The sequence below is a fragment of the Oncorhynchus nerka genome, linkage group LG16, assembly GCF_034236695.1.
Source record: "Oncorhynchus nerka isolate Pitt River linkage group LG16, Oner_Uvic_2.0, whole genome shotgun sequence".
Lineage (NCBI taxonomy): Eukaryota > Metazoa > Chordata > Actinopteri > Salmoniformes > Salmonidae > Oncorhynchus > Oncorhynchus nerka.
In genome coordinates, this window is record NC_088411.1 from 44,669,109 (window position 1) to 44,741,197 (window position 72,089).

At 42.8% G+C, this 72,089-nt stretch overlaps 2 protein-coding genes across 2 annotated transcripts in view; one reads left to right on the top strand and one right to left on the bottom strand.

Moving 5' to 3' along the window:
• The first annotated feature begins 372 nt into the window (after nucleotides 1–372).
• On the top strand, nucleotides 373–52,052 carry LOC115124639 (uncharacterized). Its single transcript, XM_065002332.1, has 19 exons — nucleotides 373–574; nucleotides 695–861; nucleotides 1,004–1,134; nucleotides 21,079–21,245; nucleotides 21,432–21,517; nucleotides 22,137–22,220; nucleotides 22,541–22,655; nucleotides 28,884–29,059; nucleotides 30,378–30,599; nucleotides 37,682–37,884; nucleotides 38,106–38,237; nucleotides 38,419–38,556; nucleotides 40,877–41,147; nucleotides 41,721–41,922; nucleotides 44,272–44,563; nucleotides 44,918–45,048; nucleotides 45,199–45,359; nucleotides 49,726–49,948; nucleotides 51,323–52,052. The coding sequence occupies exons 2-19, from the start codon at nucleotides 754–756 to the stop codon at nucleotides 51,460–51,462; spliced, it is 2,982 nt and encodes a 993-aa protein (XP_064858404.1). The 5' UTR covers nucleotides 373–574; nucleotides 695–753; the 3' UTR covers nucleotides 51,463–52,052.
• Nucleotides 52,053–60,640: 8,588 nt separating this feature from the next.
• LOC115124638 (calcineurin subunit B type 1-like) overlaps nucleotides 60,641–72,089 on the bottom strand; it is a 54,700-nt gene continuing 43,251 nt past the window's right edge. Inside the window, exons 5-7 of the mRNA XM_065002333.1 lie at nucleotides 68,499–68,596; nucleotides 67,958–68,142; nucleotides 60,641–64,493 (exon numbers count right to left, since the gene is read on the bottom strand). Coding sequence (XP_064858405.1) covers nucleotides 64,446–64,493; nucleotides 67,958–68,142; nucleotides 68,499–68,596 — 331 coding nt within the window. The 3' untranslated portion in view covers nucleotides 60,641–64,445. The remainder of the gene's footprint in view (nucleotides 64,494–67,957; nucleotides 68,143–68,498; nucleotides 68,597–72,089) is intronic.

Sequence of the window (72,089 nt, forward strand, 5' to 3'; positions counted from 1 at the left end):
ATGTCAGGCCGTCAGTGTAAATGCGACTGTTTACAGAAATCCTAGAACAAAAACAGTTTCAAAAAGCTTTAAAAAGAAAAGCTCAAATGGACAATTGTGATTTGGAGAAGCTTGCAATTTCGGGACAGACGTTGCAGCCTGCGTTCAAAGCAGATGTAACAACTTATAAAGTTACTGTTGCAAGCGATGTCGACCAGGTTACATTGGACCTGCTCACAAGTGACTGCGGAGCCTGTTATAAAATCGTAAGTAACGTTTGGATGCGAATATATATATTTTTAAATACTATAAGATATCCTACACTGTGTACTAGGCACATAATTTGTTCTTCGTGCTCTTGCAAATCAATACATTTGACATTTTCAGCGTTGTGGTGATGGCTCAAAGTCCATCAAACTGAATGATGGGTTGAATTTGGTTGAAATAGAGGTGGGAGCCGAGGATGGCACCTCCAAAAAATATTGCATTGAGGTCACAAAACTGTCTGCGAGGACTGCAGAGTTGAGTGACCTTACAATTGAAGGAAATGTTCAATTACAACCTACATTTTCAGGAAACATCTATGATTACTCAAGTAAGTGGATATGCATAAAAAAAAAAGATATATGAAAATAAAGTATGTTTTCAATTTTATTCTATGACTTATATAATGTGCTGTTTATATATAAAAAAAAATGGTAATCTTTTCATTTAGGCACAGTTCCTTTCTACTGTAATTCGGTGACCATACTTCCCAAAGTTCCTGATAAAAACATGAAAGTTTCAGTCAATGAAGAAAGTGATCCTCAACCTTCTCCATTGACTGTTGGAGAAACTGTCGTCAGTATCAAGGTCTTGTCAGCTGATGGCAGCAATTCTCAGGTAATTACACAAACTGCTACTGTACTGGCAACATTTTTTATGGAAACCTTTGCTAAATCTTTGTACTTTAGATATAATGATACATCAAATATTCAGTAATTCCTGATGGATTAAAGAATGTCTCTTTCAAAACCACTCCCAGGTGTACTATGTGTTGGTGATGCGAGAGCAGATTCCCATGGCTGTGTCTTTCAGGGATGTGAAAGAGCAGGTCTCCTATGAGTGCCCTGTCACTCTGACAGCCCTCTACAGACCCATATCCATCAACCAGAGGTAGAGTGACTATAGCAGGGGTATTTTAATCATACCCTGGAGATAAAGTTACTATAGCAGGGCTATTCTAATCCTACCCTTGAGATAAAGTTACTATAGCAGGGGTATTCTAATCCTACCCTGGAGATAGTTACTATAGCAGGGGTATTTTAATCCTACCCTGGAGATAGTTACTATAGCAGGGGTATTTTAATCCTACCCTGGAGATAGTTACTATAGCAGGGGTATTTTAATCCTACCCTGGAGATAGTTACTATAGCAGGGGTATTCTAATCCTACCCTGTAGGTAAAGTTACTATAGCAGGGGTATTCTAATCCTACCAGAGGTAAAGTTACTATAGCAGGGGTATTCTAATCCTACCAGAGGTAAAGTTACTATAGCAGGGGTATTCTAATCATACCAGAGGTAAAGTTACTATAGCAGGGGTATTCTAATCCTACCCTGGAGATAAAGTTACTATAGCAGGGATATTCTAATCATACCCTGGAGGTAAAGTTACTATAGCAGGGGTATTCTAATCATACCCTGGAGGTAAAGTTACTATAGCAGGGGTATTGTAATCCTACCCTGGAAATAAAGTTACTATAGCAGGGATATTCTAATCATACCCTGGAGGTAAAGTTACTATAGCAGGGGTATTCTAATCATACCCTGGAGGTAAAGTTACTATAGCAGGGGTATTGTAATCCTACCCTGGAGATAAAGTTACTATAGCAGGGGTATTCTAATCCTACCCTGGAGGTAAAGTTACTATAGCAGGGGTATTCTAAACCTACCCTGGAGGTAAAGTTACTATAGCTGGGGTATTTTAATCCTACCCTGGAGATAGTTACTATAGCAGGGGTATTCTAATCCTACCCTGGAGATAAAGTTACAAAAGCAGGGGTATTCTAATCCTACCAGAGGTAAAGTTACTATAGCAGGGGTATTCTAAACCTACCAGAGGTAAAGTTACTATAGCAGGGGTATTCTAATCCTACCAGAAGTAAAGTTACTATAGCAGGGGTATTCTAATCCTACCAGAGGTAAAGTTACTATAGCAGGGGTATTCTAATCCTACCCTGGAGGTAAAGTTACTATAGCAGGGATATTCTAATCCTACCCTGTAGGTAAAGTTACTATAGCAGGGGTATTCGAATCCTACCCTGGAGGTAAAGTTACTATAGCAGGGGTATTCTAAACCTACCCTGGAGGTAAAGTTACTATAGCAGGGGTATTCTAATCCTACCAGAGGTAAAGTTACTATAGCAGGGGTATTCTAATCCTACCCTGTAGGTAAAGTTACTATAGCAGGGGTATTTTAATCCTACCCTGGAGGTAAAGTTACTATAGCAGGGGTATTTTAATCCTACCCTGGAGATAGTTACTATAGCAGGGGTATTCTAAACCTACCCTGGAGGTAAAGTTACTATAGCAGGGGTATTTTAATCCTACCCTGAAGGTAAAGTTACTATAGTAGGGGTATTTAATCCTAACCTGGAGATAGTTACTATAGCAGGGGTATTCTAATCCTACCCTGTAGGTAAAGTTACTATAGCAGAGGTATTCTAATCCTACCAGAGGTAAATTTACTATAGCAGGGGTATTCTAATCCTACCCTGTAGGTAAAGTTACTATAGCAGGGATATTCTAATCCTACCCTGTAGGTAAAGTTACTATAGCAGGGGTATTCTAATCATACCCTGGAGGTAAAGTTACTATAGCAGGGGTATTCTAATCCTACCAGAGGTAAAGTTACTATAGTAGGGGTATTCTAATCCTACCCTGTAGGTAAAGTTACTATAGCAGGGGTATTCTAATCCTACCAGAAGTAAAGTTACTATAGCAGGGGTATTCTAATCCTACCAGAGGTAAAGTTACTATAGCAGGGGTATTCTAATCCTACCCTGGAGGTAAAGTTACTATAGCAGGGATATTCTAATCCTACCCTGTAGGTAAAGTTACTATAGCAGGGGTATTCGAATCCTACCCTGGAGGTAAAGTTACTATAGCAGGGGTATTCTAAACCTACCCTGGAGGTAAAGTTACTATAGCAGGGGTATTCTAATCCTACCAGAGGTAAAGTTACTATAGCAGGGGTATTCTAATCCTACCCTGTAGGTAAAGTTACTATAGCAGGGGTATTTTAATCCTACCCTGGAGGTAAAGTTACTATAGCAGGGGTATTTTAATCCTACCCTGGAGATAGTTACTATAGCAGGGGTATTCTAAACCTACCCTGGAGGTAAAGTTACTATAGCAGGGGTATTTTAATCCTACCCTGGAGGTAAAGTTACTATAGCAGGGGTATTCTAATCCTAACCTGGAGATAAAGTTACTATAGCAGGGGTATTCTAATCCTACCCTGGAGGTAAAGTTACTATAGCAGGGGTATTCTAATCCTACCAGAGGTAAAGTTACTATAGCAGGGGTATTCTAATCCTACCCTGGAGGTAAAGTTACTATAGCAGGGATATTCTAATCCTACCCTGGAGGTAAAGTTACTATAGCAGGGGGTATTCTAATTTAATACCCTGGAGGTAAAGTTACTATAGCAGGGGTATTCTAATCCTACCTGGAGGTAAAGTTACTATAGCAGGGTATTCTAATCCTACCCTGGAGGTAAAGTTACTATAGCAGGGGTATTCTAATCCTATTCTAATCTAATACCCTGGAGGTAAAGTTACTATAGCAGGGGTATCTCTAATCCTACCAGAGATAAAGTTAATATAGCAGGGGTATTCTAATCCTACCCTGTAGGTAAAGTTACTATAGCAGGGGTATTCTAATCCTACCCTGTAGGTAAAGTTACTATAGCAGGGGTATTCTAATCCTACCCTGAGGTAAAGTTAATATAGCAGGGGTATTCTAATCCTACCAGAGGTAAAGTTACTATAGCAGGGGTATTCTAATCCTACCTGTAGGTAAAGTTACTATAGCAGGGGTATTCTAATCCTACCCTGGAGATAAAGGTACTATAGCAGGGGTATTCTAATCCTACCCTGTAGGTAAAGTTACTATAGCAGGGGTATTCTAATCCTACCAGAGGTAAAGTTACTATAGCAGGGGTATTCTAATCCTACCCTGTAGGTAAAGTTACTATAGCAGGGATATTCTAATCCTACCCTGGAGGTAAAGTTACTATAGCAGGGGTATTCTAATCCTACCCAGGGTATTACTAGCAATTCTATCCAGAGGTAAAGTTACTATAGCAGGGGTATTCTAATCCTACCCCAGAGGTAAAGTTACCTACCCTGTAGGTAAAGTTACTATAGCAGGGATATTCTAATCCTACCCTGTAGGTAAAGTTACTATAGCAGGGGTATTCTAATCATACCCTGGAGGTAAAGTTACTATAGCAGGGGTATTTTAATCCTACCAGAGGTAAAGTTACTATAGCCGGGGTATTCTAATCCTACCCTGGAGGGTAAAGTTACTATAGCAGGGGTATTCTAATCCTACCCTGTAGGTAAAGTTACTATAGCAGGGGTATTCTAATCCTACCCTGGAGGTAAAGTTACGATAGCAGGGGTATTTTAATCCTACCCTGGAAATAAAGTTACTATAGCAGGGGTATTCTAATCCTACCAGAGGTAAAGTTACTATAGCAGGGGTATTCTAATCATACCCTGGAGGTAAAGTTACTATAGCAGGGGTATTTTAATCCTACCCTGGAGATAAAGTTACTATAGCAGGGTTTTCTAATCCTACCCAGAGATAAAGTTACTATAGCAGGGTATTCTAATCCTACCCTGGAGGTAAAGTTACTATAGCAGGGGTATTTTAATCCTACCCTGGAGGTAAAGTTACTATAGCAGGGATATTCTAATCCTACCCTGTAGGTAAAGTTACTATAGCAGGGATATTCTAATCCTACCCTGAGGTAAAGTTACTATAGCAGGGATATTCTAATCCTACCCTGTAGGTAAAGTTACTATAGCAGGGGTATTCTAATCCTACCCTGGAGGTAAAGTTACTATAGCAGGGGTATTCTAATCCTACCAGAGGTAAAGTTACTATAGCAGGGGTATTCTAATCCTACCCTGGAGGTAAAGTTACTATAGCAGGGTATTCTAATCCTACCAGAGGTAAAGTTCTATAGCAGGGGTATTCTAACCCTGTAGGTAAAGTTACTATAGCAGGGGTATTCTAATCCTACCCTGGAGGTAAAGTTACTATAGCAGGGGTATTCTAATCCTACCCTGGAGGTAAAGTTACTATAGCAGGGGTATTCTAATCCCCAGAGGTAAAGTTACTATAGCAGGGTATTCTAATCCTACCCTGAGATAAAGTTACTATAGCAGGGGTATTCTAATCCTACCCTGTAGGTAAAGTTACTATAGCAGGGATATTCTAATCCTACCCTGTAGGTAAAGTTACTATAGCAGGGTACCCTGGACTATAGCAGGGGTATTTTAATCATACCCTACTATAGCAGAGGTAAAAAAGTTACTATAGCAGGGGTATTCTAATCCTACCCTGGAGGTAAAGTTACTATAGCAGGGGTATTCTAATCCTACCCTGTAGGTAAAGTTACTATAGCAGGGGTATTCTAATCCTACCCTGGAGGTAAAGTTACGATAGCAGGGGTATTTTAATCCTACCCTGGAAATAAAGTTACTATAGCAGGGGTATTCTAATCCTACCAGAGGTAAAGTTACTATAGCAGGGGTATTCTAATCATACCCTGGAGGTAAAGTTACTATAGCAGGGGTATTTTAATCCTACCCTGGAGATAAAGTTACTATAGCAGGGGTTTTCTAATCCTACCAGAGATAAAGTTACTATAGCAGGGGTATTTTAATCCTACCCTGGAGGTAAAGTTACTATAGCAGGGGTATTTTAATCCTACCCTGGAGGTAAAGTTACTATAGCAGGGATATTCTAATCCTACCCTGTAGGTAAAGTTACTATAGCAGGGATATTCTAATCCTACCCTGTAGGTAAAGTTACTATAGCAGGGATATTCTAATCCTACCCTGTAGGTAAAGTTACTATAGCAGGGGTATTCTAATCATACCCTGGAGGTAAAGTTACTATAGCAGGGGTATTTTAATCCTACCAGAGGTAAAGTTACTATAGCAGGGTATTCTAATCCTACCCTGGAGGGTAAAGTTACTATAGCAGGGGTATTCTAATCCTACCCTGTAGGTAAAGTTACTATAGCAGGGGTATTCTAATCCTACCCTGGAGGTAAAGTTACTATAGCAGGGGTATTCTAATCATACCCTGGAGGTAAAGTTACTATAGCAGGGGTATTTTAATCCTACCCCAGAGGTAAAGTTACTATAGCAGGGGTATTCTAATCCTACCCTGGAGGTAAAGTTACTATAGCAGGGGTATTCTAATCCTACCCTGTAGGTAAAGTTACTATAGCAGGGGTATTCTAATCCTACCCTGGAGGTAAAGTTACTATAGCAGGGTATTCTAATCCTACCCTGGAAATAAAGTTACTATAGCAGGGGTATTCTAATCCTACCAGAGGTAGTTACTATAGCAGGGGTATTCTAATCATACCCTGGAGGTAAAGTTACTATAGCAGGGGTATTTTAATCCTACCCTGAGATAAAGTTACTATAGCAGGGGTATTCTAATCCTACCAGAGATAAAGTTACTATAGCAGGGGTATTTTAATCCTACCCTGGAGGTAAATTACTATAGCAGGGGTATTTTAATCCTACCCTGGAGGTAAAGTTACTATAGCAGGGATATTCTAATCCTACCCTGGTAGGTAAAGTTACTATAGCAGGGATATTCTAATCCTACCCTGTAGGTAAAGTTACTATAGCAGGATATTCTAATCCTACCCTGTAGGTAAAGTTACTATAGCAGGGGTATTCTAATCATACCCTGGAGGTAAAGTTACTATAGCAGGGGTATTTTAATCCTACCAGAGGTAAAGTTACTATAGCTATAGCAGGGTATTCTAATCCTACCCTGAGGTAAAGTTACTATAGCAGGGGTATTCTAATCCTACCCTGTAGGTAAAGTTACTATAGCAGGGGGTATTACTAATCTACCCTGGAGGTAAAGTTACTATAGCAGGGGTATTTTAATCCTACCCTGGAAATAAAGTTACTATAGCAGGGGTATTCTAATCCTACCAGAGGTAAAGTTACTATAGCAGGGGTATTCTAATCCTACCCTGAGGTAAAGTTACTATAGCAGGGTATTTTAATCCTACCCTGGAGATAAAGTTACTATAGCAGGGGTTTCTAATCCTACCAGAGATAAAGTTACTATAGCAGGGGTATTTTAATCCTACCCTGGAGGTAAAGTTACTATAGCAGGGGTATTTTAATCCTACCCTGTAGGTAAAGTTACTATAGCAGGGTATTCTAATCCTACCCTGTAGGTATTCTAAGTTACTATAGCAGGGGTATTCTAATCATACCCTGGAGGTAAAGTTACTATAGCAGGGGTATTTTAATCCTACCAGAGGTAAAGTTACTATAGCCGGGGTATTCTAATCCTACCCTGGAGGGTAAAGTTACTATAGCAGGGGTATTCTAATCCTACCCTGTAGGTAAAGTTACTATAGCAGAGGGTATTCTAATCCTACCCTGGAGTAAAGTTACTATAGCAGGGGTATTCTAATCCTACCCTGGAAATAAAGTTACTATAGCAGGGGTATTCTAATCCTACCAGAGGTAAAGTTACTATAGCAGGGGTATTCTAATCATACCCTGGAGGTAAAGTTACTATAGCAGGGGTATTTTAATCCTACCCTGGAGATAAAGTTACTATAGCAGGGGTTTTCTAATCCTACCAGAGATAAAGTTACTATAGCAGGGGTATTTTAATCCTACCCTGGAGGTAAAGTTACTATAGCAGGGGTATTTTAATCCTACCCTGGAGGTAAAGTTACTATAGCAGGGATATTCTAATCCTACCCTGTAGGTAAAGTTACTATAGCAGGGATATTCTAATCCTACCCTGTAGGTAAAGTTACTATAGCAGGGGTATTCTAATCATACCCTGGAGGTAAAGTTACTATAGCAGGGGTATTCTAATCCTACCAGAGGTAAAGTTAACATAGCAGGGGTATTCTAATCCTACCAGAGGTAAAGTTACTATAGCAGGGATATTCTAATCCTACCCTGTAGGTAAAGTTACTATAGCAGGGGTATTCTAATCATACCTTGGAGGTAAAGTTACTATAGCAGGGGTTTTCTAATCCTACCAGAGGTAAAGTTACTATAGTAGGGGTATTCTAATCATACCCTGGAGGTAAAGTTACTATAGCAGGGGTATTTTAATCCTACCCTGGAGATAAAGTTACTATAGCAGGGGTTTTCTAATCCTACCAGAGATAAAGTTACTATAGCAGGGGTATTTTAATCCTACCCTGGAGGTAAAGTTACTATAGCAGGGGTATTTTAATCCTACCCTGGAGGTAAAGTTACTATAGCAGGGATATTCTAATCCTACCCTGTAGGTAAAGTTACTATAGCAGGGATATTCTAATCCTACCCTGTAGGTAAAGTTACTATAGCAGGGATATTCTAATCCTACCCTGTAGGTAAAGTTACTATAGCAGGGGTATTCTAATCATACCCTGGAGGTAAAGTTACTATAGCAGGGGTATTTTAATCCTACCAGAGGTAAAGTTACTATAGCCGGGGTATTCTAATCCTACCCTGGAGGGTAAAGTTACTATAGCAGGGGTATTCTAATCCTACCCTGTAGGTAAAGTTACTATAGCAGGGGTATTCTAATCCTACCCTGGAGGTAAAGTTACGATAGCAGGGGTATTTTAATCCTACCCTGGAAATAAAGTTACTATAGCAGGGGTATTCTAATCCTACCAGAGGTAAAGTTACTATAGCAGGGGTATTCTAATCATACCCTGGAGGTAAAGTTACTATAGCAGGGGTATTTTAATCCTACCCTGGAGATAAAGTTACTATAGCAGGGGTTTTCTAATCCTACCAGAGATAAAGTTACTATAGCAGGGGTATTTTAATCCTACCCTGGAGGTAAAGTTACTATAGCAGGGGTATTTTAATCCTACCCTGGAGGTAAAGTTACTATAGCAGGGATATTCTAATCCTACCCTGTAGGTAAAGTTACTATAGCAGGGATATTCTAATCCTACCCTGTAGGTAAAGTTACTATAGCAGGGGTATTCTAATCATACCCTGGAGGTAAAGTTACTATAGCAGGGGTATTCTAATCCTACCAGAGGTAAAGTTAATATAGCAGGGGTATTCTAATCCTACCAGAGGTAAAGTTACTATAGCAGGGATATTCTAATCCTACCCTGTAGGTAAAGTTACTATAGCAGGGGTATTCTAATCATACCCTGGAGGTAAAGTTACTATAGCAGGGGTATTCTAATCCTACCAGAGGTAAAGTTACTATAGCAGGGGTATTCTAATCCTACCAGAGGTAAAGTTACTATAGCAGGGGTATTCTAATCCTACCCTGTAGGTAAAGTTACTATAGCAGGGGTATTCTAATCCTACCCTGGAGGTAAAGTTACTATAGCAGGGGTATTCTAATCCTACCCTGTAGGTAAAGTTCATATAGCAGGGATATTCTAATCCTACCCTGTAGGTAAAGTTACTATAGCAGGGGTATTCTAATCATACCCTGTAGGTAAATTTACTATAGCAGGGGTATTCTAATCCTACCCTTGAGATAGTTACTATAGCAGGGGTATTGTAATCCTACCCTGGAGATAAAGTTACTATAGCAGGGGTATTCTAATCCTACCAGAGATAAAGTTACTATAGTAGGGGTATTCTAATCCTACCCTTGAGATAGTTACTATAGCAGGGGTATTCTAATCCTACCAGAGGTAAAGTTACTATAGCAGGGGTATTCTAATCCTACCAGAGATAAAGTTACTATAGCAGGGGTATTTTAATCCTACCCTGGAGGTAAAGTTACTATAGCAGGGGTATTTTAATCCTACCCTGGAGGTAAAGTTACTATAGCAGGGGTATTCTTTTCCTACCCTGGAGATAATTACTATAGCAGGGGTATTCTAATCCTACCCTGGAGGTAAAGTTACTATAGCAGGGGTATTCTAATCATACCCTGGAGGTAAAGTTACTATAGCAGGGGTATTCTAATCCTACCAGAGGTAAAGTTAATATAGCAGGGGTATTCTAATCCTACCAGAGGTAAAGTTACTATAGCAGGGATATTCTAATCCTACCCTGTTGGTAAAGTTACTATAGCAGGGGTATTCTAATCATACCCTGGAGGTAAAGTTACTATAGCAGGGGTATTCTAATCCTACCAGAGGTAAAGTTACTATAGTAGGGGTATTCTAATCATACCCTGGAGGTAAAGTTACTATAGCAGCGGTATTCTAATCCTACCCTGTAGGTAAAGTTACTATAGCAGGGGTATTCTAATCATACCCTGGAGGTAAAGTTACTATAGCAGGGGTATTCTAATCCTACCAGAGGTAAAGTTACTATAGCAGGGGTATTCTAATCCTACCAGAGGTAAAGTTACTATAGTAGGGGTATTCTAATCCTACCCTGTAGGTAAAGTTACTATAGCAGGGGTATTCTAATCCTACCCTGGAGGTAAAGTTACTATAGCAGGGGTATTCTAATCCTACCCTCTAGGTAAAGTTCATATAGCAGGGATATTCTAATCCTACCCTGTAGGTAAAGTTACTATAGCAGGGGTATTCTAATCATACCCTGGAGGTAAAGTTACTATAGCAGGGGTATTCTAATCCTACCAGAGGTAAAGTTAATATAGCAGGGGTATTCTAATCCTACCAGAGGTAAAGTTACTATAGCAGGGATATTCTAATCCTACCCTGTAGGTAAAGTTACTATAGCAGGGGTATTCTAATCATACCCTGGAGGTAAAGTTACTATAGCAGGGGTATTCTAATCCTACCAGAGGTAAAGTTACTATAGTAGGGGTATTCTAATCATACCCTGGAGGTAAAGTTACTATAGCAGCGGTATTCTAATCCTACCCTGTAGGTAAAGTTACTATAGCAGGGGTATTCTAATCATACCCTGGAGGTAAAGTTACTATAGCAGGGGTATTCTAATCCTACCAGAGGTAAAGTTACTATAGCAGGGGTATTCTAATCCTACCAGAGGTAAAGTTACTATAGTAGGGGTATTCTAATCCTACCCTGTAGGTAAAGTTACTATAGCAGGGGTATTCTAATCCTACCCTGGAGGTAAAGTTACTATAGCAGGGGTATTCTAATCCTACCCTGTAGGTAAAGTTCATATAGCAGGGATATTCTAATCCTACCCTGTAGGTAAAGTTACTATAGCAGGGGTATTCTAATCATACCCTGTAGGTAAATTTACTATAGCAGGGGTATTCTAATCCTACCTTTGAGATAGTTACTATAGCAGGGTATTGTAATCCTACCCTGGAGATAAAGTTACTATAGCAGGGGTATTCTAATCCTACCAGAGATAAAGTTACTATAGTAGGGGTATTCTAATCCTACCCTTGAGATAGTTACTATAGCAGGGGTATTCTAATCCTACCCTGGAGGTAAAGTTACTATAGCAGGGGTATTCTAATCCTACCAGAGGTAAAGTTACTATAGCAGCGGTATTCTAATCCTACCCTGGAGGTAAAGTTACTATAGCAGGGGTATTCTAATCCTACCCTGGAGGTAAAGTTACTATAGCAGGGGTATTCTAATCCTACCAGAGGTAAAGTTACTATAGCAGGGGTATTCTAATCCTACCCTGTAGGTAAAGTTACTATAGCAGGGATATTCTAATCCTACCATGTAGGTAAAGTTACTATAGCAGGGGTATTCTAATCATACCCTGGAGGTAAAGTTACTATAGCAGGGGTATTCTAATCCTACCAGAGGTAAAGTTAATATAGTAGGGGTATTCTAATCATACCCTGGAGGTAAAGTTACTATAGCAGCGGTATTCTAATCCTACCCTGTAGGTAAAGTTACTATAGAAGGGGTATTCTAATCCTACCCTGGAGATAAAGTTACTATAGCAGTGGTATTCTAATCCTACCCTGTAGGTAAAGTTACTATAGCAGGGCTATTTTAATCCTACCCTGGAGGTAAAGTTACTATAGCAGGGGTATTGTAATCCTACCCTGGAGATAAAGTTACTATAGCAGGGGTATTCTAATCCTACCAGAGATAAAGTTACTATAGTAGGGGTATTCTAATCCTACCCTGTAGGTAAAGTTACTATAGCAGGGGTATTCTAATCCTACCCTTGAGATAGTTACTATAGCAGGGGTATTCTAATCCTACCCTGGTGGTAAAGTTACTATAGCAGGGGTATTCTAATCCTACCAGAGGTAAAGTTACTATAGCAGGGGTATTCTAATCCTACCAGAGGTAAAGTTACTATAGCAGGGGTATTCTAATCCTACCCTGGAGGTAAAGTTACTATAGCAGCGGTATTCTAATCCTACCCTGTAGGTAAAGTTACTATAGAAGGGGTATTCTAATCCTACCCTGGAGATAAAGTTACTATAGCAGCGGTATTCTAATCCTACCCTGTAGGTAAAGTTACTATAGCAGGGCTATTTTAATCCTACCCTGGAGGTAAAGTTACTATACTAGGGGTATTGTAATCCTACCCTGGAGATAAAGTTATTATAGCAGGGGTATTCTAATCCTACCAGAGATAAAGTTACTATAGTAGGGGTATTATAATCCTACCCTGTAGGTAAAGTTACTATAGCAGGGGTATTCTAATCCTACCCTTGAGATAGTTACTATAGCAGGGGTATTCTAATCCTACCCTGGAGGTAAAGTTACTATAGCAGGGGTATTCTAATCCTACCAGAGGTAAAGTTACTATAGCAGGGGTATTTTAATCCTACCCTGGAGGTAAAGTTACTATAGCAGGGGTATTCTAATCATACCCTGGAGGTAAAGTTACTATAGCAGGGGTATTCTAATCCTACCAGAGGTAAAGTTACTATAGCAGGGGTATTTTAATCCTACCCTGGAGATAGTTACTATAGCAGGGGTATTCTAATCCTACCCTGGAGATAAAGTTACTATAGCAGGGGTATTCTAATCCTACCCTGTAGGTAAAGTTACTATAGCAGGGATATTCTAATCCTACCCTGTAGGTAAAGTTACTATAGCAGGGGTATTCTAATCATACCCTGGAGGTAAAGTTACTATAGCAGGGGTATTCTAATCCTACCAGAGGTAAAGTTACTATAGCAGGGGTATTTTAATCCTACCCTGGAGATAGTTACTATAGCAGGGGTATTCTAATCCTACCCTGGAGATAAAGTTACTATAGCAGGGGTATTCTAATCCTACCCTGTAGGTAAAGTTACTATAGCAGGGATATTCTAATCCTACCCTGTAGGTAAAGTTACTATAGCAGGGGTATTCTAATCCTACCCTGGAGGTAAAGTTACTATAGCAGGGGTATTCTAATCCTACCCTGTAGGTAAAGTTACTATAGCAGGGATATTCTAATCCTACCCTGTAGGTAAAGTTACTATAGCAGGGGTATTCTAATCATACCCTGGAGATAAAGTTACTATAGCAGGGGTATTCTAATCCTACCAGAGGTAAAGTTACTATAGCAGGGGTATTCGAATCATACCCTGTAGGTAAATTTACTATAGCAGGGGTATTCTAATCCTACCCTTGAGATAGTTACTATAGCAGGGGTATTGTAATCCTACCCTGGAGATAAAGTTACTATAGCAGGGGTATTCTAATCCTACCAGAGATAAAGTTACTATAGTAGGGGTATTCTAATCCTACCCTGTAGGTAAAGTTACTATAGCAGGGGTATTCTAATCCTACCCTGGAGGTAAAGTTACTATAGCAGGGGTATTCTAATCCTACCCTGTAGGTAAAGTTACTATAGCAGGGGTATTCTAATCCTACCAGAGGTAAAGTTACTATAGCAGGGGTATTCTAATCCTACCCTGGAGGTAAAGTTACTATAGCAGGGGTATTTTAATCCTACCAGAGGTAAAGTTACTATAGCAGGGGTATTCTAATCCTACCAGAGGTAAAGTTACTATAGCAGGGGTATTCTAATCCTACCCTGGAGGTAAAGTTACTATAGCAGGGGTATTCTAATCCTACCCTGTAGGTAAAGTTACTATAGCAGGGATATTCTAATCCTACCAGAGGTAAAGTTACTATAGCAGGGGTATTCTAATCCTACCCTGGAGGTAAAGTTACTATAGCAGGGGTATTTTAATCCTACCCTGGAGGTAAAGTTACTATAGCAGGGGTATTCTAATCCTACCAGAGGTAAAGTTACTATATCAGGGGTATTCTAATCCTACCCTGGAGGTAAAGTTACTATAGCAGGGGTATTCTAATCCTACCCTGTAGGTAAAGTTACTATAGCAGGGATATTCTAATCCTACCCTGTAGGTAAAGTTACTATAGCAGGGGTATTCTAATCATACCCTGGAGGTAAAGTTACTATAGCAGGGGTATTCTAATCCTACCAGAGGTAAAGTTACTATAGTAGGGTATTCTAATCATACCCTGGAGGTAAAGTTACTATAGCAGCTGTATTCTAATCCTACCCTGTAGGTAAAGTTACTATAGAAGGGTATTCTAATCCTACCCTGGAGATAAAGTTACTATAGCAGTGGTATTCTAATCCTACCCTGTAGGTAAAGTTACTATAGCAGGGCTATTTAATCCTACCCCTGGAGGTAAAGTTACTATAGCAGGGGTATTGTAATCCTACCCTGGAGATAAAGTTACTATAGCAGGGGTATTCTAATCCTACCAGAGATAAAGTTACTATAGTAGGGGTATTCTAATCCTACCCTGTAGGTAAAGTTACTATAGCAGGGGTATTCTAATCCTACCCTTGAGATAGTTACTATAGCAGGGGTATTCTAATCCTACCCTGGTGGTAAAGTTACTATAGCAGGGGTATTCTAATCCTACCAGAGGTAAAGTTACTATAGCAGGGGTATTCTAATCCTACCCTGGAGGTAAAGTTACTATAGCAGCGGTATTCTAATCCTACCCTGTAGGTAAAGTTACTATAGAAGGGGTATTCTAATCCTACCCTGGAGATAAAGTTACTATAGCAGCGGTATTCTAATCCTACCCTGTAGGTAAAGTTACTATAGCAGGGCTATTTTAATCCTACCCTGGAGGTAAAGTTACTATACTAGGGGTATTGTAATCCTACCCTGGAGATAAAGTTACTATAGCAGGGGTATTCTAATCCTACCAGAGATAAAGTTACTATAGTAGGGGTATTCTAATCCTACCCTGTAGGTAAAGTTACTATAGCAGGGGTATTCTAATCCTACCCTTGAGATAGTTACTATAGCAGGGGTATTCTAATCCTACCCTGGAGGTAAAGTTACTATAGCAGGGGTATTCTAATCCTACCAGAGGTAAAGTTACTATAGCAGGGGTATTCTAATCCTACCAGAGGTAAAGTTACTATAGCAGGGGTATTCTAATCCTACCCTGGAGATAGTTACTATAGCAGGGGTATTCTAATCCTACCCTGGAGATAAAGTTACTATAGCAGGGGTATTCTAATCCTACCCTGTAGGTAAAGTTACTATAGCAGGGATATTCTAATCCTACCCTGTAGGTAAAGTTACTATAGCAGGGGTATTCTAATCATACCCTGGAGGTAAAGTTACTATAGCAGGGGTATTATAATCCTACCATAGGTAAAGTTACTATAGCAGGGGTATTCTAATCCTACCCTGGAGGTAAAGTTACTATAGCAGGGGTATTCTAATCCTACCCTGTAGGTAAAGTTACTATAGCAGGGATATTCTAATCCTACCCTGTAGGTAAAGTTACTATAGCAGGGGTATTCTAATCATACCCTGGAGATAAAGTTACTATAGCAGGGGTATTCTAATCCTACCAGAGGTAAAGTTACTATAGCAGGGATATTCGAATCATACCCTGTAGGTAAATTTACTATAGCAGGGGTATTCTAATCCTACCCTTGAGATAGTTACTATAGCAGGGGTATTGTAATCCTACCCTGGAGATAAAGTTACTATAGCAGGGGTATTCTAATCCTACCAGAGATAAAGTTACTATAGTAGGGGTATTCTAATCCTACCCTGTAGGTAAAGTTACTATAGCAGGGGTATTCTAATCCTACCCTGGAGGTAAAGTTACTATAGCAGGGGTATTCTAATCCTACCCTGTAGGTAAAGTTACTATAGCAGGGGTATTCTAATCCTACCAGAGGTAAAGTTACTATAGCAGGGGTATTCTAATCCTACCCTGGAGGTAAAGTTACTATAGCAGGGGTATTTTAATCCTACCAGAGGTAAAGTTACTATAGCAGGGGTATTCTAATCCTACCAGAGGTAAAGTTACTATAGCAGGGGTATTCTAATCCTACCCTGGAGGTAAAGTTACTATAGCAGGGGTATTCTAATCCTACCCTGTAGGTAAAGTTACTATAGCAGGGATATTCTAATCCTACCAGAGGTAAAGTTACTATAGCAGGGGTATTCTAATCCTACCCTGGAGGTAAAGTTACTATAGCAGGGGTATTTTAATCCTACCCTGGAGGTAAAGTTACTATAGCAGGGGTATTTTAATCCTACCAGAGGTAAAGTTACTATAGCAGGGGTATTCTAATCCTACCAGAGGTAAAGTTACTATATCAGGGGTATTCTAATCCTACCCTGGAGGTAAAGTTACTATAGCAGGGGTATTCTAATCCTACCCTGTAGGTAAAGTTACTATAGCAGGGATATTCTAATCCTACCCTGTAGGTAAAGTTACTATAGCAGGGGTATTCTAATCATACCCTGGAGGTAAAGTTACTATAGCAGGGGTATTCTAATCCTACCAGAGGTAAAGTTACTATAGTAGGGGTATTCTAATCATACCCTGGAGGTAAAGTTACTATAGCAGCGGTATTCTAATCCTACCCTGTAGGTAAAGTTACTATAGAAGGGGTATTCTAATCCTACCCTGGAGATAAAGTTACTATAGCAGTGGTATTCTAATCCTACCCTGTAGGTAAAGTTACTATAGCAGGGCTATTTTAATCCTACCCTGGAGGTAAAGTTACTATAGCAGGGGTATTGTAATCCTACCTTTGAGATAAAGTTACTATAGCAGGGGTATTCTAATCCTACCAGAGATAAAGTTACTATAGTAGGGGTATTCTAATCCTACCCTGTAGGTAAAGTTACTATAGCAGGGGTATTCTAATCCTACCCTTGAGATAGTTACTATAGCAGGGGTATTCTAATCCTACCCTGGTGGTAAAGTTACTATAGCAGGGGTATTCTAATCCTACCAGAGGTAAAGTTACTATAGCAGGGGTATTCTAATCCTACCCTGGAGGTAAAGTTACTATAGCAGCGGTATTCTAATCCTACCCTGTAGGTAAAGTTACTATAGAAGGGGTATTCTAATCCTACCCTGGAGATAAAGTTACTATAGCAGCGGTATTCTAATCCTACCCTGTAGGTAAAGTTACTATAGCAGGGCTATTTTAATCCTACCCTGGAGGTAAAGTTACTATACTAGGGGTATTGTAATCCTACCCTGGAGATAAAGTTACTATAGCAGGGGTATTCTAATCCTACCAGAGATAAAGTTACTATAGTAGGGGTATTCTAATCCTACCCTGTAGGTAAAGTTACTATAGCAGGGGTATTCTAATCCTACCAGAGGTAAAGTTACTATAGCAGGGGTATTCTAATCCTACCCTGGAGATAAAGTTACTATAGCAGGGGTATTCTAATCATACCCTGGAGGTAAAGTTACTATAGCAGGGTATTCTAATCCTACCCTGTAGGTAAAGTTACTATAGCATGGGGTATTCTAATCATACCCTGGAGGTAAAGTTACTATAGCAGGGGTATTCTAATCCTACCAGAGGTAAAGTTACTATAGTAGGGGTATTCTAATCATACCCTGTAGGTAAAGTTACTATAGCAGGGGTATTCTAATCATACCCTGGAGGTAAAGTTACTATAGCAGGGGTATTCTAATCCTACCAGAGGTAAAGTTACTATAGCAGGGGTATTCTAATCCTACCAGAGGTAAAGTTACTATAGCAGGGATATTCTAATCCTACCCTGTAGGTAAAGTTACTATAGCAGGGGTATTCTAATCATACCCTGGAGATAAAGTTACTATAGCAGGGGTATTCTAATCCTACCAGAGGTAAAGTTACTATAGTAGGGGTATTCGAATCATACCCTGTAGGTAAATTTACTATAGCAGGGGTATTCTAATCCTACCCTTGAGATAGTTACTATAGCAGGGGTATTGTAATCCTACCCTGGAGATAAAGTTACTATAGCAGGGGTATTCTAATCCTACCAGAGGTAAAGTTACTATAGCAGGGGTATTCTAATCCTACCAGAGGTAAAGTTACTATAGTAGGGGTATTCTAATCATACCCTGGAGGTAAAGTTACTATAGCAGCGGTATTCTAATCCTACCCTGTAGGTAAAGTTACTATAGAAGGGGTATTCTAATCCTACCCTGGAGATAAAGTTACTATAGCAGTGGTATTCTAATCCTACCCTGTAGGTAAAGTTACTATAGCAGGGCTATTTTAATCCTACCCTGGAGGTAAAGTTACTATAGCAGGGATATTCTAATCCTACCCTGTAGGTAAAGTTACTATAGCAGGGGTATTCTAATCCTACCAGAGGTAAAGTTACTATAGTAGGGGTATTCTAATCATACCCTGTAGGTAAAGTTATTATAGCAGGGGTATTCTAATCATACCCTGGAGGTAAAGTTACTATAGCAGGGGTATTCTAATCCTACCAGAGGTAAAGTTACTATAGCAGGGGTATTCTAATCCTACCAGGGGTAAAGTTACTATAGCAGGGGTATTCTAATCCTACCCTGGAGGTAAAGTTACTATAGCAGGGGTATTCTAATCCTACCCTGTAGGTAAAGTTACTATAGCAGGGATATTCTAATCCTACCCTGTAGGTAAAGTTACTATAGCAGGGGTATTCTAATCATACCCTGGAGATAAAGTTACTATAGCAGGGGTATTCTAATCCTACCAGAGGTAAAGTTACTATAGTAGGGGTATTCGAATCATACCCTGTAGGTAAATTTACTATAGCAGGGGTATTCTAATCCTACCCTTGAGATAGTTACTATAGCAGGGGTATTGTAATCCTACCCTGGAGATAAAGTTACTATAGCAGGGGTATTCTAATCCTACCAGAGATAAAGTTACTATAGTAGGGGTATTCTAATCCTACCCTGTAGGTAAAGTTACTATAGCAGGGGTATTCTAATCCTACCCTGGAGGTAAAGTTACTATAGCAGGGGTATTCTAATCCTACCAGAGGTAAAGTTACTATAGCAGGGGTATTCTAATCCTACCCTGAAGGTAAAGTTACTATAGCAGGGGTATTCTAATCCTACCAGAGGTAAAGTTACTATAGCAGGGGTATTCTAATCCTACCCTGGAGATAGTTACTATAGCAGGGGTATTCTAATCCTACCCTGAAGGTAAAGTTACTATAGCAGGGATATTCTAATCCTACCAGAGGTAAAATTACTATAGCAGGGGTATTCTAATCCTACCAGAGGTAAAGTTACTATAGCAGGGGTATTCTAATCCTACCAGAGGTAAAGTTACTATAGCAGGGGTATTCTAATCCTACCCTGTAGGTAAAGTTACTATAGCAGGGGTATTCTAATCATACCAGAGGTAAAGTTACTATAGCAGGGGTATTCTAATCCTACCAGAGGTAAAGTTACTATAGCAGGGGTATTCTAATCATACCCTGGAGATAAAGTTACTATAGCAGGGGTATTCTAATCCTACCCTGGAGGTAAAGTTACTAAAGCAGGGGTATTCTAATCCTACCCTGGAGATAAAGTTACTATAGCAGGGATATTCTAATCATACCAGAGGTAAAGTTACTATAGCAGGGGTATTCTAATCCTACCCTGTAGGTAAAGTTACTATAGCAGGGGTATTCTAATCCTACCAGAGGTAAAGTTACTATAGCAGGGGTATTCTAATCCTACCCTGGAGGTAAAGTTACTATAGCAGGGGTATTTTAATCCTACCAGAGGTAAAGTTACTATAGCAGGGGTATTCTAATCCTACCAGAGGTAAAGTTACTATAGCAGGGGTATTCTAATCCTACCCTGGAGGTAAAGTTACTATAGCAGGGGTATTCTAATCCTACCCTGTAGGTAAAGTTACTATAGCAGGGATATTCTAATCCTACCAGAGGTAAAGTTACTATAGCAGGGGTATTCTAATCCTACCCTGGAGGTAAAGTTACTATAGCAGGGGTATTTTAATCCTACCCTGGAGGTAAAGTTACTATAGCAGGGGTATTTTAATCCTACCAGAGGTAAAGTTACTATAGCAGGGGTATTCTAATCCTACCAGAGGTAAAGTTACTATATCAGGGGTATTCTAATCCTACCCTGTAGGTAAAGTTACTATAGCAGGGGTATTGTAATCCTACCCTGTAGGTAAAGTTACTATAGCAGGGGTATTGTAATCCTACCCTGAAGGTAAAGTTACTATAGCAGGGGTATTCTAATCCTACCCTGGAGATAGTTACTATAGCAGGGGTATTCTAATACTACCCTGGAGATAGTTACTATAGCAGTGGTATTCTAATCCTACCCTGGAGTTCCAGAGTACTGCTGGTGTTCTCTTCTACCTAAATTAGTCCCTGATAAGAGGGGAAGAATTAAGAAAAAAAGCAGTGCAACTGGCTTCGAGGTCCAAATTTCAATTTGACGGTGCTATACTATATGTGTGACCAACCAGGTTCGAACCCAGATCTCTTCCTCTTCAGGGCCCATAGTCACACAGAAGCTCAGAGTAGTACTGATCTAGGATCAAGTCCCCCCTGTTCATAAAATAATATTCAATATTATCTGAAAGGAAAAAACTGATCCTAGATCAGTACTCTGAGTCGTTTTATGACTATTGGCCCTGATCTCAGGCCAGGTTATTTATCAATGTGCATGGATTCTTTCTCATCAATTGAGACTCTGACACTGTTTTCTGCAGTGATCCACAGCACCTGTTCTCAGCCCCCTACATTGACATGCTGGCGAGAAGGTCGAAGGTCGACCCGCTAAACGAGTGTCCCCTCGGAGACAGCTGGAAGGTTCTGGAACACGACCTGGATAAGACCATGTCTTCTGCGTTGGTCAACTGCTTCTTTGCATACCGAGGTACACGGTCACGAGCCAGAACGATGATTACTTTCTCAAATATGATTATTATATTATATTGAAATAATGTTGTAATGTTCAAATTTCACTCATATCAATATCAGCTAATCAGCAGTTAGAGATATAGCCACATCTACTGTGTGTTTGTCATTAATCGTGGCATGTCTCTGTTACCTCTTGGAAAAGGATGTGAGAGTGTGGTGAAACTGGCTGAAGTGGGGTCACATGCACTGGAGTGTCCACACAAACCCTCAGCGGACCTGGACCCAAAGGTCAGCATGAAACATTGTGTGTGTGTGTGTGTGTGTGTGTGTGTGTGTGTGTGTGTGTGTGTGTGTGTGTGTGTGTGTGTGTGTGCGCACACGTATGTGCGGAGGACTGAAAATCACAGCCATCGATATATATGCTCCTCCTCCTGTCCTCTCCTCCTGTCCTCTCCTCTCCTCCTCATCCTCTCCTCTCCTCCTCATCCTCTCCTCTCCTCCTCATCCTCTCCTCCTCATCCTCTCCTCCTCATCCTCTTCTCGCCTCCTCATCCTCTCCTCCTCATCCTCTCCTCTCCTCCTCATCCTCTCCTCCTCATCCTCTTCTCGCCTCCTCATCCTCTCCTCCTCATCCTCTCCTCTCCTCCTCATCCTCTCCTCCTCATCCTCTCCTCCTCATCCTCTTCTCGCCTCCTCATCCTCTCCTCCTCATCCTCTCCTCTCCTCCTCATCCTCTCCTCTCCTCCTCATCCTCTCCTCCTCATCCTCTCCTCCTCATCCTCTCCTCCTCATCCTCTCCCCTCCATCAAAACAAAAACAATAACATAACATACTGTATGTGCTGGGTTGAATAGTGGCACCGTTTCCTCTGATGTGGATTTCAGCTTTAAATGTACCTTTCTTTCAGGACGTCACTGAGACGAGCTGGTACAAGAAGCATTTTGCTGCACCCTCGACCTGCTTGGAGATAGAAACCAAACACACTTTGGAGGTAACAAGAACACTTTACATATGGTTACCTATGATAGAGGTTTAGACTTTGAAAATTACTAAAGCTATGTAATTACAGTGCAACACTCTACTTATGGATCACTCACTGATACAAGGTATTTACATAATTTATGTCCTACAAAGAACTGAAATATTGTAAAGCATCGCCTAGTTTTCATATCTTGTTCTATTCGCTATCATCGTTGTTGCTAAGATTGTTCAAACCTTTGTCATCTCATTAGATAGAGTCTCTGCTATTGTGTTGCTGATGATGCATCATTCATTCTGCATAGGTGAGGATATTTCCTTTTTTCTTGACAGGTGCGCAACTGGGAGAAGAGACTACAAAAGGCAATAGGACAGGATAGTGTCGATAATCTGTGTTCCCTGGCCCAGGACAATCTGAAACTCTACAGAGAGCGTCTGCCCAAACCAGGTCGGTAAGAGTTTCCATCCAACGCAGCTAAGCCAAACCTCTGTGAGCATAGCGGATTAGCCTTGGAAAAATACACAAAGATTGGCTAATTAGTGTTAGCATAGCAAATTAGCCTTGCTTATTGAAAAAAATACATGAAGAGAGGCTAGTTAGCATTAGCGTCAAGGGCCTATCCTGACATGATGCAGGACACTGTTAGTCTTCTTTTTTGTCCACTTGTTCCTGACTACTCACTGAATCTGGGAAGTGACATCAGAGAAGCGTTGACTCGTTGGTCCTCATTCTGAAATCGAATCCTTAACTCTTGTGAACAAGCGGTGTGTCTGTACAAGGTAATGTGTTGAACGTAGACAGTGTGCTGGCTCTTGTAGTACAGACTGTGTGACAGACAGATTCGGCGACCTGGAAGAAATCCAGCGGGGAAAAGGGATGTAATTCCAAAGACAATTTTTAAAGAGTGGCTAGTTAGTGTTAGCATAGCAAATTAGCCTTGCTTATTGAAAAAAATACATGAAGAGAGGCTAGTTAGCATTAGCGTCGTTTAAAGACACCTTTAACAGTTTTCCATGATGGTCTTGAATGAGGAACCGTAAAGGGTCTTTCAGAGGTCAAAGTGCAAAGAAGTCTTGGAAACAAGCACCAGTTTCCTCTTTCGTGCTGATAATTCATTTAGAACGTGTGGCTTTGGGGTCATTCCACTGGGGTCAGTCCATTGGGGTCATTCCACTGGGGTCAGTCCATTGGGGTCATTCCACTGGGGTCAGTCCACTGGGGTCATTCCACTGGGGTCATTCCACTGGGGTCAGTCCACTGGGGTCTGTCCACTTGGGTCATTCCACTGGGGTCAGTCTCACTGGAGTCAGTCTCACTGGGGTCATTCCACTGGGGTCAGTCCACTGGGGTCATTCCACTGGGGTCATTCTCACTGGGGTCAGTCTCACTGGGGTCATTCCACTGGGGTCATTCCACTGGGGTCAGTCTCACTGGGGTCATTCCACTGGGGTCAGTCTCACTGGGGTCAGTTCACTGGGGTCATTCCACTGGGGTAATTCCACTGGGGTCATTCCACTTCATTTCAGCAAGCACCGACCATCTCGGATTGTTCTGAAATCATTTTCTGTCGTTAGAAATAGATATAATTTGCATTCCTGCAACATTATTTTGTTGAAATGTCATCTGATCTTTGAAGAAATTAAGCTAATTGATTGAACGCACATTGGCCGTTTTAATGTATAGGATTCATATAATAGTCAATGAATATATTACCTAACATCCAATTGTGACCGAACTTGTTTCTAACAATGAGCAAGACATGAGGAATCCAAAGAAACGTTGAAAAGCTACCCACGGATGCCCAGCACCAATCCCACCCCAACAACCAGTGAGGCGGCAGGTAGCTTAGTGGTTAGACTGTTGGACTAGTAACCAAAAGGTTGCAAGATCAAATCCCTGAGCTGACAAGGTAAAAAACTGGCAGTTAACCCACTGTTCCTAGGCTGTCATTGAAAATAATAATTTGTTATTTTAACTGACTTGTCTAGTTAAATAAAGGTTTAAAAAAAAGTATATTTTCTTGACAAGTAATATGGACCTGTGTCCTTGGAGTATTGTTTCTTCATACTATGTAATGTGAATTTGGTGATGTTAGCTTTACACCTCATCCTACATCCTGATATTTCCAGGTTCTGACCACTAGATGGTGCTGTTAGGTGTTTTCTTTTTTTCTTTAAGAATCCCGATGCTAAAGGGATAGTTTACTCAAATGACTAAATTACATATTGGGTTCCTTACTGTGTACTCGTTGTTGGTGTAGGGGGGGGGGGGGGGCGTGGGTGGCTTCTGGTTCAATCAATCGTTGTTTCGATGTCATTTCAATTGAATTATGTTGAACCGCTGTGGAATAGACATTGAATTGACATCCTTGTCCAGTGGGTTATGACAATTCCTTTGGATTTCTCATGTCTTACTCAATTGGTATAAAAAAAAGTTTGGCCCCAATTGGAATGTTAGGTAATATATTTATTGACTATTATAGGAATCCTATACATTGAAATGGCCAATTTGCATGCAATCAAATAGCTTAATTTCTCAGAGATCAAATTATATTCCAGCAAAATAATATTGCAGGGTTACTAAACAATTTTAGACCAATCAAATCCTCTTTCTTGTGTTTTTAGACCAATCAAATCCTCTTTCTTGTGTTTTTAGACCAATCAAATCCTCTTTCTTGTGTTTTTAGACCAATCAAATCCTCTTTCTTGTGTTTTTTAGACCAATCAAATCCTCTTTCTTGTGTTTTTAGACCAATCAAATCCTCTTTCTTGTGTTTTTAGACCAATCAAAGCCTCTTTCTTGTGTTTTTAGACCAATCAAATCAAATCAAATCAAATTTATTTATATAGCCCTTCGTACATCAGCTGATATCTCAATGTGCTGTACAGAAACCCAGCCTAAAACCCCAAACAGCAAACAATGCAGGTGTAAAAGCACGGTGGCTAGGAAAAACTCCCTAGAAAGGCCAAAACCTAGGAAGAAACCTAGAGAGGAACCAGGCTATGTGGGGTGGCCAGTCCTCTTCTGGCTGTGCCGGGTAGAGATTATAACAGAACATGACCAAGATGTTCAAATGTTCATAAATGACCAGCATGGTCGAATAATAATAAGGCAGAACAGTTGAAACTGGAGCAGCAGCACAGTCAGGTGGACTGGGGACAGCAAGGAGTCATCATGTCAGATAGTCCTGGGGCACGGTCCTAGGGCTCAGGTCAGTTGAAACTGGAGCAGCAGCATGGCCAGGTGGACTGGGGACAGCAAGGAGTCATCATGTCAGGTAGTCCTGGGGCATGGTCCTAGGGCTCAGGTCCTCCGAGAGAGAGAAAGAAAGAGAGAAGGAGAGAATTAGAGAACGCACACTTAGATTCACACAGGACACCGAATAGGACAGGAGAAGTACTCCAGATATAACAAACTGACCCTAGCCCCCGACACATAAACTACTGCAGCATAAATACTGGAGGCTGAGACAGGAGGGGTCAGGAGACACTGTGGCCCCATCCGAGGACACCCCCGGACAGGGCCAAACAGGAAGGATATAACCCCACCCACTTTGCCAAAGCACAGCCCCCACACCACTAGAGGGATATCTTCAACCACCAACTTACCATCCTGAGACAAGGCCGAGTATAGCCCACAAAGATCTCCGCCACGGCACAACCCAAGGGGGGGGCGCCAACCCAGACAGGCTGACCACAACAGTGAATCAACCCACCCAGGTGACGCACCCCCCCCCCCAGGGACGGCATGAGAGAGCCCCAGTAAGCCAGTGACTCAGCCCCCGTAACAGGGTAGAGGCAGAGAATCCCAGTGGAAAGAGGGGAACCGGCAAGGCAGAGACAGCAAGGGCGGTTCGTTGCTCCAGAGCCTTTCCGTTCACCTTCCCACTCCTGGGCCAGACTACACTCAATCATATGACCCACTGAAGAGATGAGTCTTCAGTAAAGACTTAAAGGTTGAGACCGAGTTTGCGTCTCTGACATGGGTAGGCAGACCGTTCCATAAAAATGGAGCTCTATAGGAGAAAGCCCTGCCTCCAGCTGTTTGCTTAGAAATTCTAGGGACAATTAGGAGGCCTGCGTCTTGTGACCGTAGCGTACGTGTAGGTATGTACGGCAGGACCAAATCAGAGAGATAGGTAGGAGCAAGCTCATGTAATGCTTTGTAGGTTAGCAGTAAAACCTTGAAATCAGCCCTTGCTTTGACAGGAAGCCAGTGTAGAAAGGCTAGCACTGGAGTAATATGATCAAATATTTTGGTTCTAGTCAGGATTCTAGCAGCCGTATTTAGCACTAACTGAAGTTTATTTAGTGCTTTATCCGGGTAGCCGGAAAATAGAGCATTGCAGTAGTCTAACCTAGAAGTGACAAAAGCATGGATTAATTTTTCTGCATCATTTTTGGACAGAAAGTTTCTGATTTTTGCAATGTTACGTAGATGGAAAAAAAGCTGTCCTCGAAATGGTCTTGATATGTTCTTCAAAAGAGAGATCAGGGTCCAGAGTAACGCCGAGGTCCTTCACAGTTTTATTTGAGACGACTGTACAACCATTAAGATTAATTGTCAGATTCAACAGAAGATCTCTTTGTTTCTTGGGACCTAGAACAAGCATCTCTGTTTTGTCCGAGTTTAATAGTAGAAAGTTTGCAGCCATCCACTTCCTTATGTCTGAAACACATGCTTCTAGCGAGGGCAATTTTGGGGCTTCACCATGTTTCATTGAAATGTACAGCTGTGTGTCATCCGCATAGCAGTGAAAGTTTACATTATGTTTTCGATTAACATCCCCAAGAGGTAAAATATATAGTGAAAACAATAGTGGTCCTAAAACAGAACCTTGAGGAACACCGAAATTTACAGTTGATTTGTCAGAGGACAAACCATTCACAGAGACAAACTGATATCTTTCCGACAGATAAGATCTAAACCAGGCCAGAACATGTCCGTGTAGACCAATTTGGGTTTCCAATCTCTCCAAAAGAATGTGGTGATCGATGGTATCAAAAGCAGCACTAAGGTCTAGGAGCACGAGGACAGATGCAGAGCCTCGGTCCGATGCCATTAAAATGTCATTTACCACCTTCACAAGTGCAGTCTCAGTGCTATGATGGGGTCTAAAACCAGACTGAAGCATTTCGTATACATTGTTTGTCTTCAGGAAGGCAGTGAGTTGCTGCGCAACAGCCTTCTCTAAAATTTTTGAGAGGAATGGAAGATTCGATATAGGCCGATAGTTTTTATATTTTCTGGGTCAAGGTTTGGCTTTTTCAAGAGAGGCTTTATTACTGCCACTTTTAGTGAGTTTGGTACACATCCAGTGGATAGAGAGCCGTTTATTATGTTCAACATAGGAGGGCCAAGCACAGGAAGCAGCTCTTTCAGTAGTTTAGTTGGAATAGGGTCCAGTATGCAGCTTGAAGGTTTAGAGGCCATGATTATTTTCATCATTGTGTCAAGAGATATAGTTCTAAAAGACTTGAGCGTCTCTCTTGATCCTAGGTCCTGGCAGAGTTGTGCAGACTCAGGACAACTGAGGTTTGGAGGAATACGCAGGTTTAAAGAGGAGTCCGTAATTTGCTTTCTAATAATCATAATCTTTTCCTCAAAGAAGTTCATGAATTTATCACTGCTAAAGTGAAAGTCATCCTCTCTTGGGGAATGCTGCTTTTTAGTTAGCTTTGCGACAGTATCAAAAAGGAATTTCGGATTGTTCTTATTTTCCTCAATTAAGTTAGAAAAATAGGATGATCGAGCAGCAGTAAGGGCTCTTCGGTACTGCACGGTACCGTCCTTCCAAGCTAGTCGGAAGACTTCCAGTTTGGTGTGGCGCCATTTCCGTTCCAATTTTCTGGAAGCTTGCTTCAGAGCTCGGGTATTTTCTGTGTACCAGGGAGCTAGTTTCTTATGAGACATTTTTTTAGTTTTTAGGGGTGCAACTGCATCTAGGGTATTGCGCAAGGTTAAATTGAGATCCTCAGTTAGGTGGTTAACGGATTTTTGTCCTCTGGCGTCCTTGGGTAGGCAGAGGGAGTCTGGAAGGGCATCAAGGAATCTTTGTGTTGTCTGTGAATTTATAGCACTACTTTTGATGTTCCTTGGTTGGGGTCTGAGCAGATTATTTGTTGCAATTGCAAACGTGTGTTTTTAGACCAATCAAATCCTCTTTCTTGTGTTTTTTGAGGTAGACACACCCCTTTGGTGTGTCAGTGCTATGAAGCCATAGTTAGGGAGGGAGGCTTAGATTGTTCTAGAGTGTAAAAGGCTGTAAAACAACATGAGCCGTGGCGATACTTCCGTCATGTGTGTTAAAATAGAAGCTCTTTATTTTCCTCTGGGATGCAAAGACAACAATGTAAAGACAACAATGTAAAGACAACAATGTAAAGACAACAATGTAAAGCGACAGAAGCAATTTACAACCATTTAATATTTCATGCAAAAAAAAAGATGCAGGCGATCTTTCATGAGTGAAAGTAAAAATGAGGCTGGCACAGAATACCCTTTTCCTCATCTTGTGTTTGTGTGTGTGTGTGTGTGTGTGTGTGTGTGTGTGTGTGTGTGTGTGTGTGTGTGTGTGTGTGTGTGTGTGTGTGTGTGTGTGTGTGTGTGTGTGTGTGTGTGTGTGTGTGTGTGTGTGTGTGTGTGTGTGTGTGTGTGTGTACTGGACCTACCCAGGTGACTTGCAGCAGTATGAGAATGGTCAGTCTCCTCTGGACTGTCTGGAGCAGGCTGCTGTCTATTATGCCTCAGCCATCAAGCTGAAGCCCCGAGACCCCAGACTCCACTTCCTCCTGGGGCTGGCCCTGGAGGAGCAACACTATGCAGCAGAGATGTACGGACTGAGGAGGAAAGTAAGGAAGCCGTGGCCAAGCCAGAAAGGCTCCTGCCCTATGGGCCAATCTCCTAATTATGTAGCGTGAAGCAGCTTGATGTACAGCCCCCTGGACAGGACGCTAGTCTATCGCAGGGCCAAACCACTTATTGTTGAATTTGCGATTTCCAACTTGTTGTGTAACGTTTATGTCCAATGGCCGATGACCATCTATCTATAATTTCGCTTCCTTATTTCTCTATATATGACAATGATTAAAAAGGATTTGCCAGTAGATTGTCGACTTGATTCGTGATGATGACTGCTAGCTAAGATTTTGAATGTATGACGTTGACATGATCAGTCCAATCAAAGCTACTGTACATATAACGTGAATTGACATCATTTTATCTGTGGCCAATGGCCTTGAGCATTCTTGGATGGGCACTTCTAACTCTATGGCAGCACCCAAGTGACTAGAATTTTCGAGCTCTACCCTTAGACTTAGCGGTGACGTTGTCTCCCCATGAGTGACAGAACACTGAGCCAATCACGGCACAACGTTCCGTATTTTCTGCTGGCTTGCCCCACGACCACAGAAAGCACTGAGCTGGACTGAAACACCTGCATTTTGGGGTTGCCTTACTCAAGAAAACAAAAAAGAGACCATGTTTGTATGTGGCTTCATTAACTCAATTATATATATATTTTTTTTTACATTGTTTGCAAACTGATATGTGACACGTATTAATGCTAAAATAACATGCATAACAGGTAAGCCCCCCCAAAAAAATGTGGGTCTCGAAACAGGCTCTGCCCTGCCTGCCCTGAATAACGGGTTGCCACTAACTGAAAGTAATCAGATTACACTACTGAGTTTAATTAATTCAAACGTTAGGTTACTGATTACTATTTTGGACAAGTAACTAGTAACTGTAATGGTTTACATGTAGAAAATAACATACCAAACCCTGTTTCTGTGTAACACACCCTTTACTCCAGAACATGACCAATTTGAATTATGTGTATGACTCATTTTCTTCTTGTTCTTCTTCTTCTTCTTCTTCTTCATCATATGTGCATGACTCATTTTCTTCTTATTCTTCTTCATCTTCTTCTTCTTCATCATATGTGTATGACTCATTTTCTTCTTCTTCTTCTTCTTCATCTTCTTCTTCATCATATGTGTATGACTCATTTTCTTCTTCTTCTTCATCATATGTGTATGACTCATTTTCTTCTTCTTCTTCATCTTCTTCTTCTTCTTCATCATATGTGTATGACTCATTTTCTTCTTCTTCTTCATCATATGTGTATGACTCATTTTCTTCTTCTTCTTCTTCCGTTTCCTCCTCCAGTCTGATGGGGACGTTGAGGACCTGAGCAGTGCCAAGTCCACGGCGCGTCAGGATGACATCCTGGCTGTGTGTAAGCTGCATGGCTTCCCTGGCACGCCTACCATGGAGAACCAGCTCCAGGCCCTGGACACAGAGTACCACCAGCTGAAAGAGCAGGGCCAGTCAGGCAAAGCAGACTACATTCAGACCCTGTTCATCTTCCTCTCCAAGAAGGCAGGAAAGGTACAAACATACAATTACAAAGATATATATTGAGAAAGTGGGATCCAAACTTTTTCAGCAGACCCCCCCCCCCCCCATCAGAATTGCTGGCGACAAAAACCCACCCCAAATCTAATGACACAACTTTCAAATCTGGAGAAAAAAACGTCATTACATTTTCTCTTATAAAAGACAACCAATAAATAATGTTACTCAATAACATTCCAAATGGTCTAAAAAATCTTTCTCCATAAAAAGGGGCAAGAAAAACCCCAAAAGGGGTCGCACCGGCGGTTTTGAATACCACACTGTATTAAGCCAATATAATTCCACTACATACAGTGCCTTGCGAAAGTATTCGGCCCCCTTGAACTTTGCGACCTTTTGCCACATTTCAGGCTTCAAACATAAAGATATAAAACTGTATTTTTTGTGAAGAATCAACAACAAGTGGGACACAATCATGAAGTGGAACGACATTTATTGGATATTTCAAACTTTTTTAACAAATCAAAAACTGAAAAATTGGGCGTCACCTTTTGCTGCGATTACAGCTGTAAGTCGCTTGGGATATGTCTCTATCAGTTTTGCACATCGAGAGACTGACATTTTTTCCCATTCCTCCTTGTTAAACAGCTCGAGCTCAGTGAGGTTGGATGGAGAGCATTTGTGAACAGCAGTTTTCAGTTCTTTCCACAGATTCTCGATTGGATTCAGGTCTGGACTTTGACTTGGCCATTCTAACACCTGGATATGTTTATTTTTGAACCATTCCATTGTAGATTTTGCTTTATGTTTTGGATCATTGTCTTGTTGGAAGACAAATCTCCGTCCCAGTCTCAGGTCTTTTGCAGACTCCATCAGGTTTTCTTCCAGAATGGTCCTGTATTTGGCTCCATCCATCTTCCCATCAATTTTAACCATCTTCCCTGTCCCTGCTGAAGAAAAGCAGGCCCAAACCATGATGCTGCCACCACCATGTTTGACAGTGGGGATGGTGTGTTCAGGGTGATGAGCTTTGTTGCTTTTACGCCAAACATAACGTTTTGCATTGTTGCCAAAAAGTTCAATTTTGGTTTCATCTGACCAGAGCACCTTCTTCCACATGTTTGGTGTGTCTCCCAGGTGGCTTGTGGCAAACTTTAAACAACACTTTTTATGGATATCTTTAAGAAATGGCTTTCTTCTTGCCACTCTTCCATAAAGGCCAGATTTGTGCAATATACGACTGATTGTTTATTATACGAAATCTTTTTGTATCCAAATCCGGCTTTAAACTTCTTCACAACAGTATCTCGGACCTGCCTGGTGTGTTCCTTGTTCTTCTTGATGCTCTCTGTGCTTTTAACGGACCTCTGAGACGATCACAGTGCAGGTGCATTTATACGGAGACTTGATTACACACAGGTGGATTGTATTTATCATCATTAGTCATTTAGGTCAACATTGGATCATTCAGAGATCCTCACTGAACTTCTGGAGAGAGTTTGCTGCACTGAAAGTAAAGGGGCTGAATAATTTTGCACGCACAATTTTTCAGTTTTTGATTTGTTAAAAAAGTTTGAAATATCCAATAAATGTCGTTCCACATCATGATTGTGTCCCACTTGTTGTTGATTCTTCACAAAAAATACAGTTTTATATCTTTATGTTTGAAGCCTGAAATGTGGCAAAAGTTCGCAAAGTTCAAGGGGGCCGAATACTTTCGCAAGGCACTGTATATGATGATTCTGGTGTGACTGGCATTCTAGTGTCAGGGACTAGGCATTCTAGTGTCAGGGACTAGGGACTACGTATTCCAGTATCAGGGACTAGGGACTAGGCATTCTAGTGTCAGGGACTAGGTATTCTAGTGTCAGGGATGTCACAAACCGGCTCAAAGCCCATAACAAAGGGAGACAACGTGGAGATAAGGAGTAGCAAAATATGTATTTATTACCTAAAGCAACTAAGTATAATATACAATGGTGTGTGTAATCAGTAATCAGTAGTGTAAGTGAGTGTTTTGCATGCATGAATGTGATAATGCAGGGTGATGAAAGGTGCCAAAGCAAACAAACAAACAAACGGCCACCAAGAACCACAACACAATCTACAAAGGGTGTTAGCAGAGTCTCCTCCATGAATGGGGAAGTGGTGTATTTATCCTGGGAGACACCGGGCCCAGGTGTTTCCCATGTAGCTGACGACCCTCCCAACTCCGCCCACCAGCATCCTAATAAGGAAATAACAGAGAGAATACGGCAGACAGAGTGGGAGGGTCGTCACAGGGACTAGGTATTCTAGTGTCAGGGACTAGGTATTCTAGTGTCAAGGACTAGGGACTAGGTATTCTAGTGTCAGGGATTAAGTATTCTAGTGTCAGGGACTAGGTATTCTAGTGTCAGGGGCTAGGTATTCTAGTGTCAAGGACTAGGGACTAGCTATTCTAGTGTCAGGGACTAGGTATTCTAGTATCAGGGACTAGGTATTCTAGTATCAGGGACTAGATATTCTAGTATCAGGGACTAGGTATTCTAGTATCAGGGACTAGGTATTCTAGTATAAGGGACTAAGTATTCTAGTGTCAAGGACTAGGGACTAGCTATTCTAGTGTCAGGGACTAGGTATTCTAGTATCAGGGACTAGGTATTCTAGTATCAGGGACTAGGTTTTCTAGTATCAGGGACTAGGTATTCTAGTGTCAGGGACTAGGTATTCTAGTGTCAGGGACTAGGTATTCCAGTATCAGGGACTAGGGACTACGTATTCCAGTATCAGGGACTAGGGACTAGGCATTCTAGTGTCAGGGACTAGGTATTCTAGTGTCAGGGACTAGGTATTCTAGTGTCAGGGACTAGGTATTCTAGTGTCAAGGACTAGGGACTAGGTATTCTAGTGTCAGGGACTAGGTATTCTAGTGTCAGGGACTAGGTATTCTAGTGTCAGGGGCTAGGTATTCTAGTATCAGGGACTAGGTATTCTAGTGTCAAGGACTAGGGACTAGCTATTCTAGTGTCAGGGACTAGGTATTCTAGTATCAGGGACTAGGTATTCTAGTATCAGGGACTAGATATTCTAGTATCAGGGACTAGGTATTCTAGTATCAGGGACTAGGTATTCTAGTATTAGGGACTAAGTATTCTAGTGTCAAGGACTAGGGACTAGCTATTCTAGTGTCAGGGACTAGGTATTCTAGTATCAGGGACTAGGTATTCTAGTATCAGGGACTAGGTTTTCTAGTATCAGGGACTAGGTATTCTAGTGTCAAGGACTAGGGACTAGCTATTCTAGTGTCAGGGACTAGCTATTCTAGTGTCAGGGACTAGGTATTCTAGTATCAGGGACTAAATCTTCTAGTATCAGGGACTAGGTATTCTAGTGTCAGGGACTAGCTATTCTAGTGTCAGGGACTAGGTATTCTAGTATCAGGGACTAGGTATTCTAGTATCAGGGACTAGGTTTTCTAGTGTCAGGGACTAGGTATTCTAGTATCAGGGACTAGGTATTCTAGTGTCAGGGACTAGGTATTCTAGTGTCAGGGGCTAGGTATTCTAGTATCAGGGACTAGGTATTCTAGTGTCAAGGACTAGGGACTAGCTATTCTAGTGTCAGGGACTAGGTATTCTAGTATCAGGGACTAGGTATTCTAGTATCAGGGACTAGATATTCTAGTATCAGGGACTAGGTATTCTAGTATCAGGGACTAGGTATTCTAGTATTAGGGACTAAGTATTCTAGTGTCAAGGACTAGGGACTAGCTATTCTAGTGTCAGGGACTAGGTATTCTAGTATCAGGGACTAGGTATTCTAGTATCAGGGACTAGGTTTTCTAGTATCAGGGACTAGGTATTCTAGTGTCAAGGACTAGGGACTAGCTATTCTAGTGTCAGGGACTAGCTATTCTAGTGTCAGGGACTAGGTATTCTAGTATCAGGGACTAAATCTTCTAGTATCAGGGACTAGGTATTCTAGTGTCAGGGACTAGCTATTCTAGTGTCAGGGACTAGGTATTCTAGTATCAGGGACTAGGTATTCTAGTATCAGGGACTAGGTTTTCTAGTATCAGGGACTAGGTATTCTAGTGTCAAGGACTAGGGACTAGCTATTCTAGTTTCAGGGACTAGATATTCTAGTGTCAGGGACTAGGTATTCTAGTATCAGGGACTAAATATTCTAGTATCAGGGACTAGGTATTCTAGTGTCAGGGACTAGGTATTCTAGTGTCAGGGGCTAGGTATTCTAGTATCAGGGACTAGGTATTCTAGTGTCAAGGACTAGCGACAAGCTATTCTAGTGTCAGGGACTAGGTATTCTAGTATCAGGGACTAGGTTTTCTAGTATCAGGGACTAGGTATTCTAGTATCAGGGACTAGGTATTCTAGTGTCAAGGACTAGGAACTAGCGATTCTAGTGTCAGGGACTAGGTATTCTAGTATCAGGGACTAGGTATTCTAGTATCAGGGACTAGATATTCTAGTATAAGGGACTAGTATTCTAGTATCAGGGACTAGGTATTCTAGTATTAGGGACTAGGTTTTCTAGTATCAGGGACTAGGTATTCTAGTGTCAAGGACTAGGGACTAGCTATTCTAGTGTCAGGGACTAGGTATTCTAGTATCAGGGACTAGATATTCTAGTATCAGGGACTAGGTATTCTAGTGTCAGGGACTAGGTATTCTAGTGTCAGGGGCTAGGTATTCTAGTATCAGGGACTAGGTATTCTAGTGTCAAGGACGAGGGACTAGCTATTCTAGTGTCAGGGACTAGGTATTCTAGTATCAGGGACTAGGTATTCTAGTATCAGGGACTAGATATTCTAGTATCAGGGACTAGGTATTCTAGTGTCAGGGACTAGGTATTCTAGTATCAGGGACTAGGTATTCTAGTATCAGGGACTAGGTTTTCTAGTATCAGGGACTAGGTATTCTAGTATCAGGGACTAGGTTTTCTAGTATCAGGGACTAGGTATTCTAGTGTCAAGGACTAGGGACTAGCTATTCTAGTTTCAGGGACTAGCTATTCTAGTGTCAGGGACTAGGTATTCTAGTATCAGGGACTAAATATTCTAGTATCAGGAACTAGGTATTCTAGTGTCAGGGACTAGGTATTCTAGTGTCAGGGGCTAGGTATTCTAGTATCAGGGACTAGGTATTCTAGTATCAGGGACTAGGTATTCTAGTGTCAGGGACTAGGTATTCTAGTGTCAGGGGCTAGGTATTCTAGTATCAGGGACTAGGTATTCTAGTGTCAAGGACTAGTGACAAGCTATTCTAGTGTCAGGGACTAGGTATTCTAGTATCAGGGACTAGGTTTTCTAGTATCAGGGACTAGGTATTCTAGTATCAGGGACTAGGTATTCTAGTGTCAATGACTAGGAACTAGCTATTCTAGTGTCAGGGACTAGGTATTCTAGTATCACGGACTAGGTATTCTAGTATCAGGGACTAGATATTCTAGTATCAGGGACTAGTATTCTAGTATCAGGGACTAGGTATTCTAGTATTAGGGACTAGGTTTTCTAGTATCAGGGACTAGGTATTCTAGTGTCAAGGACTAGGGACTAGCTATTCTAGTGTCAGGGACTAGGTATTCTAGTATCAGGGACTAGATATTCTAGTATCAGGGACTAGGTATTCTAGTGTCAGGGACTAGGTATTCTAGTGTCAGGGGCTAGGTATTCTAGTATCAGGGACTAGGTATTCTAGTGTCAAGGACTAGGGACTAGCTATTCTAGTGTCAGGGACTAGGTATTCTAGTATCAGTGACTAGGTATTCTAGTATCAGGGACTAGATATTCTAGTATCAGGGACTAAGTATTCTAGTGTCAGGGACTAGGTATTCTAGTATCAGGGACTATGTATTCTAGTATTAGGGACTAGGTTTTCTAGTATCAGGGACTAGGTATTCTAGTGTCAGGGACTAGGTATTCTAGTGTCAGGGACTAAGTATTCTAGTGTCAGGGACTAGGTATTTGAGTATCAGGGACTAGGGACTAGGTATTCTAGTGTCAGGGACTAGGTATTCTAGTGTCAGGGGCTAGGTATTCTAGTATCAGGGACTAGGTATTCTAGTGTCAGGGACTAGGTATTCTAGTGTCAGGGACTAGGGACTATGTATTCTAGTGTCAGGGAATAGGTATTCTAGTGTCAGGGACTAGGGACTAGGTATTCTAGTGTCAGGGACTAGGTATTCTAGTGTCAGGGAATAGGTATTCTAGTGTCAGGGAATAGGTATTCTAGTGTCAGGGACTAGGGACTAGGTATTCTAGTGTCAGGGACTAGGTATTCTAGTGTCAGGGACTAGGGACTAGGTATTCTAGTGTCAGGGACTAGGGACTAGGTATTGTAGTGTCAGGTAATAGGTATTCTAGTGTCAGGGACTAGGGACTAGGTATTCTAGTGTCAGGGACTAGGGACTAGGTATTCTAGTGTCAGGGACTAGGTATTCTAGTGTCAGGGACTAGGGACTAGGTATTCTAGTGTCAGGGACTAGGGACTAGGTATTCTAGTGTCAGGGACTAGGGACTAGGTATTCTAGTGTCAGGGACTAGGGACTAGGTATTCTAGTGTCAGGGACTAGGGACTAGGCATTCTAGTGTCAGGGACTAGGGAATAGGTATTCTAGTGTCAGGGACTAGGGACTAGGTATTCTAGTGTCAGGGACTAGGGACTAGGTATTCTAGTGTCAGGGACTAGGGACTAGGTATTCTAGTGTCAGGGACTAGGGACTAGGTATTCTAGTGTCAGGGACTAGGGACTAGGTATTCTAGTGTCAGGGACTAGGGACTAGGTATTCTAGTGTCAGGGACTAGGTAGGGACCATTGAGATGAATCTATGTATCGCTATAATGTCAAAGAGACATCCAATGGATGTGGGACCCAGTTGATGTGGGACATTTGAACCGCCTGTGAAGGGCCTCTGAACATCTTTGATCTCTCAATCATTGATGTTGGAGTAAGTAGACTGGCACAGAGATCACTCGACCTGACTGGCTCCCGGAGGAACAGCCCCATTCAAATGCATTATAGATCAGAATGATCCGTTAGTTCAAGACTAGGTTTGAGCGCTGTTGGTGCAGACCCAGACTATGGGGTTTTGACGTTCCTCCCCTTGTACCTCAGGATGGCAGTGCGGGCGTGGGGGACGAAGAGAGCTGTATCCACCGGGCCCTTCTGAAGTACCTGGATGCCTGGTCGCTGAACCAGGACTTCTGGGAGTACAACCTCCACGTGGGGCGTATGCTGCTGCTGCAGAAGAGGAACAAGGAGGCACTGCAGCACCTGCAGACCGGATTGGCCCTGCGGCCCTCACAGCCAGCACTTAGGTCAGCACGCGCTGTAGTATGTTTAACGCAGTTGCTTCTGGGAACCAGACTTGCTTTAACTCCTCAAGCTAAGTCCTTGGCTTCAGCTCAGCGGGCTACGACAAATATGTAGCATGCAGGAGACCTGGGTTGGCCCTATTGGTCACATTGCCAGGGGTAGGCAACTCATGAACGTGTGTGTGTGTGTGTGTGTGTGTGTGTGTGTGTGTGTGTGTGGGCAGGTTCTTCACAGGTCTGGCTCTACTGCTACAGGAGGAAGCCTCAGAGGCTGTGGAGAAGGAGGCAGCCCTGTTTTTACAACAAGGCCTGGAGCATGTTATAGCACAGTCCTGCAACACGGAGAACAACTACAGGTGTGTGTGCGTGTGCGTGCGTGCGTGTGCGTGCGTGTGTGTGTGTATGTGTGCAAGACAGAGATCGGGATCGAGAGAGAGTATCTTGATTTCCAGACTTCCTTAAGTGCACTTCTACATGATGTGCAGTCAGTGTTTCTCTGTAAGCTAAACGTCCCCTTCTTTTTTGCCGTGACCTCAGTGGTTTGGAGCCGAGCGTGACAGACCCTCTGTCCAGTGTGAGAACACAGTTCCTGCGTGGCTGCCTCACCCTAGGTGCCCTCCAACAGAAGAACACTCTCTCTCAGAAGCCAATGAGCTCAGAGCAGGTCTATCACACGTGAGTTTTATGTTTCTTGCCTGGTTCAAATCTCTTTGTTCTGTCTTACCAAGTCTCTATGTATGTATACTGAACTAAAATAGAAAACGCAAGTGTTGGTCCCATGCTTCATGAGCAGAAATATTTCATTTGCACAAAAAAAAGCGTATTTCTCTCAAATTTTGTGCATTAATTTGTTTACATCCCTGTTAGTGAACATTTCTTCTTTGCCGAGATAATCCATCCACCTGACAGGTGTGGCATATCAAGAAGCTGACAAAACAGCATGATCAATACATAGGTGGACCTTGTGCTGGGGACACCAAAAGGCCACTCTAAAATGTGCATTTGTGTCACACAACACAATAACACAGATGTCTCATGTTTTGAGGGAGCTTGCAATTGGCATGGTGACTGCAGTAATGTCCACCAGAGCTGTTGCCAAATAATTTAATGTTAATTTCTCTACCATAAGCCACCTCGTTTTAGAGAATTTGGCAGCACGTCCATCCGGCCTCACAACAGCAGACCATGTGTAACCACGCCAACCCAGGACCTCCACATTCAGCTTCTTCTCCTGTGGAATCGTCTGAGACCAGCCACCCAGACAGCTGAGGAAACTGTGGGTTTGCACAACTGAAGAATTTCTCCACAAACTTTCAGAAACTGTCTCAGGGAAGCTCATCTGCAGGCTTGTCGTCCTCACCAGGCTCTTGACCTGACTGCAGTTCGGCGTCGTAACCGACTTCAGTGAACAAATGCTCACCTTCGATGGCCACTGGCTGGAGAAGTGTGCTCTAAACAGATTAATCCTGGTATCAACTGTACCGTGCAGATGACAGACAGCGTGTATGGGTGTATGGTGGAGCGGTTTGCTGATGTCAACGTTGTGAACATAGAGCCCAATGGTGGCGGTGGGGTTATGGGTAGGCATAAGTTACGGACAACAAGCACAATTGCATTTTATCAATGGCAATTTTAATGCACAGAGATGCTGTGAAGAGATCCTGAGGCCCATTGTTGTAAAATTCATCCGTCGCCATCACCTCATGTTTCAGCATGATGATGCGCGGCCCCATGTTGCAAGGATCTGTACACAATTCCTGGAAGCTGAAAATCACCCAGTTATTCCATGGCCTGCATACTCACCGGACATGTCACCCATTAAGCATGTTTGGAATGCTCTGGATTGATGTGTACGACAGCATGTTCCAGTTCCCGCCAATATCCAGCAACTTCTCACAGCCATTGGAGAGAAGTGGGACAACATTCCACAGGCCACAATCAACAGCCTGATCAACTTGTCTATCACAGTGGCATCCGTTTTGTCACCAAAGCCACATATACTACCCACCAGTGCGACCTGTATGCTCTCGTTGGCTGACTCTCACTACATATTCATCGCCAAACCCACTGGCTCCAGGTCATCTATAAGTCTATACTAGGTAAAGCCCCGCTCAGTCACCATAGCAACACCCACCCGTACCACTCGCTCCAGCAGGTATATTTCACTGGTCATCCCCAAAGCAAACACTTCCTTTGGCCGCCTTTCCTTCCAGATCTCTGCTGCCAATGACTGGAACGAATTGCAAAAACCTCTGAAGCTGGAGTCTTATATCTCACTCTCTAACTTTAAGCATCAGCTGTCACCAATCACTATACCTGTACACAGCCCATCTGTAAATAGCACACCCAACTACCTCATCCCCATATTGGTACTTACCCTCTTGCTCTTTTGCACCCCAGTATCTCTACTTGCACATCATCATCTGCACATCTATCACTCCAGTGTTAATGCTAAATTGTAATTATTTTCGCCACTATAGCCTATTTATTGCCTTACCTCCCTACTCTTCTACATTTGCACACACTGTACATAGATTTTTCTATTGTGTTATTGACTGTATGTTTGTTTATGTGTAACTCTGTGTCGTTGTTTTTGTCACAATGCTTTGCTTTATCTTGGCCAGGTCACAATTGTAAATGAGAACTTGTTCTCAACTGGCCTACCTGGTTAAATAAAGGTGTTCTCAACTGGCCTACCTGGTTAAATAAAGGTGTTCTCAACTGGCCTACCTGGTTAAATAAAGGTGAAATAAATAAAAAATAAATAAAAACTCTATGCAAAGGAGATGTGTTGCGCTGCATGAGGCAAATGGTCACAGCAGATGCTGGCTGTTTTTTAATCCACACTCCTACCTCTGTTGAGGACAGAATTTAAGTATATATGCAGGAAACTAGAACAATTCTGGTCTGTCTCTGTCTTAATGTGTGTGTGTGTGTGTGTGTGTGTGTGTGTGTGTGTGTGTGTGTGTACCCATCTTCCTTTTCCACAAAACAGTGTTGTGGTGATGGCAGCCCGCGGTGTGTGTCGGTGCGTGTGTCGGGACGAGGTGGCCCAGCAGCTGGAGTGGGTGTTGCTAGATGCCCACTTTGCCCTCCTCCAGAGCCTCATTCAGCAAAAGAAGGCTGCTGGGTTGACTCAGGGTCAGGGCAAACAGGGAGAGACAGAGAGACAGGCCTGGGTGGCCAAGAGGTGTCAGGCTCTCACAGGTCTGATCCGCCTCACCTCCATCCCCGCCTGCAGGGAGCTGATGGACATGCAAGAGAAGGTGAGACTGTATTAAAAAGAAATCGCCTACGACCAAAAATGAATTAGAGAGGCGAAACTTTGGTTAAGGGGGACCGCAAAATGTTCCATACAAAACTTATGGGCTCATATGAAAGAGGAGGTCAAATAAATGACATCTAGGGTCAAAGGTCAAAATTTCAGGTAGTCGAGGTCAGGGTGTTGAAGTTGACCCTAACCCAGTGTTTCTCAAACTCAGTCCAAGGGAACCCCAACGAGTACACGTGCTGAATTAAATCATCTATAATCTACTTATCATCAAGCTTTGACTATATGAATCAGCTGTTGTGCTCGCGTTAAAAAAAAGGAAATACCCCTTGGGGTCTTCAGGACATGGTTTGGGAAACGCTGTCCTACCTACTGATACAGCATCAAATATTCTTCCATCCCCATAATAAGATTGAGGGTAGAGTCATCTGATCCTGGATCTGTGTGGTGTCGTCTCAGATTTTCCCCTCGCTCGTCAGTCACTTTGATCTTGATCTTTTGATTGACCGTGATCGTTGGTGTGTTGCATACAAAACAAACAAAACAAACTCCCATCGGGGGTGTCCAGGTCTGCCAGGTTGCCGTGGTAACGACTCCTCGTGACAGCCACGCGCTGTGTCTCCTGGGGCTGGCCCAGCTGGCTCAGTGTGACAACGACCACGGCTCCCAGAGGTTAGAAGGAGCCGTTGCCAACGCCTGCCTCAGCTTCCAGGCAAGCATCGAACTGGAGGACAAACCTCAGAGCGGAGAGCCACCCACACAGCTCACCAGTAAGAGAAATAGTGTGTGTGTGTGTATATGCTTTTGTGTGTAATGATAGAAGACTGTGTGTGTGTGTGGGGGGATATTAATGAAGTGTGTGTGTGTGTGTGTGGGGGGGGTATTAATGAAGTGTGTGTGTTTGGGGATATTAATGAAGTGTGTGTGTGGGAGGGGGGTATTAATGAAGTGTGTGTGTGGGAGGGGGTATTAATGAAGTTTGTGTGTTTGGGGATATTAATGAAGTGTGTGTGTGTGTGGGGAGGGGGGGTATTAATGAAGTGTGTGTGTTTGGGGATATTAATGAAGTGTGTGTGTGGGGGGGGGGGGGATATTAATGAAGTGTGTGTGTGTGTGTGTGGGGAGGGGGGTATTAATGAAGTGTGTGTGTTTGGGGATATTAATGAAGTGTGTGTGTGTGGGGGGGGGATATTAATGAAGTGTGTGTGTGGGGGGGGATATTAATGAAGGGTGTGTGTGTGGGGGGGATATTAATGAAGTGTGTGTGTGGGGGGGGGATATTAATGAAGTGTGTGTGTGGGGGGGATATTAATGAAGTGTGTGTGTGGGGGGGATATTAATGAAGGGTGTGTGTGTGGGGGGATATTAATGAAGTGTGTGTGTGGGGGGATATTAATGAAGTGTGTGTGTGGGAGGGGGATATTAATGAAGTGTGTGTGTGGGGGGGGGAATATTAATGAAGTGTGTGTGTGTGTGTGGGGGGGATATTAATGAAGTGTGTGTGGGGGGGGGGGTATTAATGAAGTGTGTGTGTGTGGGGGGATATTAATGAAGTGTGTGTGTGGGGGGTATTAATGAAGTGTGTGTGTGGGGGGATATTAATGAAGTGTGTGTGTGGGGGGTATTAATGAAGTGTGTGTGGGGGGGGGATATTAATGAAGTGTGTGTGGGGGGGGTATTAATGAAGTGTGTGTGTGTGGGGGGATATTAATGAAGTGTGTGTGTGTGGGGGGATATTAATGAAGTGTGTGTGTGGGGGGGGATATTAATGAAGTGTGTGTGTGGGGGGGGGGTATTAATGAAGTGTGTGTGTGTGTGGGGGGGATATTAATGAAGTGTGTGTGTGTGGGGGTATTAATGAAGTGTGTGTGTGGGGGGGATATTAATGAAGTGTGTGTGTGGGGGGGGTATTAATGAAGTGTGTGTGTGGGGGGGGATATTAATGAAGTGTGTGGGGGGGGTATTAATGAAGTGTGTGTGTGGGGGGATATTAATGAAGTGTGTGTGTGTGGGGGGGGGATATTAATGAAGTGTGTGTGTGTGGGGGGGGGGGGGATATTAATGAAGTGTGTGGGGGGTATTAATGAAGTGTGTGTGTGGGGGGGATATTAATGAAGTGTGTGTGTGGGGGGGTATTAATGAAGTGTGTGTGTGTGGGGGGATATTAATGAAGTGTGTGTGTGGGGGGGGGGGTATTAATGAAGTGTGTGTGGGGGGATATTAATGAAGTGTGTGTGGGGGGGGTATTAATGAAGTGTGTGTGTGTGTGGGGGGGGATATTAATGAAGTGTGTGTGTGGGGGGGTATTAATGAAGTGTGTGTGGGGGGATATTAATGAAGTGTGTGTGGGAGGGGGATATTAATGAAGTGTGGGGGGTATTAATGAAGGGTGTGTGTGTGGGGGGAGGGGGTATTAATGAAGGGTGTGTGGGGGGAGGGGGTATTAATGAAGGGTGTGTGGGGGGGGTATTAATGAAGGGTGTGTGTGTGTGGGGGGGAGGGGGTATTAATGAAGGGTGTGTGTGTGTGGGGGGGGATATTAATGAAGTGTGTGTGTGGGGGGGGGGGTATTAATGAAGGGTGTGTGTGTGTGGGGGGATATTAATGAAGGGTGTGGGGGGATATTAATGAAGGGTGTGGGGGATATTAATGAAGGGTGTGGGGGGGATATTAATGAAGGGTGGTGTGGGGGGGGGATATTAATGAAGGGTGTGTGGGGGGGGTATTAATGAAGGGTGTGTGTGTGGGGGGGGATATTAATGAAGGGTGTGTGTGTGGGGGGAGGGGGTATTAATGAAGGGTGTGTGGGGGGATATTAATGAAGGGTGTGTGTGTGTGGGGGGTATTAATGAAGGGTGTGTGGGGGGGATATTAATGAAGTGTGTGTGTGGGGGGTATTAATGAAGGGTGTGTGGGGGGGATATTAATGAAGGGTGTGTGTGTGGGGGGGGTATTAATGAAGGGTGTGTGCGTGTGTGGGGGGGGATATTAATGAAGTGTGTGTGGGGGGGGGGGGGGATATTAATGAAGTGTGTTTGGGGGGGGGTATTAATGAAGGGTGTGTGTGCTCACGTTGATATATGCAACTGAGCCTTGTGCCATCCCTCCCCCTCCCTCAGAGCAGCAGTGGTGGCAGGACAGGCTGGCAGCAGACAAGGAGAAGGCAGTCAAGGGGACAGCCAGCCAGGGAGCGGGGAGGGGTGGCTCTGGGCCTCCTGACACTGCAGTGGCTGCCGGGAGAGGATGTGGGCGTGGCATGGGAGGTCCTGCTAGAGGGGGTACTGCGGCTGCAGCCAAGACCCCCACGAGAGGAGGCAAGACTGCCCCTCCAGCCAAAAACACCCCCTCTACTGCCCCTCCAGCCAAAAACACCCCCTCTACTGCCCCTCCAGCCACCGTGTCTCCATCCAGGTCAGTCAGATAGACTGTAGACGTGTTTGAGAGCATAAATGTTACGCAGTCGCTGATTTCTGTTGCTGCAGATGCACCTCCCCTTCCTGTACACTCCTTCTTCTGCCCACTTTTAAGACTTTCAGTATTTCATGTAGAACACGGCCTAATGAGAGAGGTATTCGAAGGAATGGGAACGACATGCTTTTGGACACGTGTGTTTTATCTATCATTAGTTTTCCCAGTCAGGGTTGAGTAAAATTAGATTTAAATTCAGTCAATTCAGGAAGTATACTGAAATTCCAGTCTGAATTGTTTTAATTGAAATGGAAATTGAGCCCAACCCTGATCCAAGTAGTGTCTGTTTGTACTCAGCAGGGGCCAAGTTGGAGCAGCCAAAACCCCTGGCCCTGCCAAGCCCAGCAGCTCCAAGACCCAGCTCATCTCCCCCAGCAAGTCTAAACCAGACTGCTCCCCAAGCCCAGCCAAACCTGGGCCCACAGAAGGTAGGCTACCAACCAGGGTAGGAATTATACTCAAGGGTATCCTGTCTTTGGCCTAGTAACACTGAGGAGCCCACTATTCATTTCATTGATTGTGTCAACTCCATTTAGAACCGATTGCTCTGTCTGTGGGTTGTGTCTGTATGACTACAGAGTCAGCTGTGGCAGAGAGTGGCAACGTTCTCCCCAAAGCTCTGTTGAACCGTCGATCCCATGCCCCTCGCCTCGGCTTGGCCCGCGCCCTCTCCCGCTCCGCAGACAGCCACGACCAGGCACACCAGCTCTACCAGGAGGTCATCACCATGGCACCAGAGGTCACATATTACTATCAGTTATTATACAGTTAGTACAGCTGTTCCTGTTATTGTTGGCTCCATCCAATGATTGGTCAGTCTGGAGTGGTCTTCCTGTTATTGTTGGCTCCATCCAATGATTGGTCAGTCTGGAGTGGTCTTCCTGTTATTGTTGGCTCCATCCAATGATTGGTCAGTCTGGAGTGGTCTTCCTGTTATTGTTGGCTCCATCCAATGATTGGTCAGTCTGGAGTGGTCTTCCTGTTATTGTTGGCTCCATCCAATGATTGGTCAGTCTGGAGTGGTCTTCCTGTTATTGTTGGCTCCATCCAATGATTGGTCAGTTTGGAGTGTTCTTCCTGTTATTGTTGGCTCCATCCAATGATTGGTCAGTCTGGAGTGGTCTTCCTGTTATTGTTGGCTCCATCCAATGATTGGTCAGTCTGGAGTGGTCTTCCTGTTATTGTTGGCTCCATCCAATGATTGGTCAGTTTGGAGTGGTCTTCCTGTTATTGTTCGCTCCATCCAATGATTGGTCAGTCTGGAGTGGTCTTCCTGTTATTGTTGGCTCCATCCAATGATTGGTCAGTCTGGAGTGGTCTTCCTGTTATTGTTGGCTCCATCCAATGATTGGTCAGTCTGTAGTGGTCTTCCTGTTATTGTTGGCTCCATCCAATGATTGGTCAGTCTGGAGTGGTCTTCCTGTTATTGTTGGCTCCATCCAATGATTGGTCAGTCTGGAGTGGTCTTCCTGTTATTGTTGGCTCCATCCAATGATTGGTCAGTCTGGAGTGGTCTTCCTGTTATTGTTCGCTCCATCCAATGACTGGTCAGTCTGGAGTGGTCTTCCTGTTATTGTTCGCTCCATCCAATGATTGGTCAGTTTGGAGTGGTCTTCCTGTTATTGTTGGCTCCATCCAATGATTGGTCAGTTTGGAGTGGTCTTCCTGTTATTGTTGGCTCCATCCAATGATTGGTCAGTTTGGAGTGGTCTTCCTGTTATTGTTCGCTCCATCCAATGATTGGTCAGTTTGGAGTGGTCTTCCTGTTATTGTTCGCTCCATCCAATGATTGGTCAGTTTGGAGTGTTCTTCCTGTTATTGTTGGCTCCATCCAATGATTGGTCAGTTTGGAGTGTTCTTCCTGTTATTGTTGGCTCCATCCAATGATTGGTCAGTTTGGAGTGGTCTTCCTGTTATTGTTGGCTCCATCCAATGATTGGTCAGTTTGGAGTGTTCTTCCTGTTATTGTTGGCTCCATCCAATGATTGGTCAGTTTGGAGTGTTCTTCCTGTTATTGTTGGCTCCATCCAATGATTGGTCAGTTTGGAGTGGTCTTCCTGTTATTGTTGGCTCCATCCAATGATTGGTCAGTTTGGAGTGGTCTTCCTGTTATTGTTCGCTCCATCCAATGATTGGTCAGTTTGGAGTGGTCTTCCTGTTATTGTTGGCTCCATCCAATGACTGGTCAGTTTGGAGTGGTCTTCCTGTTATTGTTGGCTCCATCCAATGATTGGTCAGTTTGGAGTGTTCTTCCTGTTATTGTTCGCTCCATCCAATGATTGGTCAGTTTGGAGTGTTCTTCCTGTTATTGTTGGCTCCATCCAATGATTGGTCAGTTTGGAGTGGTCTTCCTGTTATTGTTGGCTCCATCCAATGATTGGTCAGTTTGGAGTGTTCTTCCTGTTATTGTTGGCTCCATCCAATGATTGGTCAGTTTGGAGTGTTCTTCCTGTTATTGTTGGCTCCATCCAATGATTGGTCAGTTTGGAGTGGTCTTCCTGTTATTGTTGGCTCCATCCAATGATTGGTCAGTTTGGAGTGGTCTTCCTGTTATTGTTCGCTCCATCCAATGATTGGTCAGTTTGGAGTGGTCTTCCTGTTATTGTTGGCTCCATCCAATGACTGGTCAGTTTGGAGTGGTCTTCCTGTTATTGTTGGCTCCATCCAATGATTGGTCAGTTTGGAGTGTTCTTCCTGTTATTGTTGGCTCCATCCAATGATTGGTCAGTTTGGAGTGTTCTTCCTGTTATTGTTCGCTCCATCCAATGATTGGTCAGTTTGGAGTGTTCTTCCTGTTATTGTTCGCTCCATCCAATGATTGGTCAGTTTGGAGTGTTCTTCCTGTTATTGTTCGCTCCATCCAATGATTGGTCAGTCTGGAGTGGTCTTCCTGTTATTGTTGGCTCCATCCAATGACTGGTCAGTTTGGAGTGTTCTTCCTGTTATTGTTCGCTCCATCCAATGACTGGTCAGTTTGGAGTGTTCTTCCTGTTATTGTTCGCTCCATCCAATGATTGGTCAGTCTGGAGTGGTCTTCCTGTTATTGTTCGCTCCATCCAATGACTGGTCAGTCTGTAGTGTTCTTCCTGTTATTGTTGGCTCCATCCAATGACTGGTCAGTTTGGAGTGGTCTTCCTGTTATTGTTGGCTCCATCCAATGACTGGTCAGTCTGTAGTGTTCTTCCTGTTATTGTTGGCTCCATCCAATGACTGGTCAGTTTGGAGTGGTCTTCCTGTTATTGTTGGCTCCATCCAATGACTGGTCAGTTTGGAGTGGTCTTCCTGTTATTGTTGGCTCCATCCGATGACTGGTCAGTTTGGAGTGGTCTTCCTGTTATTGTTGACTCCATCCAATGATTGGTCAGTTTGGAGTGGTCTTCCTGTTATTGTTGGCTCCATCCAATGATTGGTCAGTTTGGAGTGGTCTTCCTGTTATTGTTGGCTCCATCCAATGAGTGGTCAGTCTGTAGTGGTCTTCCTGTTATTGTTGGCTCCATCCAATGACTGGTCAGTTTGGAGTGTTCTTCCTGTTATTGTTGGCTCCATCCAATGCCTGGTCAGTTTGGAGTGGTCTTCCTGTTATTGTTGGCTCCATCCAATGATTGGTCAGTTTGGAGTGGTCTTCCTGTTATTGTTGGCTCCATTCAATGACTGGTCAGTCTGTAGTGTTCTTCCTGTTATTGTTGGCTCCATCCAATGATTGGTCAGTCTGTAGTGTTCTTCCTGTTATTGTTGGCTCCATCCAATGACTGGTCAGTTTGGAGTGGTCTTCCTGTTATTGTTGGCTCCATCCAATGCCTGGTCAGTTTGGAGTGGTCTTCCTGTTATTGTTGGCTCCATCCAATGACTGATCAGTTTGGAGTGGTCTTCCTGTTATTGTTGGCTCCATCCAATGATTGGTCAGTTTGGAGTGGTCTTCCTGTTATTGTTGGCTCCATCCAATGACTGGTCAGTCTGTAGTGTTCTTCCTGTTATTGTTGGCTCCATCCAATGACTGGTCAGTTTGGAGTGTTCTTCCTGTTATTGTTGGCTCCATCCAATGACTGGTCAGTCTGTAGTGTTCTTCCTGTTATTGTTGGCTCCATCCAATGACTGGTCAGTCTGTAGTGTTCTTCCTGTTATTGTTGGCTCCATCCAATGACTGGTCAGTCTGTAGTGTTCTTCCTGTTATTGTTGGCTCCATCCAATGATTGGTCAGTTTGGAGTGGTCTTCCTGTTATTGTTGGCTCCATCCAATGACTGGTCAGTTTGGAGTGGTCTTCCTGTTATTGTTGGCTCCATCCAATGATTGGTCAGTTTGGAGTGGTCTTCCTGTTATTGTTGGCTCCATCCAATGACTGGTCAGTCTGTAGTGTTCTTCCTGTTATTGTTGGCTCCATCCAATGACTGGTCAGTTTGGAGTGTTCTTCCTGTTATTGTTGGCTCCATCCAATGACTGGTCATTTTGGAGTGTTCTTCCTGTTATTGTTGGCTCCATCCAATGATTGGTCAGTTTGGAGTGTTCTTCCTGTGCTCTCCAACTGTTGCACTCCCCAGCTGTGTTTTCTCCTGGGTGTTTATCCAAATCCAGGTTGTGTCTAGATTATGTTTCTCTAAGTCCAGGTTGTGTCTAGATTATGTTTCTCTAAGTCCAGGTTGTGTCTAGATTATGTTTATCCAAGTCCAGGTTGTGTCTAGATTATGTTTCTCTAAGTCCAGGTTGTGTCTAGATTATGTTTATCTAAGTCCAGGTTGTGTCTAGATTATGTTTATCCAAGTCCAGGTTGTGTCTAGATTATGTTTATCTAAATCCAGGTTGTGTCTAGATTATGTTTCTCTAAGTCCAGGTTGTGTCTAGATTATGTTTATCCAAGTCCAGGTTGTGTCTAGATTATGTTTCTCTAAATCCAGGTTGTGTCTAGATTATGTTTATCCAAGTCCAGGTTGTGTCTAGATTATGTTTATCTAAATCCAGGTTGTGTCTAGATTATGTTTATCTAAATCCAGGTTGTGTCTAGATTATGTTCATCCAAGTCCAGGTTATGTCTAGATTATGTTTATCTAAGTCCAGGTTGTGTCTAGAATATTGGTAAACACCTTTCAGATACAATGTGATTGATCAACAGGTCCACGATGCGTACATTGAGCTGGCAGAGATGCTGGAGCAGTCCGACCCCCTGGCTGCTGTAGAGGTGTACTGTCGGTTCCCCCTGAAGCCCGTCTCAGAGCAGAACTTTGACGACGCCTTCATCACCGGAGAGATCGTACGCATCCTGATGAAACAAGGCCTCTACGAGCACCCAGAGCTGAGACACAACCTCATCGCCTACGGGAAAGTCATGGGCCTGGGTGAGTTATCTTTTCATTAGAACCCCAGAGCTGAGACACAACCTCATCGCCTATGGGAAAGTCATGGGCCTGGGTGAGTTATCTTTTCATTAGAACCCCAGAGCTGAGACACAACCTCATCGCCTATGGGAAAGTCATGGGCCTGGGTGAGTTATCTTTTCATTAGAACCCCAGAGCTGAGACACAACCTCATCGCCTACGGGAAAGTCATGGGCCTGGGTGAGTTATCTTTTCATTAGAACCCCAGAGCTGAGACACAACCTCATCGCCTACGGGAAAGTCATGGGCCTGGGTGAGTTATCTTTTCATTAGAACCCCAGAGCTGAGACACAACCTCATCGCCTACGGGAAAGTCATGGGCCTGGGTGAGTTATCTTTAGAACCCTGGAGCTGAGACACAACCTCATCGCCTACGGGAAAGTCATGGGCCTGGGTGAGTTATCTTTTCATTAGAACCGTCTTGGAAGCATCAGATGGTTTTTTTAGATCATACAGAGGTACTTGAAACTTTTTTTTTTAGGTCAAGACCCAAATGAGAAACGTACCCAAAATCATCCTCCAACGACCCAAATGAAGAAGACGGTGTGCGATTTTATAGATGTAGATTCTCATAATTCGTGACCCATATTCTCGCAAGCCCGGGATCCACTTTTCTGTCCCAACCCATAGAGCAGGATCACATCCGTATTGCTGCGGTATCGCAGAAGATTTGCGTTGAAAGGAAGGTCATTTCAGGATGAGATGACATTTTTGTCGGGGTGTTTACCGTGAATAGAGGAACATTGCCTTTAACATTTAAATGGATCTATGACACGGATCTTCCGCTATACAGATGGAACTGAGCCCTCCTTCCTGTATGCAAATACAGAAATAGAACATTTGGAAGACAAATTAAATGCACATGTATGGATCTTAATTTGACCAGTTTCTCACAGCAGGAAAATAATCCTGCAACAACAGGAAATGTGAATTATTGTGAGGAATATAGTTAATTAACATTTTTTGTAGGGGTTCGTACATTTTTTTTGTTTGGCTAAATCAAGGATGAAATTTTAAAAAGTGTAAGTTTAATACAGTATCTCTATAAGCCTTTTTAAACCTAGAATACACTACAAGTTAGCATTTCCTGCGGTGCAGTAAATTTCCTTCAACAGGGTGATCAAATTAAGATCCTACATCTGTATGTATAGTAGGCAGACGCTAAAGGGAAGGATGTGTGTCGTTAAAAAAAAATACAATCTCTTTCTGAATACTCTTTCAAAATGGCTTACTACTTAAAATGGTATAAATAATAAAAGTGAATGTGAACTTTACCCTTAAGGGTAATGCTTCAGCCTCATCAGATCGTGTTTGATTTGTGTTTTGTATGTGAAGGTTGCCTTGAGAAATACATCAACATCCTCGAAGGGAAGTTCATGAGCAGCCTTCTGAAGAGAGTGTATGCTGGGATCCATGACAAATCAGTGGAAGACAAGGATCTGCAGGACTTCTTCAAGTTCAAGTGCTGGATATGAACTTTCCTTTCATAAAGAGACTGGCTGTTTATTCCTTGATCAAAGTATGAATGTATCTCTTTAGACCAATAGGCTAATCACATCATCTGTAGACCAATCGGCTAGTCACATCATCTTTAGACCAATCGGCTAGTCACATCATCTTTAGACCAATCGGCTAGTCACATCATCTTTAGACCAATAGGCTAGTCGACAGAGTGAAACATCTGTCGTTGTACCCTTGAGCAAGGCAGTTAACCCCCGCCCCCCGACACACGCACAACAACAGCTTCCCAGGCGACCAATCTGGCAGTCCCCCGCACCACTCCGATTCAGATGGGTTGGGTTGAGAGCAGAAGTCAAGTTTCGGTTGGACCTTGTGTAATTAACTGTAAAACAAATACATGTAAACCTTTAAAGAATATGAACTGTTACAACTCCTTGGGTTGTGCCGACACTAGGAAATATCATTCACTGCAAATGAGACCTGTTAAAATACCCAGTTCAAAATAAGACAATACTTTGATCGTTTTCTCAAAAAGGCCATTTAAATCTGGACCACTTCATCCCCAGTAGACTGTTTTATAACAGTCACAGTGAGAACAGCAGTAGACTGTTTTATAACAGTCACAGTGAGAACAGCAGTAGACTGTTTTATAACAGTCACAGTAATAACAGCAGTAGACTGTTTTATAACAGTCACAGTGAGAACAGCAGTAGACTGTTTTATAACAGTCACAGTGAGAACAGCAGTAGACTGTTTTCTAGCAGTCACAGTAATAACAGCAGTAGACTGTTTTCTAGCAGTCACAGTGAGAACAGCAGTAGACTGTTTTCTAGCAGTCACAGTGAGAACAGCAGTAGACTGTTTTATAACAGTCACAGTAATAACAGCAGTAGACTGTTTTATAACAGTCACAGTGAGAACAGCAGTAGACTGTTTTCTAGCAGTCACAGTGAGAACAGCAGTAGACTGTTTTATAACAGTCACAGTGAGAACAGCAGTAGACTGTTTTATAACAGTCACAGTAATAACAGCAGTAGACTGTTTTCTAGCAGTCACAGTGAGAACAGCAGTAGACTGTTTTATAACAGTCACAGTAATAACAGCAGTATACTGTTTTATAACAGTCACAGTAATAACAGCAGTAGACTGTTTTCTAGCAGTCACAGTAATAACAGCAGTAGACTGTTTTCTAGCAGTCACAGTAATAACAGCAGTAGACTGTTTTATAGCAGTCACAGTGAGAACAGCAGTAGACTGTTTTCTAGCAGTCACAGTAATAACAGCAGTAGACTGTTTTCTAACAGTCACAGTAATAACAGCAGTAGACTGTTTTCTAGCAGTCACAGTGAGAACAGCAGTAGACTGTTTTATAACAGTCACAGTAATAACAGCAGTAGACTGTTTTCTAGCAGTCACAGTAATAACAGCAGTAGACTGTTTTATAGCAGTCACAGTGAGAACAGCAGTAGACTGTTTTCTAGCAGTCACAGTAATAACAGCAGTAGACTGTTTTCTAGCAGTCACAGTGAGAACAGCAGTAGACTGTTTTCTAGCAGTCACAGTAATAACAGCAGTAGACTGTTTTCTAACAGTCACAGTAATAACAGCAGTAGACTGTTTTATAACAGTCACAGTGAGAACAGCAGTAGACTGTTTTCTAGCAGTCACAGTAATAACAGCAGTAGACTGTTTTCTAGCAGTCACAGTGAGAACAGCAGTAGACTGTTTTATAACAGTCACAGTGAGAACAGCAGTAGACTGTTTTATAACAGTCACAGTGAGAACAGCAGTAGACTGTTTTCTAGCAGTCACAGTAATAACAGCAGTAGACTGTTTTATAACAGTCACAGTGAGAACAGCAGTAGACTGTTTTATAACAGTCACAGTGAGAACAGCAGTAGACTGTTTTATAACAGTCACAGTAATAACAGCAGTAGACTGTTTTATAAAAGTCACAGTAATAACAGCAGTAGACTGTTTTATAACAGTCACAGTAATAACAGCAGTAGACTGTTTTATAACAGTCACAGTGAGAACAGCAGTAGACTGTTTTATAACAGGGTCGACACCTCCAGGTTCCTACAGAGACACAGACAGACAGACAGACACCTCCAGGTTCCTACACAGACAGACAGACAGACAGACAGACAGACAGACAGACAGACACCTCCAGGTTCCTACACAGACAGACAGACAGACAGACAGACAGACAGACAGACAGACACCTCCAGGTTCCTACACAGACAGACAGACAGACAGACACAGAAAGACACAGACAGACAGACAGACAGACAGACAGACAGACAGACAGACACATCAGACACCTCCAGGTTCCTACAGAGACAGACACACACATCAGACACCTCCAGGTTCCTACAGAGACAGACAGACAGACAGACAGACAGACAGACAGAGAGACAGACAGACAGACAGACAGACAGACAGACAGACAGACAGACAGACAGACAGACACCTCCAGGTTCCTACACAGACAGACAGACAGACAGACAGACAGACAGACAGACACAGACAGACAGACAGACAGACAGACAGACAGACAGACAGACAGACAGACAGACAGACAGACACAGACAGACAGACAGACAGACAGACAGACAGACAGACAGACAGACAGACAGACAGACAGACAGACAGACAGACAGACACATCAGACACCTCCAGGTTCCTACAGAGACAGACAGACACATCAGACACCTCCAGGTTCCTACAGAGACAGACAGACAGACAGACAGAGAGAGACAGACAGACAGACAGAGAGACAGACAGACAGACAGAGAGACAGACAGACAGACAGACAGACACCTCCAGGTTCCTACACAGACAGACAGAGACAGACAGGGGATATCACAGGATCAGATAACTAGATAGAAACATTGATCCCAGACTGTATAGCCAAATATTAAGTTCTGCTTTTCTTATGTATCAAATACTTATGTTATGCAATAAAATGCAAATGAATTACTTAAAAATCATACAATGTGATTTTCTGGATTTTTGTTTTAGATTCCGTCTCTCACAGTTGAAGTGTACCTATGATAAAAAAAATACATGATTTGTAAGTCGGAAAACCTGCAAAATCGGCAGTGTATCAAATACTTGTTCTCCCCACTGTATATACACATTTGACAAGACGTGATATGTCAAGAGTTGGTAAATATATTGAGATTTCCATCAAAGTCCCCAGTTGCTATATGTCTTTGTTGTAGAGAGCTGGGCCCCGAATGTCCCACACTTGATGGGCTTTTCTTTCTCGATCTGTGAAAGACAAGACATTTTTATGCTTGTCCATTACTGAGAATTTGTTAGATAGATTGCCTGAAAAAAAGGTTACTATTGTCTTTGGAATATAACGGACCAAATTGCTCTGACTAGGGTCCAAATTGCTCTGACTAGGGTTCAAATAGCTCTGACTAGGGTCCAAATTGCTCTGACTAGGGTCCAAATTGCTCTGACTAGGGTTCAAATAGCTCTGACTAGGGTCCAAATTGCTCTGACTAGGGTCCAAATTGCTCTGACTAGGGTCCAAATTGCTCTGACTAGGGTCCAAATTGCTCTGACTAGGGTCCAAACGACTGCAAATGAGAGCAACAAGCATGTTTGCTGTTTGTGTATTTGTAGTTTTGACATGGCACTGTTAACAGTCAGGTGACAGTAGAAACCTCTACACAATCTCTTCTGCAGTATCACAACGATGGTGGATAAATAAGATAAGTTTACTCGTTTTGGAGTACAGAAAAATGTAAAGGTTTCTGTCTGTGTAAGTGGCCATTTGCTCTTCCTCCATAGTATCAGACATGATCTCACTGTTCCTCCATAGTATCAGACATGATCTCACTGTTCCTCCATAATATCAGACATGATCTCACTGTTCCTCCATAATATCAGACATGATCTCACTGTTCCTCCATATCAGACATGCTCTCACTGTTCCTCCATAGTATCAGACATGATCTCACTGTTCCTCCATAGTATCAGACATGCTCTCACTGTTCCTCCATAGTATCAGACATGCTCTCACTGTTCCTCCATAATATCAGACATGCTCTCACTGTTCCTCCATATCAGACATGCTCTCACTGTTCCTCCATAGTATCAGACATGATCTCACTGTTCCTCCATAGTATCAGACATGATCTCACTGTTCCTCCATAGTATCAGACATGATCTCACTGTTCCTCCATAATATCAGACATGATCTCACTGTTCCTCCATATCAGACATGATCTCACTGTTCCTCCATAGTATCAGACATGATCTCACTGTTCCTCCATAATATCAGACATGATCTCACTGTTCCTCCATATCAGACATGCTCTCACTGTTCCTCCATAGTATCAGACATGATCTCACTGTTCCTCCATAATATCAGACATGCTCTCACTGTTCCTCCATAATATCAGACATGATCTCACTGTTCCTCCATATCAGACATGATCTCAAGGTTCCTCCATATCAGACATGATCTGACTGTTCCTCCATAATATCAGACATGCTCTCACTGTTCCTCCATATCAGACATGATCTCACTGTTCCTCCATATCAGACATGCTCATGCCAGAGAGGGAACTGCTGGCTCTGGTCTACTTGTTGTCCCCTCCCGCTTGCCCCACCCAGACCAGAATTTTTTTTTGCCAGTGAGTTGTCTCGCCCTGGGTCACCTCCTCGGGGTAGGGGCAATAAATAGACCAGAGTGGCCTCGCCCCAATCAGAAAAAAATGTAGGGAGTGGGGGCGTCTCAATTTCTCGACCCGACTCTGGTATCATAAGGAAATGGTTAGCCAGCAGATCCGACCCGCTAAACTCAGAAAACGTACCTCAATCCAGGGGTGAGAAATACGTTGTACTCCGAATTGTCACTTCATCCCAACTGTTACAGAACGACTGGTAGTTAAGTAAACTGCCGTTTTCCTCACGCTAGCTAGCAGTAGCCACAGCAGCCATTACATAGAACAGATAAATATGAGCCAGATATTTCACTGGATGTAGAAATGTGAAACATCCGGTTCTGGCGTTTCCACTCACTACCAAATATGGTGATGAGAGGAAGCACAGTGGGAGACGATGCAGGAAGATGGATTTAAATAAGAATATGCAAATAAATGCTAAAACGCACCAATAAGATCTCACTAGCTCCAGCTTGGCTCTGCCCACCTCCTTGCTTGTTCTGCCCACTATGATTAATTTGCTCCCATTGGAAAGGTTGGCTCTGGTCTATCTTGGGTCAGTTATTTAAAAAAAGATTTGATTGCGTTGAACAACAAAAGGAGTTGATTAGCTGACACTGACAATCCAAAAATAGCTTCTGTTACCTACCCTGGGACGGCAGGGTAGCCTAGTGGTTAGAGTGGAGGGCGGCAGGTAGCCTAGTGGTTAGAGTGGAGAGGTGGCAGGGTAGCCTAGTGGTTAGAGTGGAGGGACGGCAGGGTAGCCTAGTGGTTAGAGTGTAGAGGCGGCAGGTAGCCTAGTGGTTAGAGTGTAGAGGCGGCAGGTAGCCTAGTGGTTAGAGTGTAGAGGCGGCAGGTAGCCTAGTGGTTAGAGTGGAGGGGCGGCAGGTAGCCTAGTGGTTAGAGTGTAGAGGCGGCAGGGTAGCCTAGTGGTTAGAGTGTAGAGGCGGCAGGTAGCCTAGTGGTTAGAGTGGAGGGGCGGCAGGGTAGCCTAGTGGTTAGAGTGTTGGACTAGTAACCGGAAGGTTGCAAGTTCAAACCCCCGAGCTGACAAGGTACAGATCTGTTGTTCTGCCCCTGAACAGGCAGTTAACCCACTGTTCCTAGGGCTGTCATTGAAAATAAGAATTTGTTCTTAACTGACTTGCCTAGTAAAATAAATTATGGCATGATGACGAAATGGGCAGTTTTCTGGAAAAACTAGCAGTCGTTAAATGTTCTCGGGATAATGGGACAATTGGAAGGTCAACACATTTTTCATCCCTGGATTGAGGAACATTTTCCGAGCCGGCATAGTAGCGTTACACAGAAAGCCTTACCCTAGTGCAATTGTAAGCAAACGGTCGCATCTGCTGGCTTAGGGGATGGGGTCCTTCTGCTACCCCCGTTGTTATGGTAACGAAAGGTACCCAACGACTTTTCTAGAACATTAGCTAAAAGCTTGAGCTAGAAAACAATTCACAAACAATACAAAATTAGCATCACTCCGGTGCCCCTTGTATAGACAGACAAACTTTGCACTGCAAGGAATCAATTTGCTGTCAAACACTGTGTCGTTCAAACTTCTGAACGTGAGCTGTAATTTGTGGCTTCTCAAATGGTGTCGACATTTCTTCCCTGTTATGACAATGTTGATGTTATAACGAGCACTAATAATGAATAATAACGATTTTTCTGACACTAACAATGGCATGAATGGCCCCTACCTCTTCCACACAGAGGCTTCCAGTTTCACCTGGTGAAAAACATAAAATACAATATATTATATGATTACTTGAGAATATCGTTTTATTTTCCATATAATAACATAACATTCCCTAACAGATATGTATAGACATACAAATAAATCCATCCATACGCTGCATTCAAGCTCGTGTTAAAAAATATATATATTTTAATGTTTTTATATATGTTTTTTATGATGAACACAACAAATACAAAAACAGAAATATAACAAGAGTACATAAACCTAACAGGTGTTCAATTTGTTAGAACGTTTTTTGGCTTTATTGTTTTTTTTTACTTTTACTGATCATTTCAAAATAATATTTAAATTCTTTCATCTTAAATAACGTGAAGAGGGGTTTGTTCTCCGCACACTTCATTTTATGGATAAAGAATCTTCCATGAAAAATAAACAAATGAACAATGAGAGTGAAAAGAGGGTCCACAATGTCATCGGAAGCTGTGTTTGCTAATGTGCACGTATGTCGTATTACTGTAACGACGACGTGAAGACTAATTTTAACTGTGTATTACTTCCTATCACCTTGTATCAGGGTGGTTCTGATGAGACCATAACGCAGTTGTCCCAGCCCACAGGTACAGTATACTCCTCTGAATGAGAGAACTGCCGAAAGTACATTCACAGCCAAGTCAGATTCAAACCTCAAAATAAGAAATGTGGAAATTAAAGTAAGTGCAACGAGATTACCTGAGTGACGATATACTCCTCTGATAGTCTTGTCAGAGCTTCAGTGAGTCATAGATGAGTGTCTTGTGTCAGTGGCGACACGTCATTCAGGGCAGGTGAGGCAGAGCCTGTTTTGAGGCCCACATTTTTTGCAAAAATTTAACAACAAATAAAATAAAAATGTCTCTTTTTTTTTGTTGGGGGGGGGGGGGGTTTGTATGTTCTACAATGATATTTTGGCATTAATACGTGTCACATATCAGTTTGCAAGCAATGTAAAAAATATATATAATTGAGTTAATAAAGCCGCATACAAACAGACAGCTCCAAAATGCAGGTGTTTCAGCTTAGTTCAGTGCTTCTCCTGTCTTATCCGGTGTCCTGTGTGAATTTAAGTATGCTCTCTCTAATTCTCTCTTTCTTTCTCTCTTTCGGAGGACCTGAGACTTAGGACCATGCCTCAGGACTACCTGGCATGATGACTCCTTGCTGTCCCCAGTCCACCTGGCCGTGCTGCTGCTCCAGTTTCAACTGTTCTGCCTGCGGCTATGGAACCATGACCTGTTCACCAGACGTGCTACTTGTCCCAGACCTGCTGTTTTCAACTCTCTAGAGACAGCAGGAGCGGTAGAGAGACTCTCAATGATTGGCTATGAAAAGCCAACTGACATTTACTCCTGAGGTGCTGACTTGCTGCACCCTTGACAACTACTGTGATTATTATTATTTGACCATGCTGGTAATTTATGAACATTTGAACATCTTGGCCATGTTCTGTTATAATCTCCACCCGGCACAGCCAGAAGACGACTGGCCACCCCTCATAGCCTGGTACCTCTCTAGGTTTCTTCCTAGGTTTTGGCCTTTCTAGGGAGTTTTTCCTAGCCACCGTGCTTCTACACCTGCATTGCTTGCTGTTTGGGGTTTTAGGCTGGGTTTCTGTACAGCACTTTGAGATATCAGCTGATGTACGAAGGGCTATATAAATTTGATTTGATAGAAGGTAGGAGGACCTTAATAATATTGTCTTTCATTTCAGACGTGTAAAGACACGGGCTATCGGGGGAAAGGAGGAGACCACTAGTTCAGAGCTATCAAGAGGATAGCAGGGAAAGGAGGAGACCACTATTTCAGAGCCATCTGGAGGATAGCAGGGAAAGGAGGAGACCACTAGTTCAGAGCTATCTGGAGGATAGCAGGGAAAGGAGGAGACCACTAGTTCAGAGCTATCGGGAGGATAGCAGGGAAAGGAGGCAGAACAACAGAACATGACATGTGCTAACATAACTGCAAAAGGGTTTTCTAATGATCAATTAGCCTTTTAAAATCATAAACTTGGATTAGCTAACACAACGTGCCATTGGAACACAGGAGTGATGGTTGCTGATAATGGGCCTCTGTGTGCCTGTGTAGATATTCCATTAAAAAATCTGCCGTTTCCAGCTACAATAGTCATTTACAACATTAACAATGTCTACACTGTATTTCTGATCAATTTTAAGTTGTTTTAATGGACAAAAAATGTGCTTTAAAAAAATGTAAAAAATAATTTTGAACGGTAGTGTAAGTCAACGTTCAAATATGAGTTAATGTTAACAAATATGTGAAACTGTTACTTTTTTGTGAGACTGTGTAGCGTCTGCCATCTTGGTCCATTAACCATCACACCAGGGAAACAGAACCCCCCCCCCTACACACCAGGGAAACAGACCCCTCCCTTACACACCAGGTTTAACAGACCCCCCTACACACCAGGGAAACAGACCCCCCTACACACCAGGGAAACAGAACCCCCCACAGACCAGGGAAACAGAACCCCCCTACAGACCAGGGAAACAGAACCCCCCCTCCCTACAGACCAGGGAAACAGACCCCTCCCTTACACACCAGGTTTAACAGACCCCCTACACACCAGGGAAACAGACCCCCTACACACCAGGGTTAACAGACCCCCCCCACCAGGGAAACAGAACCCCCCTACACACCAGGGAAACAGACCCCCCTATACACCAGGGTTAACAGACCCCCCCCCCACCATGGAAACAGAACCCCCCTACACACGAGGGAAACAAAGTGATCACACAAAGCCAATACTTACAATGTTTCAAAGTGTATTTATTTGTTATTGTCATTCAGTATCACGTCTCCAACAGTCTCACAGCATCAGATGCAGAATGCAGAGAAAAGGGGAAAAAGACATCTCAAACTTAAACCATTTTCATTTTCCACATACTAAAAAAAAAAAAACACCCAAAAAACAGTCTCCTTCAAAAAAAAATAGAAAAAGTAGCAGTTACAAAACTAAGGAGCAGTCTGGAGCTATAAGGACAACAGAACAGAAAGATGGATGTCACGCCCTGGTCTAAGTATTTTGTTTTCTTCATGTATTGGGTCAGGCCAGGGTGTGGCATAGAGTTTTTGTATTGTGGTGTGTTTTGTCTTTGGATTTTGGAATGTGTGTATAGTGGGATTGTAGCTTAGTGGGGTGTTCTAGGAGAGTCTATGGCTGTCTGAAGTGGTTCTCAATCAGAGGCAGGTGTTTACCGTTGTCTCTGATTGGGAACCATATTTAGGCAGCCATATTCTTTGGTTGGATTGTGGGTGATTGTCCTGTGTGTCTTGATGGTCCTTGTTAGAGGTTAGTAGACACTTGTATAGGCTGTTTTCGGTTTTCGTTTTGTAGTGTTAGTGTTTTGTGTGTTACGTTTTTTTGAATGAATGATGATGATTCATGAAGATGAATCGCAATAGACACGCTGCAGTTTGGTCCGACTCTCCTTCACCATTAGAAAGCCGTCACAATGGAACTGCATAAATACATATATACATAAACCAGCAGCATCAAAGCTCCCCGTGAAAGCAGAGTGCAGTGTGTAGCAGTTGACGCAGGAAACAGACCTTTTACTGGGGGAAAAAATTTAAGAATAATCTCGTTGATCCGGGAGGAAAATACTAAACACTTAAATAGTTCAGTTTGTTTTGGATTTAGTGCTCATAATTCGAACATGTCCATATTGTAGCCACCAGTAGATGATTAAATATCATAATTACTAACATCACCATTCATGTGTTAATTAACTAAAGGATTATTTAAATGGATCATCTAACCAAAATCATGCAAATGGGAGGCGTTTTTGACCAGAGTCCTATGAGGCCCTGGTCAAAAGTATGTAAAACATAAAAGCAGTATAGATGAAGGGGAGGTTAAAGAATGATTTTTAAGCCCTGATACAATTGAGACAGATTGTGTATGTGTGCAGATTCAGACAGATGGTGAATGGGCAACACAAGAGTTAAGTGCCTTTGAACAGGGTATGTTAGTATGTGCCAGGCACACTGGTTTGTACCAAGAACTGCAATGCTGCTGGGTTTTTCCATGCTCGACAGTTTCCCGTGTGTATCAAGAATGGTCCACCAGCCAAAGAATATCCAGCCAACTTGATACAACTGTGGGAAGTAATGGAGTCAACATGGGCCAGCATCCCTGTGGAACGCTTTCAACACCTTGTAGAGTCAACATGGGCCAGCATCCCTGTGGAATGCTTTCAACACCTTGTAGAGTCAACATGGACCAGCATCCCTGTGGAACGCTTTCAACACCTTGTAGAGTCCATGTCCTGACGAATTTAGGCTGTTTTGAGGGCAAAGAGTGGGGGGTGGGTGCAACTCAATATTAGGATGGTGTTCTTAATGTTTTGTACACTCAGTGTCTATTGGTTACAAAACTAACAATGTGGCCTACAGTTGAGTCTCAATACGATGCCTTAACATTATTTATACCATGGCATTGTTGGATACTCGTTTCTGATTGGCTTGAAGGGCATTCTAGAGCGTGCATTATTTCCCTATAACACACAGTATATCAGCACGGTAGAATTCAATGGCTATAGTTTATTCTTACATGTTCTATGTTTAAGCTGCTTTTAAAAACAAAAGTCTATTTGAAAAACGGCATTGTTGAATTAGATTTTCATTATAGCAAGCTTGGACCGATGGTTTGCTTAATAACTAAACTAGCAAGTCTGTTTGTTTGGTTCCCGTGGCAACTTTCTAGCTACTTTGCAAATGAACACATTTCTAGCGGCAAACGTGTTTAATTTATAGCTGTGGAATAAAAGGAATAATCAACTCAGGCTCTCTGGAAAATAGTGCAACTCAGTGGAAGGTTAGTTTCGCTCCGCTAGCGCGTCGTGGAACACACCTTCCACGTCGTGCATTGTTTTCCATAGAACGTATAGCCTCTTACAACGTATAGCCTCTTATTGATTATCCCTTACATGTTGTCTCAATAACACACTGATATTTACAATCTATGTCGAGAATTGTTTTCCATCTCGATGTCATTAGGCTCAGGATATTCCTCCAAACTTCAGTTCAAAATGTAATACAATAGATTTTCATAGATGCGCTCCATGACTTGAAGAGAGATTCTTCAATTTGAGTGATGCGCTCTAGGCCACTTTATTCAAGGTGCAACTGAAACGTGACTATTCCAAAACCCTCCGAAAGACACACACACACAGGTCGGAGCAGCCTTACCGAACAGTTGCTGTACGGGGTTAAGTGCCTTGCTCAAGATCACAACGGCAGGCAATGGCATCTAGGATTTGATACCAACAACCATCTCGTTGCCTGTTCACTTCCCAAACGATTTTTTCCCATCAGACCTCGGATTTCAAACCGGCAACCCTCTGGATGCTGGCGAACCTCTAACTGTCAGACTGACTACCTGTTACTTTGGATTGGGTGACTGTTATGTAGACCGATACAGACTGTTCAACGTAAAAACATGTCATCAAAGTCAATAAATGACAAAAAACACTTTCTTGGCATGTATCTCTACTTGACATTTCGTTTTTTTCTTCTTCCAGAAAGTCTGACAAGAAACAGAATAATAATTTCCGACAAATATAACTATAAATAAAACACTCATGTTACAATAACATTATATTGTATGTTTCATGCGATTGGAAGTTTAACTGATCTAATCACAACTTGCTCAAGAGGATGTAAATGGAACGAAAGAAATCGCTGTTTATTTGTGAAAATAAAATGTGCATCTAGTCATCATGTGATGACGTGGGAACGCTTGACGTCTCACACACTAGTCATCATGTGATGACAGTAGGAACGCTTGACGTCTCACACACTAGTCATCATGTGATGACAGTAGGAACGCTTGACGTCTCACACACTAGTCATCATGTGATGACAGTAGGAACGCTTGACGTCTCACACACTAGTCATCATGTGATGACAGTAGGAACGCTTGACGTCTCACACACTAGTCATCATGTGATGACAGTAGGAACGCTTGACGTCTCACACACTAGTCATCATGTGATGACAGTAGGAACGCTTGACGTCTCACACACTAGTCATCCATCACTGACAGCCACGTGGATAGTTCATAGTAATAACAATATCAGCTGGTTTCTGGGTATGTCCTGGTTGGCACTTCACACCCTACTTTTTTTCAATTGTAACTGAAATCAAGTATTTTTTATTTAATGTAACACCTCAGATAACGTCACATTTAACCACGAGAGAGCAGTTATAGATATACATGAGTATTTGTGTATTTTTTTTAAAAAGAGACCAGAACGAAAATAAATATATAAAAAAAAAATAACTAAGAAAAGAAAATGAACTAAATATAAACAAGCAAACATTTCTCCCTCCTCCATTGAACTGGGATGTTCTTTATGAACAAGAATATCCGTCTTTCTTCGTGTTATTGAGAGGAGTTCAATAACACAGTTGGCTTCACGAGGCTCGTGGTTTCTTCAGAAAAAAAGTGGCTTCGAGGAGAGAGAATACTTCCATTGAAATACACAGAGAGCGTTTGTCAGATGTCTTGAGCAGATCTTCAGAGACAGACGGAGCGGAGGGGGGGGGCTCACACGTCCACCACCATCTTTTTGTGTATGTCAAGGCCACCCACCACCTAGGAGAAGAGAGGAGGAACACAAGTCTTGAGTTAGAATTGTTATTCTAGTTCTAATTCCAATTCTAGTTCCAATTCTAGTTCCAATTCTAATTCCAATTCTAGTTCTAATTCCAATTCTAGTTCTAATTCCAATTCTAGTTCAATTCTAATTCAATTCTAGTTGAAATTATAGTTCCAATTCTAATTCCAATTCTATTTGAAATTCTAGTTCCAATTCTAATTCCAAAAGCAGGTTGGAACAGATTGATTCTTAACGCTATTGGCAACATGGTTCTACCTAAGAGAGACAACTCACTACTAGAATAACTACTGTATGCTGTTAACCCCTTAATACTAGTATAACCACTGTATGCTGTTAACTCCTTGTCTTGTTCTTTAATACTGTCCTGCACTCTCAGCTATTTTTATGAATGAGTCAATTCAAATGAAGTCACACAATCCCTCCACAACAACCTGCTCCAGCTCAAACCAATTATAACCATGGTCCAATCAGCTCAAACCAATCATAACCATGGTCCAATCAGCTCAAACCAATTATAACCATGGTCCAATCAGCTCAAACCAATCATAACCATGGTCCAATCAGCTCAAACCAATTATAACCATGGTCCAATCAGCTCAAACCAATTATAACCATGATCCAATCAGCTCAAACCAATTATAACCATGGTCCAATCAGCTCAAACCAATTATAACCATGGTCCAACCAGCTCAAACCAATTATAACCATGGTCCAACCAGCTCAAACCAATTATAACCATGGTCCAATCAGCTCAAACCAATTATAACCATGGTCCAATCAGCTCAAACCAATTATAACCATGGTCCAATCAGCTCAAACCAATTATAACCATGGTCCAACCAGCTCAAACCAATTATAACCATGGTCCAACCAGCTCAAACCAAAAAATAATACTCACACAAGGACAGAGCATTTTAGTTGAAGGCTTTAGAGAAACGTGCCAAATATGGCTCATTCAGGAGATTGAAACAGAATACAGGCTGGGCGCAGTTCACGCTAACCAGGTCGCCAGGTGCACGGTGTTTCCTCCGACACATTGGTGCGGCTGGCTTCCGGGTTGGATGCGCGCTGTGTTAAGAAGCAGTGCGGCTTGGTTGGGTTGTGTTTTGGAGGACGCACGGCTTTCGACCTTCGTCTCTCCCGAGCCCGTACGGGAGTTGTAGCGATGAGACAAGATCGTAACTACTAACATTTGGAAACCACGAAATTGGGGAGAAAAGGGGGTAAAAATTCAAAACAGAATAATACTGACCTTTCAGATAGAAACTGGCTCGAGTCATGTCATCTACACATAGCACTTCTAATGTTACACTAAATACGTGTTTCCTCCTCGTCAATCTACACACAATACCCCATAATGACAAAGCAAAAACAGGCTTTTACACATTTTTGCTCATTTAGAAAAAATATCACAATTACATAAGGATTCAGACCCTTTAATCAGTACTTTGTTAAAGCACCTTTGGCAGTGATTACAGCCTTGAGTCTTCTTGGGTATGACGCTACAAGCTTGGCACACCTGTATTTGGGGAGTTTCTCCCATTCTTCTCTGCAGATCCTCTCAAGCTCTGTCAGGTTGGATGGGGATTGTTGCTGCACAGCCATTTTCAGGTCTCTCCAAAGATGTTTGATTGGGTTCAAGTCCGGGCTCTGGCTGGGCCACTTACGAACATTCAGAGACTTGTCCCGAAGACTTGTCCTGTTGGAAGGTGAACCTTTGCCCCCAGTCTGAGCTTCTGGAGCAGGTTTTCATGAAGGATCTCTCTGTACTTTTCCCTGTTCATCTTTGCCTTGATCCTGACTAGTCTCCCAGTCCCTGAGCTGAAAAACATCCCCACGGCATGATGCTGCCACCACCTTGCTTCACCGTAGGGATGGTGCCAGGTTTCCTCCAGACATCATGCTTGGCATTCAGGCCAGAGAGTTCAATCTTGGTTTCATCAGACAAGAGAATCTTGTTTCTCATGGTCTGAGAGTCTTTAGATGCCTTTTGGCTCCAAGCAGGCTGTCATGAGGAGTGGCTTCATTCTTTCTGGTCACTCTACCATTAAGGTCTGATTGGTGGAGTTTTGCAGAGACAATTGTCCTTCTGGAAGAAGAACTCTAGAGCTCTGTCAGAGTGACCATCGGGTTCCTGGTCACCTCCATGACCAAGGCCCTTCTCCACCGATTGCTCAGTTTGGCCGGCCGGCCAGCTCTAGGAAGAGTCTTGGTGATTCCAAACTTCTTCTATTTAAGAAAAATGGAGTCCACTGTGTTCTTGGGGACCTTCAATGCTGCTGTGCCTCGACACAATCCTGTCTAGTAGCTCTACGTACCATTTCTTCAACCTCAAGGCGTAGTTTGTGCTCTGACATGCACTGTCAACTGTGGGACCTTATATACTGTAGATAGGTGTGTGCCTTTCCAAATCCTGTCCAATCAATTGAATTTACCACAGGTGGACTCCAGTCAAGTTGTAGAAACATCTCAAGGATAATCAATGGAAACAGGATGAACCTGAGCTGAATTTCGAGTCTCATAGTCTCATAATTTCTGCCATTATGGGGTATTGTGTGTAGATTGCAGGGGATTTTTATTTATTTAATACATTTTAGAATAAGGCTGTAACGTTACAAAAATGTGGAAAAAATTAAGGGATCGGGAAATACTGTAAAAAAAGAATGATCCCATGACTAGAATACAGTATTTACATATGAAGTGGACAACAGGATGAACCATGACTAGAATACAGTATTTACATATGAAGTGGACAACAGGATGAACCATGACTAGAATACAGTATTTACATATGAAGTGGACAACAGGATGAACCATGACTAGAATACAGTATTTACATATGAAGTGGACAACAGGATGAACCATGACTAGAATACAGTATTTACATATGAAGTGGACAACAGGATGAACCATGACTAGAATACAGTATATACATATGAAGTGGACAACAGGATGAACCATGACTAGAATACAGTATTTACATATGAAGTGGATAAAAAAAAGTATGTAGACATTTAAGTGACCAGTGTCCAATGCCCCCCCACGAATAGGGTTGCACAGTTCTGGAACAATTTGTCATGCTCTATCCCTGCTTGTTCCTTCCAGATACCAGGAATCCTCCAATCAGAACTTTGGAAAAATGTCAAGAGATTTTCTTTAACCACCCCAACACAGTTCCCCCCGGACAACACAGTTCAACACGGTCCCCCCCGGACAACACGGTTCCCCCCGGACAACACAGTTCCCCCCGGACAACACAGTTCCCCGGACAACACAGTTCCCCCGGACAACACAGTTCCCCCGGACAACACAGTTCCCCGGACAACACAGTCCCCCCGGACAACACGGTTCCCCCGGACAACACAGTTCCCCCGGACAACACAGTTCCCCCCGGACAACACAGTTCCCCCCGGACAACACAGTTAGACCTCAGACTTACTAAGCAGAACTCTTCGAAGGATATCCTGCCATCTCCGTCCTTGTCTGCGTTGATGATGGTCTTGTCCACGATCTGCTGCAGCTGGGTGTCCTTCAGGTTGTTTCCTACCATCATCTTCAGCACCTGGAAGAGCTCTCCGTTGGAGATGTAGCCATCCTTGTCCATGTCGTAGATCCGGAAGGCAACTAGAGAGGGGAGGAGAGGGGGGAGGTAGAGGGAGGGGTGGAGAGGATGGGAGAAAGAGGTGTAGGAGGGAGTATGCAGGAATGCGCGTGTAAATAGACAACAGTGGTTTGAACACAGAGCTTTGTTTTGGTGTTTCAGAGAACGCCTCATCATTAACCATCAGGCATTCTGTTTCTACTGTGGCGACTGGAGGAGGGGAAGGAAGCAGGAACGTGTGTAAATACAGAATAAACAACCACATAGCGCTTTTGGTTTTGTCTTTGTAGTACACATCGTTGTAACTTTGTATGGTGAAACGGTGTGTAGATGGAGAGGAAGTAGCGGAGATGGATTTGCAGTAGATTTGTCTACTTACACCGAAGCTTTGACTCCTTGTCCCCCTTGACACTGAACTGTGAGACTCCCTCGATGAATTCTGATGGGGGGGGAAGAGATGGTTTAGAGTTAGTTAGACTTCATATGACTGCTTGTATGCAGCCTATGCTAGACTTTTTAAATGCACTACGGGAGTGATCATATGCAAATGCAGTACTTTATGCATTCATAAGTCTCTTCGTAAAACACAACAGCAGACTACTACTTGGGGCTAAATTCAATCCAATCCCATCGCTCCGTTTCGGGCTTTGCATCTTTTAGAACGCAATTCACAGTAAACGCGGCATATGTCGGATCAATCGCGAATGACCTTTAAACATCAATCACGCTATAACGTGGATCTTCAGCTGTCCGGATTGAATCTGGACCTAGTAATAATAGTTGTGACTGGCCTGTGTTCAGGTGATCTAGTTGTGACTGTCTTGTGTGCAGGTGATCTAGTTGTGACTGTCCTGTGTTCAGGTGATCTAGTTGTGTTCAGGTGATCTAGTTGTGACTGTCCTGTGTTCAGGTGATCTAGTTGTGACTGGCCTGTGTTCAGGTGATCTAGTTGTGACTGGCCTGTGTTCAGGTGATCCAGTTGTGACTATCTTGTGTTCAGGTGATCTAGTTGTGACTGTCCTGTGTTCAGGTGATCTAGTTGTGTTCAGGTGATCTAGTTGTGACTGTCCTGTGTTCAGGTGATCTAGTTGTGACTGTCTTGTGTTCAGGTGATCTAGTTGTGACTGTCTTGTGTTCAGGTGATCTAGTTGTGACTGTCTTGTGTTCAGGTGATCTAGTTGTGACTGGCCTGTGTTCAGGTGATCTAGTTGTGACTGTCCTGTGTTCAGGTGATCTGGTTGTGTTCAGGTGATCTAGTTGTGACTGTCCTGTGTTCAGGTGATCTAGTTGTGACTGGCCTGTGTTCAGGTGATCTAGTTGTGACTGGCCTGTGTTCAGGTGATCTAGTTGTGACTGTCTTGTGTTCAGGTGATCTAGTTGTGACTGGCCTGTGTTCAGGTGATCTAGTTGTGACTGGCCTGTGTTCAGGTGATCCAGTTGTGACTGTCTTGTGTTCAGGTGATCTAGTTGTGACTGGCCTGTGTTCAGGTGATCTAGTTGTGACTGGCCTGTGTTCAGGTGATCCAGTTGTGACTGTCTTGTGTTCAGGTGATCTAGTTGTGACTGGCCTGTGTTCAGGTGATCTAGTTGTGACTGGCCTGTGTTCAGGTGATCTAGTTGTGACTGGCCTGTGTTCAGGTGATCCAGTTGTGACTGTCTTGTGTTCAGGTGATCTAGTTGTGACTGGCCTGTGTTCAGGTGATCTAGTTGTGACTGTCTTGTGTTCAGGTGATCTAGTTGTGACTGTCCTGTGTTCAGGTGATCTAGTTGTGACTGTCCTGTGTTCAGGTGATCTAGTTGTGACTGTCCTGTGTTCAGGTGATCTAGTTGCGACTGTCCTGTGTTCAGGTGATCTTGTTGTGACTGTCTTGTTTTGTGGTTAGAGAAGGTAGTGGTTAGAGAAGGTAACCTAGTGGTTAGAGCAGGTAGCCAGCCTAGTGGTTAGAGAAGGTAACCTAGTGGTTAGAGCAGGTAGCCTAGTGGTTAGAGACAGGTTGCCTAGTGGTTAGAGACAGGTAGCCTAGTGGTTAGAGACAGGTAGCCTAGTGGTTAGAGACAGGTAGCCTAGTGGTTAGAGACAGGTAGCCTAGTGGTTAGAGACAGGAAGCCTAGTGGTTAGAGACAGGTAGCCTAGTGATTAGAGCAGGTATCCTAGTGGTTAGAGACAGGTAGCCTAGTGGTTAGAGACAGGTAGCCTAGTGGTTAGGGACAGGTAGCCTAGTGGTTAGAGTCAGGTAGCCTAGTGGTTAGAGACAGGTAGCCTAGTGGTTAGAGACAGGTGGCCTAGTGGTTAGAGACAGGTAGCCTAGTGGTTAGAGACAGGTAGCCTAGTGGTTAGAGACAGGTAGCCTAGTGGTTAGAGACAGGTGGCCTAGTGGTTAGAGCAGGTATCCTAGTGGTTAGAGACAGGTAGCCTAGTGGTTAGAGACAGGTAGCCTAGTGGTTAGAGACAGGTAGCCTAGTGGTTAGAGACAGGTGGCCTAGTGGTTAGAGCAGGTATCCTAGTGGTTAGAGACAGGTAGCCTAGTGGTTAGAGACAGGTAGCCTAGTGGTTAGAGACAGGTAGCCTAGTGGTTAGAGACAGGTAGCCTAGTGGTTAGAGCAGGTAGCCTAGTGGTTAGAGACAGGTAGCCAAGTGGTTAGAGACAGGTAGCCTAGTGGTTAGAGACAGGAAGCCTAGTGGTTAGAGCTGTTGGGCTAGTAACCAAAAGGTTGCAAGGTTGAATCCCCGAGCTGACAAGGTAACAATCTGTCGTTCTGAACAAGGCAGTTAACCCACTGTTCCTAGGCAGTCATTGAAAATAAGAATTTGTTCTTAACTGAGTTGCCTAGTTAAAAAAAAGAAAAACAAGGACATTTCTAAGTGACCCCAAACTTTTAAACGGTATATGTATGTCTTTCAGAGGGGTTGGGATAAAGCAGAAGTCAACGTTTAGTTGATGATTAACGTGATCTTAATTATTACATTAAGTAATCAGGGATCAATCATGCTCATGGCAAGTCTCACAATGCATTGGAATGCAGGCATCATAATGCATTAAACCTGTAGGCTTTCATTTTAATGAATCGTTCTATATATGATTAATTTATCTTCATGCCTCTCTTTTTTTATTTATTTCACCTTTATTTAACCAGGTAGGCTAGTTGAGAACACCTTTATTTAACCAGGTAGGCCAGTTGAGAACACCTTTATTTAACCAGGTAGGCTAGTTGAGAACACCTTTATTTAACCAGGTAGGCCAGTTGAGAACACCTTTATTTAACCAGGTAGGCCAGTTGAGAACACCTTTTATTTAACCAGGTAGGCCAGTTGAGAACACCTTTATTTAACCAGGTAGGCCAGTTGAGAACACCTTTATTTAACCAGGTAGGCCAGTTGAGAACACCTTTATTTAACCAGGTAGGCCAGTTGAGAACACCTTTATTTAACCAGGTAGGCCAGTTGAGAACACCTTTATTTAACCAGGTAGGCCAGTTGAGAACACCTTTATTTAACCAGGTAGGCCAGTTGAGAACACCTTTATTTAACCAGGTAGGCCAGTTGAGAACACCTTTATTTAACCAGGTAGGCCAGTTGAGAACACCTTTATTTAACCAGGTAGGCTAGTTGAGAACACCTTTATTTAACCAGGTAGGCCAGTTGAGAACACCTTTATTTAACCAGGTAGGCCAGTTGAGAACACCTTTATTTAACCAGGTAGGCCAGTTGAGAACACCTTTATTTAACCAGGTAGGCCAGTTGAGAACACCTTTATTTAACCAGGTAGGCCAGTTGAGAACACCTTTATTTAACCAGGTAGGCCAGTTGAGAACACCTTTATTAAACCAGGTAGGCTGGTTGAGAACACCTTTATTTAACCAGGTAGGCTAGTTGAGAACACCTTTATTTAACCAGGTAGGCCAGTTGAGAACACCTTTATTTAACCAGGTTAGGCCAGTTGAGAACACCTTTATTTAACCAGGTAGGCCA

Bases quoted from the DNA above. Each gene is read 5' to 3' on its own strand.
- LOC115124639 (XM_065002332.1), top strand. From the start codon at position 754: ATGAAAGTTTCAGTCAATGAAGAAAGTGATCCTCAACCTTCTCCATTG. The intron at 22,656-28,883 runs GTCGGTAAGAGT...GGACCTACCCAG, and splicing joins AGAGCGTCTGCCCAAACCAG to GTGACTTGCAGCAGTATGAG. The intron at 29,060-30,377 runs GTAAGGAAGCCG...TTCCTCCTCCAG, and splicing joins TGTACGGACTGAGGAGGAAA to TCTGATGGGGACGTTGAGGA.